Raw genomic sequence first — 70,904 nt, 5'->3', positions numbered from 1 at the left:
AATTACTCTGGTTGGACAAAAGTGTTTCAGGCCTTGATCAAACCTCCTTCAAATAGTTTGTACACTAATAATTTGTAACACTAAGGAACTGATAATATTACAGTACATTGTATATTGAGCCAAAACCGTGGTAGTCTCTGTCAGTGACCTCAATAAACACTGAAGCAGGTAATTTCTCCCTTAAAAAACAGTAAAGTGTTCTTTAAAATTACAAAAAATTATAGTTTAGTGGAGTTTTTTGTGTTTTTGTGAATCAGACAGAAAAAGATTGCACAATCGTGTGTGAGTGAGAGATTAGGTTCCCCCCTCCTCCTGAAAGACGTATATGGGCTCAAATTGTGGTCATAAAACAGAACAAAAATAAATAAAGAAATATAATATATATAGTTATAGTTATAATATATAGTTTAACTTTGATAAATTCAAATTATAATGTGCGATTACACTCAGAGGATCAATATGAATTTAAATGTATGCAAGTTTCGCATGAAACACATGGCTGACAACTGTTCTGTCCTGAGTTTTTGTTTCCTAAAGCACCCAACTTGACCACACCACCTGTTTTCACACCAAAGCAGGGTAATTGCACATGTCTGATGGAGGAGTCTCACCAAAAGTGGGAGAGGTAAGCCCTGATGGGGGTGACAACACCATAAATGTCACTTATGGTCAAATTCCTAAAAGTTTTGATACCGAGGGCAGATTTGTTTTGATTGGTGGAGGAGAGAAACTGATAAATTTCCTGTCCAGTACCTGGTCAGGTACTTGCACAAACGTCCAGTTACAGATATAGGTCATAGGCAAAACACTGCAGTCCAGGGAAAGTGAAATTGATGGTCCACAATCCTACACAAATTCTCCAACATTTATAGACAGAGAAGAGTTCCAGATAATTATAATTTGGTAAACCCTGTAGCTATTGGGAGTTTGAATCTATAGTAGTTTGGAAAAACAAAAAAGCAATAAAATGTTGACCATATTGATTATGTTCATTACAAGGTGCAGAGATTGGCTAACCTGACCAGGAATGTAATAACTGTCAGTACAGTAAAGGTTGACGTCACTTTAGACGGTCCAGGTGTGGTTTGCCTTGTTGTATTTATATTGCAACTAATGCAGCTCTGAAAGGGTCAGTTACCAGGGCATGGAAGGACGACAGACATTATCAAATGAGGTGAAGGAATTTTCTGGGATTGAAGATCCTCTGGGTGAGTGGTTCACTAAACTATTCAGAATATATAAAGTTATTTTTTTTGTCATTGACGGTGTAATTTGGCCACATTCACAGCTATATTGACTTGCTGTGGATATTATCTATCCCATGTTTGTGGACTCTAATTAACAGATTGAAAACAACAACACCAATGGAAGAACATGCAGTGCCACCCCATCAGATGTCATTGTCAGTTGGGGTCAGTGATGAATTAGGTGAGGAGGATTCATGGCTGAGCGGAGACATAAATTGGAGCCTCTCGGTGTTGAGAGGTAGGAAAGACCAAATGTATATTTCTTATTTGTGTGCTTAAGCTTTTAATGATCAAAAGAAACTGAATCATGTTTAGAAGATAATATTAATTTGGTTCAAAGACGTCTGACACAGTTTATGTGACGCTGCTTTGAATAGTGATTCATATGTTCCTGTTGTGTAATGTGAAGATGAATCTCCCCCTGATTCCCCTCAGCGCTGTGATTTCCCCAGTTTTATCTCTTTTATGCATCAATGAAGTCAGGATTAAATAAATACAGATCTGTAATCATGAGACTTCTGAAATCTATGATTTTCACGTTTGTTTTTACTTAAAAACATAAAATAAAATTGTGTAGCTTCGACATCTCTGTTCGAATAACGTGTGTGTCTGGGTTTGACTCTTGATCACTGGCATGTCTTGAACAGGAAACTGGTGAAAATTAATCACACAAATAAAGAACAGCAAATATTTGTGACAGGATTTAATCAGCACGTGATTTTAGACACAGCTGAACACTTTCATGTCTCTGTTCCAGGAAGAAAAGTTTATTACTGTTGCACTTGTTAAGATCAGGAACAGTCATGAAGCTTGACAGTAATTAAAAAAAAGCCAGCAGCAAAAGTCAAAATGAACAGTTGACACAAACAAGACCATAAATATAAGAACCAAGATGTTAAACTAAAGTCTGAAGCTGACGGGGAGCCAAAGCAGAAGCTTTGACAGATTCATGAGAATGAGTTAAAAACCACGCAGCAGCATTTTGGACAGAATTAATAGATGTTTTGGTCAAACCATGCAGAGGAAACACTGAAGCAAACACAGACAGGGAGGCACAGAAACATTAAGAAAACCAAAGGATCACCACAGAGAGAAGAAAATAATAGAATCAAAGTGAAAATAGAAACATTCAGAATAACAATGAGTTCAAAGTGTGAGGAGGTCTGATGTTCCAACAGGCTGAGAATTATTACCTGCAATGCTCCAATTTGACCTCATGGTGGCAGTGCTGTCTCACTGTTATAATGGCTACACTCAGACTACAGGAGATAACACATATTCACAGCAGAAGCTTCATTACAGATCAGACACAAATAACGCCACGATATTTGGTTACTCTGAGCAGGCAGCTGTTACAATGTGACCATCACCGGCTGCTGAAAGTCAGATCTGTTCTTCAAAGCAGACTTAAATGTAATCTGATGTGGTCAGTATTTAAAGTCAGGCTCTGTTATTGACTGAAAACAGCGACAGACTCAGACATTTAGAACAAACTAAGAGTCAGATCAGCACAAATACTGACACAGAGATGGCTGCTGGCACTGCGCTGCTCTGCTCCACTTTGCTGTTTGTCCTTGTTTTCGTCCCTGCAGGTGAGATTGAACTAAACTGAGTTTAACAAGAAGTACTAGTGGATTATTTTCATCTGGATTCAGTTTGTCTGTGTGTGTGGAGACACAAGGCTGGTTGGACACTTAACATCTGTAATCCAGCCGTGACAGATACAAAGAAGTGTAATCTGTGTGTCAGTGTGATGTTCGCCGGAGCGTCACCCAACAGATGGATTTTGGGACTTCAAAGCAGCCGGTTGTGGTGAGTGAAAAGGACTTTTTTTTTTCAGACCTTGGACTGTTTATTCAGAGGCTGTGTTTTGTGAAACAGGATAATGATTACTGCAGTTTCCCCGCTTCACCTGTGAATGAAATCACAAAAATTGCCTTTTCAGAGGCCACTTCACAGTTAAAGGACTGTTTTTCACCTGCTCAACTTCTGTCAGTACAACCAGTACAGTCATCAATTCTGTCAGTCGCTCAGGCTTCAACTCAGACGCTTCCTCAGCCTGTAGCTTTGCCTTTAGCCCAGCCTGTAGTTTAATTATCTGTCCAGCTTCCTAACTCGTCACCTGTTCAGTTAATTGTTCAGTCACCATCTTCACCAGCCTCTGTACAGGTAGCTGTGTCAGTGCTGCCCATTTTGGAGAGACAAACATGTTAAAACTGCACTGGTTCCTCAAAGGCTGGCCCGTTCAGATATGGTTACTCACTCCAGGGCCTTCCCAGAGGCCCTCAGCTGACTCTGGACCCCTGAAGGCTTGTGGCATTCCATTTTCTATTGGCAAACTTGCTGAATAACTCCTCCCAATCCTTACTGTTATTTGTTGTGTAACCAGAAAATCCTTAATCCAGCTGAACATTCAACCATTTACAGTGGTCCCTCGTTTATCGCGGGAGTTATGTTCTAAAAATACACCACCGTAGGTGAAATCCGCGAAGTAGCCAGCTTTATTTTTTACAATTATTATAGATGTTTTAAGGCTGTAAAACCCCTCACTACACACTGTATACAGTTTTCTCAGACAGGCATGAACATTTTCACACTTTTCTCCCTTGTTTAAACACTCTCAAAGTTCAAACCTTCGTAAAAAATAAGCCAAGTGTTATAGAATGAAACCAAAGATCAGCCCCTGTTTCAGAACATGGGAATAGAGCAGCTGTGAGCATATTCAACATTAATGAATCAACGGTACGGAAGTAGAGCCCACCCTGTATGTCAATGAAAAAACAGCTAAATTCAGACACGTGAGGTTGAGCTGAAAAGAATGATAAGGCAAGTGGAAAAAAATAAAATGAAACAATTTGAAGGTGACATACAAATGTAAAATCAAAGGGAGTCAAAATGGTTATATTTTGGACCTCAGTGGGTTAATCCCAAAAAAAAAAAAATAGGTTTAATATTTGTTCATGACAGTGCAGATTTCTGACATTTTGTGTAATTTAAGCCTGTAACAATTTTTATTTATTTATTATTTTTAACAAAAACAGTGTGAAACTTAAGTTAAAGTTGTATTTGTAAATGAACCACACCTAGTTATGTTTGGTTAACCTTAGTTTTTTATGTTATACCTGCACACATTTTTCTGGTAACATGAACATGACTTTTTTATGTTGTTGTTATGTTTTTCATTCCGGTCAAATATTTATAGAAACCACTTGTTTATCAGACATGAACTTTTTGTGTTAATTGTATTGGACTACTATGTGTTATACTGACTAGATTATTTTATGGTAAGCTTATTTTATTTTATAACAAATTTCTAATATATAAGATATAATCTAATATATAATTGAGTGTTCAATAAATAAAACTAAATTAAGGCTGATCTTACTGTATGTACTGTACACTTTCTCTTCAATCAAAGAAATAAGCAAAACATTCCTGAACAATCACCTGTATTTTTGAAAATACTACACAGTTGTAACAATGGACTTTCAATTCAGGCTTCCAAAATATACATGAGTCATATTTGTACAATGCATCTCTTGAAAGACATTCCACAACATTCCTCAAAGTTATCTGCTGTAACCTGAATTCAACATTGTGGGGCCTTACGACATCACGCTTATGTAAAAAATAGTTTTTTAAATGTAAGAACCTTAAGGTAATATGGCAACAGGAGTGTAATTATTAAAATGACACAAAGAAGAGACTTAAAATAACATTATAACCCACAGGCACAAAACCAAGAGACCTAAACTGATTAGTATTGGCTTGCTTCTATCACTAAACATCACAATCACTAATACTAGACCATGCAATCTGTTTGTAGTGGTGCACTTTGGGAAAAGAATTGCAAACTGGTTAAATTGGTGCAAGGCACCATTTCCATTGAGAAAAATGGACATTCAAAGTTTGAATTTTTTTTCAAAAGAGCCATGGCTTGAAAGGTGAACACTGAACACTGCAGTAATAAAGGCCCCAGTTGAAAAGTGCCAGAAAAATAAGTTTCACTATGTACTGCAACTTTACCAGTGCTGGCTTAAAAGAAAGGATGGTACATATTCGAAGAGGTAAACATGTTGTTTCCACATCATAACTGGAAAACTGTTCAATCGTACAGTCTGGTCCTGAAAACCTGGGCCTTCTTCGAAAGGCTGTTCCTTTTGAGCTCCATAACCAGTTTCTATAATATCTCGAAGATATACTTTTCCAGTGGGTAGGTGAGGTTCAAAGTGTACATTAGTCCAAACAGCATTGCAGCTGCTAGGGTATAGTTATCTAAATCCTGCCAGACTCTCTGGCCTTCAAGGACTATCCCGATGTCCTCAGGGCTGCCATTGGCATCTCTTGACTTTATGATGTAAATTCCCATGGTTGTTTCCTTATTAGATCGTTGGATAATGGCTTCATCTGTGGCCTAGAAAATGCAGAATTCCAAAATTTAATTAAACAGAACACTGGTCAAAGAACATTATACCAAATCTTATTTTAATCTGTGTCACTAGTCCAAAAAATGTTAACATTAACACATTAGGTGAACAAAAATGGATTCATTACAGCATGTGATTTGAGTCCTCAGAATGCTTAAAAAGGTAAAGCATTTCTGAAGTGAACTCTCCATGCAAAGAAGCAGAATACTGTCAGAGCATAGAGAGGTGTTCAACTATGAACTCCACATATAGTTCTAATGCAGGTAAAAGAGAAAAAAAGAAACGCACCCATGGTAAATTGTGAAAATCCCAGGTGATTTTCAACATACTCCTCGCATAGAGTGACAAGCAGCATTTTCCCTAAAGTGTATACACAAATTATTTTTTTTCTTACCTGGGCCGTGGGCTCCAGAATGTTCTGAAGTCTTCTTCCTATTTGTCCTCCTTGCCTTTTGAAGACCTTTATTAGTTTGTCAGATAGCACATCTATCTGCGAGAGTAATCTGGACTGCAGTGGCATGGTGGTAATGCGCTTAAACTCTGCATTTATCTAAAAAGAGAAGTTGTCACATAAAAATGCTGTCAAAATCTCAGATCTCACAAGGTTACATCCACACAAAGTTGTTATTTTTGTCATATTACTATTTATTAGCTATGGCTCCCATGTTGCTGAGCAGTTCCATAGTTGCCCTTACTTCCATACCACCCAAAGCCTGTTTGCAACCACAGCAGTTGCCTCCTTCTGGCCATTTTGCAGTTCTGCCAAATGGCCCAGAAACTACATCTATCATTGTCATATACACATTAAGGTCTTTCATTAATACTTAGTTAAATTAGTTAATTTGACCTTTCCAGAAACTTTACCTTACAGAATGTGAGATAACATATGCAAATCTTCACTAGTAAATAAAATAATGTTATTAAAACCTAACTGTAACACCTCAACGTAACAGCGCTAGAGAATTGCTCTGAAGCAACAGCAATCTGCCCTTCAGCAGGGATAAGCATCATATATTGATACAGAAAAAATAAATTTAACATATTTATATTGTCATTTTTTAAATCTCTTTAAGCCCTCCTCTCAGTCTCTCTATAAATCGGTTAAAATAATTTGTTGGGTTTTTCTGTGTCTTTAACATGTTATCAGTACATTACATTCACTGGCCCAGAACATGAAATGAGTACTAATGAGTACTGCATAGGTGTCATGTCCTAAATAAACCGACTGTAGTGAAGACCCCCCCGAACACACACACACACACACACACACACACACACACACACACACAGAGCCCACCCCATGGCAAACTAGCTTGTTTAACTGTTTAACTAAAACCTTTTCGGTACAACCAGTTAACTAAATGGACACAAGTTTGTTAGTCTGTATTCACTGAGAAAAAACAAGTGAATGTGACTGGGCACACACTGAAAAAAAGCTAATGAACATAACATTGTCCCGCAGCTTAAGCTAGCATTATCGTTAGTTAACTGAAGGAATGACTTGTTTTTTCCATTATGTTGCTCAACGGCAATTCATGAGAAAAACTTCCCCATCTAATGGATGTTCTCTTTGTTTCATCTCAAACATGTAGTTTTCAGTTTCAACAGAAAACATAACTATTTTCTGTTATTTTGATATGACTGGTTTTAAAAGACATCCTTCTAAAACAAGTGAAAGGCGTGAGACTTAATTATGTTTAGACCAAAAATATAAATGATTCATGTTGGATATATTTACTGTATTTTTACTAATTTAACAACCTCGTCATTGCATTAGCTTTATGCTATAGCATTATGCTTACATTAGCTTGAAGCTCAAGGTCGTCATTTTATTTAATTTCTTTTTCTGGGCTTACAAACAGGACGCACAACATTTAGATAACCGTTACACTGAATCTTGGGTCTGTGTTGAGTCTTCCAGCTGCTGACTACAGAAGCTAGATTGACCTTATGCAAACAATATTAACTCATATTATATATCTTTATTACTAATTTGCTTATCGCATAATTTCGGTTACCATTAGCTAACTGGAGCCTAACATTGGCCTTTCATGGTTTTCGATAAACAGCCCACATACCTGTAAAATAACAACACCCCAGTAAAAGTCCACATATATAAAGGGTCTACACTATTTCTCACTGGTGTGTTAGCTTTAAAATCTTATTTACCTTCAAGTGCAAAACTCCAGATGGTAGTAGATTTTCCAAAGCGAGAGACAAAAATGGCGGACAGTGCAGCCGATTTTCCCTATCTAGGGGGCGGAGCTTGAGGATAAAACACGACTAACTTGTTTCTTTTCAACATGATTTGTTCTAAAAGAATGAATATTCTTAAAGAATATGTGAAAATTAAAAGACAAAAATAAGTTTAGATGTGAAATTTAAATTAGTCATGCTGGATATATGAAGTAATTCTATGCAAATTCACCAACCACCCTATTGCATTTTTTTTCAGTGTAGCTTTCTGGATTTTATTCTTTTTGGGCTACATATTTATTTATTATACAGGCTATACAGAACATAAGATCAAAATTTACATGTTTTATGTAACTAAAGTTTTTAATTATGTGAGCTACAGAAAAGAATTAAGTTATAGACTGTATTTCTATCAAAAACGTGTATACTTACTGCATTTAAATCATTTTAAAACATATGTAACTACCTGCATGTGTGTTTGGAAACAAAAAAGCTTTGATTTTACCACCCCATTTGAATTCTTTGCCACCCTAAGAAAATTTCTCTAGATCCACCCCTGGTGTTCACTCCGCCCCCTGGACTTATTTGCTAATTATTTTTTTTTTTTGGCTCATGTGCAATATCTTTGGTAGGTGCAATAGTTTGGTCTCCGTGAAATTACCATCTCCACCCTAAATAACCATAGCACCTCCACCCTTATTTATTTATTATATTTTATAATTGCCCTCGTATACAGACCCACAATGTTTCTGTTTCAGGGTTTCTTACGCATACACTGTGCATATAGTTTCACTGACATATATGTATACATATATATTGCTTTTTATTTTATTTTATCCCCCCCCCCCCCTCGTTGTATATTGTTTTTTGTTCTTGCTTTTGCACCTTTGTGGCCAGCTACCCAATTTTGCTGTGCAAGAAATTGCACAATGACAATAAAAAGCTCTAAGTCTCTAGTCGTGTCCAAATTCATGGGTTGCATCCTCCTGAGGCCGCATTTGTAGGCCGATTACGTCACAGCGACGCGACGAAGGCTGTCTAAATTCGTAGACTCCGACAAATGTGTCCTCCTTTTCCCCTGAAGCGAGATCGATCAACTGCAGACCAGACAACAAACGACGGAGGCTCCAGAGAAGTGCAATCAAACGATGAGTTTTATTAACACAGGAGAAGAAATATCCACATATGTCTTCTGACAAAAATACACTGAATGCTGGTTTTATAGCATAGAGGATTACGCCCCCACGTAAACGTCAAGTACAGATCAAAAATACATTGTTTACAGACAAGGGTACATCTTGTACATTTTAATAACTATAAACAGACATGTAACTTCTCTTTTCTATAACACTTGGCTTTTAAGGTAGCAAACTTCAAGCCTCAGGGTCCCTAATGGCTAATTATTGACCCTCGTCACCAATCACTAAGAAGACTGATTGTGCAGCAGGTCTCTTAGAGAAGCAGAGGGCACTTGGACCTTCGCTCAGGCCTGTTGCTAGATTTATGTGTATTGTAAGCATGCATGCAATCAACCTGCTATGTTCTCATCTTCCCTCAACATGTATCACCTGGACACTCTCACCAGTGAAGCTTATAACCCTCTTGGATGGAACATCAACTCTAAACAAGCACAGTTATGCATTGTGTATAGAATGAACTCAACCTGTGAATAGAAAGGTCAATGTGATGAAAAACATATTCAATGCAATATGAACCCTGTAAGAAATATTACTGTTAAAATAATACTGTAAAACCTGTTATTAATGCATTCATCATAAGGCAGGTTATATGGCAGCAATAAAAGAATCTCTAAATCCCAACACCCCGAATTTGAAGGATGGGTCGGGTGTGTCCTTCGTGGCCCACCACATCCCAGAATTCATAGCACAGCCCAGCCAATTACCGTTTTCAACAATGGCGGCCGCTACCAAGTATTTAATATTACTCTTATTACTCTTTCTGGGTCACAAAATAAACTTTTAACATATTTTCAGACGAGAATGTAGCTGTGTAAACTTCAAGTATCTGCTCAGTTTATCAAGATATCACATATTTGCTAAAGTGCTCTGATGTTTTCGGAGACATCTGTTACCCACCAGACCCATAGCTAGCCAGGAACTTGAGGGTCACTAAAGCTGCCGAGAACTGCAAACTCCTGGCACATCATTTTCAGATCACTATGGTCTTTTGCTACTCAGGTTAAACGTAACATATATGTCACTCAGACAACCTAAAAATGTTATTGTTGGGCTTTTTCAGTGTTTTATTTGTTCGTGAGTAAATCGGTTTGGTTGAGATTAAAGTTATTAGATTAGATTAGATAAAATAAAACGTTATTAATGCCCCGGGTGGTTTTCACACAGCTGAATAAACGTCAAACAGAAAACAGATTAAACAGAAGTGTGAGACGGTCGAGAATTTACGACAGCGTCCTGTTATATTTTAGATAGCAAGGAGCAGACAGCTGAGTTTATTAAACTCCACCAAGACAGCGGTGACGCTAATCAGAAGGCTAGACCGTCCAATTTCACAGCCGTTTACTTCCATCCTACCCGACCTTCTGAGGACCCGGCCCACGTAGACCGCGAAGGCCGAGTCCTCAGGAGGATGCAGCCCATGAATTTGGACATGACCTCTAAGTCTAAGTCTCACTTAATGCTCTTGCACTTCTGGTTAGTTGCAAACTGTATTTCCTTACCCTGTATTTATACATGTGTAATGACAAAGTTAAATCCTAATCCTACAAGGACACAGGAAGTTCTGTGGTAAACACTGCCACCAGTTGGTGAGAAATGTAGTTCAATTTTCACTTTCTGATCACAAACTGTGAACTCCTTTAAAGTCTTCCTCCTCCATCTCGGCCCGCCCACTCAAGCGATCAGTAACATTAATTATGATCAAACACACACAAACTCTGCACCATTTCTGTCCACGGGCAAGAATGATGACTTTTGCTTTATGAAACAGTCTAAATCTGTGAACTTTATCCAACACAGAGTGCAGCTTCAGTTTTGACGCGATGGATGTGAGCGATGACTCGCTGACACATGAAAACATGTTGAAAAGCATTGTGAATGCGCTGGACTTCTTGAATGTCCTGGCAGGCTGATTGTGGAAACGTGACATAGCTCAGACTGACTGTGCTCTCCTCTGTGACTCTGGGTGGCTGGGCAATGAGGGGCGGGGCTTAATAGAGTCCTGATCGGTGACTCCATCGCGTTTCTGAGACTCAGTCGGCCCCCCCTTCCCCCTGCTATCATCATGAAGGTCAAACAAACACCTTAACCTGCATCCTAAACTATGATTGTCATTTATTACCTCTCAGCATGTATCTGCAGTACCAAAAACGGCCACAGGGGAGCGGCGCTGTACCGGATGGGAGTCGCATCATCCTGCAGGCGTCTGTTAGACTGAGCCAGTGTCAGCGAGTCATTAAAAATAAAGTTCAAACACAGAACCACTCACTGAGTCACAAACACAAACGAAGCTCCGGCACACAAACTTTATTTATGTTTTATTCATGCTCAGCACATAATCAGCTGAGAGGTGCCTCTCAGGTAAAGGGGGCGGGGCCTCACAGATTGTTGTCTGTCCACTCCTTCATAGCTTGGGTGCAAGCGTTGGCCTGGTGACTGTTTGCTCCACTGCTGCGTTTGACCCATTGATTGAAGCTCTGCGGATTTCTGTCATGCACCAGGTACTGACCGAGGAGGCCAGAGGCCTGAAAACACGAAAAACACACCATCCAATCAGACAGCTTTAAAAAGGAAGCTGAGCTGTAATGACCACCTACAATCACTGAGACAAACAGAGGCTGGAGACTGAGGGTCAGGAACAAGAAGATTGGTTTAAAGGACAGGACATGAGAGAGAAATAAGTGCAAACAGGAGCAGGATATGACCGATGTGAGGCACACAGGAGGCATTTCAGAGGAAAGGGAAACCTATGACAACGTTCATGAAGCAGGAAAACAAAACCTAAAGTCTGACACACAGAAAATACCACACATGAATAAACACATCAGCTCTTTCGGTTTCCTGAAAGTGAAACTCCTCTGACAGCTTCAGGAGAGAGTTCAGGAATTTATATGATTATATATTTATAACAGGGATTAAAAACAAAGAATAGCAAAAATCAAGTTAAAAAAAGTAAAAGTCAGACTGACGTTGTGTGAGAGAGAGAGAGGTTCAAACTGTATTTATAAATAATATGTACGTTATAAATGTAAGAAAAACACAGCATGAAGGTGAAATGCAGAGATCTGTTTGGGATCTTCTGCCTGACAGGTGACAGCTCGCTCCCCTGTCACAGGCGTTTATAGTTCGTTAAAGTTGTTCATGTCCAAAAACCAAATTCTGCTTTTTGTGTGTGTTTTGTGCACCTTGCTGATGCCCTCCCTGTTCAGCTCCCTCCCCAGAGTAGGTCCGATTCCTGGCACCGCCGTCACCGGTTTCCCTGCCATGGGCTCACTGACGAAGGTGCGGTGCTTCTGAGTGCTGCTTGACATCCTGAGAAGAAAACAGTTTCATTAACGCCTGCTGCAGGTTTATAACATGAGACAGCTCAGCTCCATCCATCCACATCATTATTATTATTATTAATATCATCATCACTATCATTTTTATTATTAATATTATTACAATTATTATTATGGAACTCTGAGTCCTGTTCCTGCATTTCATGATGCAGATTTCACTGAGCTCTTCACACCTGAGAATCCACAGCTTTGATTATTTCCGAGATGAGGAGTCTAAATATCTCGGGGTCAGGTTCACGAGTGAGGGGAGTGAGACTGACAGACTGATTGGGACAATCCCCACCCTGAGCTATGGTCCCTGAAGTGTGGCTGGGCTTGGCCTTAGAGATGAGGTCAGGACTTGACAGAGCCTCCCTGAGGGAGACAGCCTCCCGGGTTCAGCTTGTTGTTATAGCTGGAGGAAAAGCCCAGGAATGAGAGCGCGAACCTGGCCATTCATGCTTTGATCCAGTATCCAAAAATGGATTTTGAACCTCATCTTTGGCCCTTTGCCCTCACTCCAAAATGGACACAGCAGATGGCCACCTCTCCAAATCACAGATATTCCATGAAATATACTTGAAAGTACATAAAGTGCTACCTTGACTTAAGAGGTTTTGAAAGAGCCGATTTTCTCCTTTGAGCTGAGAGCTAAAGTTCCGATATCCCACCACTAACCGGTCCAGCGAACGTGGCTACACACGAACAAAGTGTGCTCGACTTGGTGAAGCACTCGGAGGGAAGCACCTCCGCCTGCACCTACATGTAGCAAAGCAATTACGGTGTTTTGAGTCCGAGACTGTTTTTACTCGGGAACATTAATGTGACACACGAGTAGTTTGATTTAGGAGCTCCGTCAGGGGACGGATGAAAGTCGCTGAAGATACACGAGACGAGAAACGAGCGTCAACAATATTTAAACTACGAAAGGAAAAAGAAGCCAAGAGTTAAAATGCTTCAAAATAAATGTTCAAGTTCACATGTTCTTTTTGAGGTGCAAACGAACCTGTTTCAAAGTGATTGCAGATATTGTCCTCGTGAAATTCACCTGCTGTCACAGATATCCGCGCGCTCACCCCAAAAAAGGAAGCGACAAGAAAATGAGGATGAATCTAGAACTTTAACAACCCCCCCCCTCTGTGGGAGGAGCTAAAAGACGGTGTATGCAGCTCATCGCAGCTGCATTTCACTGGCTGTATCCCAATTCAGGGTCTGCAGCCTTAAAGACCGCATTTTAAGGCCGATTATGTCACCGCGACGTGCCGAAGGCTGTGGGTTTCTCAAATCAAATCACTTTTATTGTCACATCACATGTGCAGGTACACTGGTACAGCACATGTGAGTGAAATTCATGTGATTGAACTCTGTGTCAAATACTGAGCTTCAGTAAAGATTCAAGTTGCAGTTATTTATATGTCTTATCACCTTAAATCTTCACTCAAAGACAAGTATCTTTGACAGTGAATATATAGGTGTATCATATATAAGAGACAAATATTGTTCGTTTAATATGTTGGCATTATTACATTTGGGAAACGAAGAACAGCTTTAATAATTGACCTGTTAATAATTGAGCTGCTTTACGTTTCTCAAGTGTTGCTGGCAGTGGTGGTCCTAGCCTGTTTGGCGCCCTGGGCGAACACTCCCTCTGGCGCCCCCCCACACACACACATACTTATATGAAGAGAGAGAGAGTATGCATAGTATGCAAACGGCTATTAAACAGACATCATAATTCGTCATACAATGAGAACAGGACAAATCAACAATTGACACTGACTGATTAAAATTATATTATTGTATATATTGTTTGGAGTTTAGTCTGTTGCTGTTACTATTTTTACCATTTCTTCTTGGAGGAACTGTAACCCACATAATTTCCTTAGGTATTAAGAAAGTATTCTGATTCTTAATGTTTTGGGATACATGACCTGCCATTATCCAATGACACATCTGCTTACCTGTATCTTTTGCTCGTTTCTCCTTGTAGGAGCCATAATTAAATGTATTGAATTTTAATGATCACTGGGTTTTCATTTGTTTGGTTGCTATGGTGATGGGCGTTGTCAAGCTGTCTTTCACTGGTTTGATTTTGACAGAGATGAGGGCTGGTAGCCGTAGTTTTTGTTGACTGCAGCACAACGAGTTTCCCCTTGTTGAGCCTGTGATATTTTAAGAGTTTAAATCCCAACCAATCACATTGCTCTGTGAACTTTTCAAGCACTTTAATAAACAAGCAAGCAATTCCACCTCTATTATTGCGTAAAGTTGACAGCGTGTGAGGCAAATAGGCAGGCTCAGTCCCCCGGCACTCCTCCTCTTGTTTTCTCTTTTTTTAAAAACTTTAAAAACGGGTTGTGTGTGAGACTTTAAATCAACAAAATATAAAATATACATTTAAATTGTTATTGATCCCTTTACCCCTGGTCCTAAAGTATATATTTATTTTCTTACTCTTCTTATATTTATTGTTTGTTTACTTGCACTGCTGTAACTGGAGCCTCGTCGTCTCGTCTCTCTATATACTGGACTGTATGTAGTGGAGATGACAATAAAGTTTACTTTGACTTCAGCAGCGCGCAGGCGCACCGAGGGCTCTCGCGCTCACTTTTCTCGTATAGAATTTTCAAAAAACATTGGTGCAAATTATAAGTCTGTATCATAATGTCTGGTGTTTTCGTGTTTGTTGGTTTGTTTTTATTTTGAGAGTTGGTTATTAGATGCTGCTCCAGCCAGCCAGAGAATCCCCCGCCGCCCCTTCCTCTCCTCCCTGTGCCGCAAGTAGCAGGCGCACCTTGCAAACGGAGGGCGCCCTTACTCCCAACTAATGGGCGATAGAAAACCGATCGGTGCCTATGCCATCCCCAATATGCACTGGCATGATGTCGGGCAGCACGAGTACGAGCAATTTTTTTTTTTTTTGTTTGCCGATGCCCGTGATGCCGCCCCCCACCACGATGCCGCCCCGGGCAACCGCCCGTATCTAAAACCGCTACTGGTTGCACCTTGGAAGCAGGTGAAGTTGAGCCAGGATTTTTTGCTGTGATTATTACATTTGGCTCAAAGCTTACATATATGTGTAAAAAGCAAATGTACAAGCTGTGAAAACTGTTTCTGATAGAATGAAGAGTAGACTGATATATGAAATATTCCTTTATTGGGTGAGAAAATCAGACCATGTCGTAACTGCTCTAAGTCATACAGAATAGATATCAGAGCCTTAAACAGGCTGACTTCTGCTAAATGGGTCAAACTGGGCAGAAAGTACACAAACACATAACATCCTTATAGAATATGATGTAACACTATAGACACTACTTACCTCAGAATATATAAAGCATATAAACAATTACAGCAATATGATGCAACAAACACAGCAGTACTACTAATCCAAAATACTCAAAGCTTCATAGAACTGAAACAAACATTTATTTTTAGCTCCATTCTGCTGCTGATACATACTTTAGGTTTCTGAATATTAAACTTGTTACCGCCTTTCATAGTGTGTAACTTGAAGGCCCTGAGTACTTTCTCCCACACTGAAAACACTTAAATGATAAAATTATTTTAACATTAGCTAATAAGACTGATTCAGGACTAAGGTTATTATTGTTAACTAAAGCTAACGAAATAACGAAAACTAGAAGTGAAAAAACATTTTCGTTAACGGAAATAAAAATAAAAGCGAAAAAAGGAAAACTAACTAAAACTGTAATGAGTGTTCACAAAACTAACTAAAATTAACTGAATTCATAGCCAAAATGTGTTTAGTTTTCGTTTATGTGTGCGTGTCATACAATAGTCAAGGGTAAAAAAGAAGTTTAGTTTCCAGGTTTTTTTCTTGCTGTGTCTCATTACGCCAGCAGGTGGCAGTACGTTAGTCGAGTCGTCTGTGTCGCTGCTCCGTCCACGCGCAGAATCATGTCAGGAAAAGTCTGGAGAAAGCGCCAGTGTCCAATTTGGGATTACTTTGAATATGACTGTGTTTTGGATAAAGCAAGTGTCTTGTAGTGGAACGAGACAAATTATGAGGAACATTTCTAAAGGGAAAAAATCCCACAAACCTTAAAGTGCACTTGAAAAGCTCACACAAGAAGGCTAACCTAGCCTAGCTTACCTTGAGAAGGTAAGGGAGCACGCCCAACCCGCATCCCCAGAAACAGAAGCTAACCCCAGGCAAGGCAGCGTGATGCATCCCGAGACAACAGGACTGGGACATCTACATAACTGTTTGAGTCAATTGCCTTAACACCCGGTGCTGCAAGAGTTAATAGTCTCATTGGGGCCAAGATATACTTTTTATAGTTGCCTGGTATCAACGGTTGTTCATCTACCCTAATTTATTTATTCATTTATTTATTGAATGTGAGTTGTCTGTCTCTGCGTGTTAGCCCTGCGACAGACAGGCGACCTGTGCAGGGTGCAGGGTTTGGTAGCTGGAATAGCAACATACCCACGGATAAGCAGAAGAGAATGACTGATATGATGAAACTGGGATTTTGTTACACTTTATTGCAAACACAACTAAAACTATAACTGAAACTAATCAAAACTAAACTGAAACTAAGGAGTTTAAAAAAATAAAATAAAAACTAAACTAAACTAGCAAACAATTGGTAAAAACTAATTAAAACTAATATAAAATTGAAAATCTGAAGTCAAAACTAAATAAAAATAAAAACTAATGAAAATTGCAAAACTATTAAAACCCTGTTCAGGACAGACAATTAGTTATTTAAAACATTTCTATCAGTCTTTTACAAACAGGAACAGTCTGTCTATTCTCTCCATCTGTCAGCTGCTGCTGGCTCTTTCTCCTCCTCTTCCTCACACACTGTTGAGTTTGTCCTGGTGGATCATCAGGGGTGCAAAGCCTTTATTTTTACAAGCTGGATGACTTGAATGATGCTGCGAAGCATGAAAATGCCATTGGGTCTGCAGTGGTGGTTTACAGTTATCAATTCTTTTCAAATCTATTTTTTAGAAAAATCTAGAAAAATAAAAAGTGCGTGCAAACCAGTAAACAAATGCGATATTGATTCCTTAAATCCCGAATCGATTTCTACATATAAATGTATTTTGCCAGAAACGCCAGGAGCTCACAAAACTATTTCAATAACCACCAAAACAAGCTTTCTTTTGGTCGGAGAGCTGCAGCTCAGAATCAATGAGATGTCGTCTTTCTCATCCGACGACACGAACACGGACACGCCGTCGGGGCAGAAAGTCAACATCTCATTGATTCTGAGCTGCAGCTTTTGTTCCTCTCCGACTAAAAGAAAGCTTCATTTTGCTGTTTAATAAAATTTTTTTAAATTATGCCAAATTGATGCTGTTTTTCTGTGTTTTATCCTCAGTTACTTTGACACAGTTACTGAGTCAAAATTGAATTTAATCAAATCGATTATAGAAATCAGTGACGATACCCAGCCCTAGTGAGTAGCCTAAGCCCAACAGAAGTGGATGTAGCCATAGCTGGACTGGCCATCGGGCATACCGGGCATTTGCCCGGTGGACCGCTCGTGATTTTTCGTTTTTATGGGCCGATGGGGTTTTATTTCTTTTATTTTTTTCAACGGTATAAATGAATAGTGGTATATTGGCCAGTTGGTCATGATCGACTCTGGGCTGGACCAATTACAGCCGAGAAGGTCGAACTTTAAAGTTGAGGTGAAAAGCAACGCGATTTGTCCAGATCAGCTGATCAATAAACGATCAGCTGATCGGCTTTTCTCTCTGCGTCAGAAAGAGCAAACCAGCGGAGGTCGCGTTAAACAACAAAAGCACCTTTAAATTTGATGAGCTGTTGTTAGAATTTATTTAATATTAATTTCTAGTATCAGCTGATGTTTGCTGGAGGGATGAGGGGTTGAAGGGAAGTTATGAACTTCTTTCTGGGAGACAAATAACACCAGGATCCTTTTCTAGCTGACAGCTGGTAACTGTGCAGGGGCGGGTCTAGCAAAGTTTTGCCAGGGGGGCAGGTAGGGCATTACCAGGGAAAGGGGGGCACAAAAAATACGTTTCTTTCTTATTCTCATTTAAAATTTCTAGCTTTTAAGAAATAATTATCTGAATCTTACAACCAAAGTTTTCATCTGATGTCAAATGTATAGAAATCCATTATTGTACATAGTAATTCTTTTCAGGATCCCAACATAATTTCTTCAGAAGTAAGTACTGTATATGATGCCAGTATTTTCCCACATTTTCTAGATACTGTACCAGTACTGTGTGTAAAATACACAGTAGTAAGTAAGTTTTGAGTGAGGAAGTTTTATTCTTTCTCACCTGTCTTTCTATCTCCTTTCACTTTTTAAAGGTTGCCATGTTACAAAAGTATTTTGCCCTGCCATGCTGTTCATTGATGTGGTAAATAAATACTTTATGAAAATATCACTAAATCTGTCATTTATTATTTTTAATATTCAGTAATGGTCATGTCTCAACTCTAGTCTTCTCTGTCTTAATTTCAAGTTTCCACCATATGTTGTAGAAAGTTCAGGAGGTAAACCAAGCAGTCTTTGGGTTTCGGCTAAGTACTGTTTAGAATACCAGAATAGGGAGGATGGTGTAGGTTTAAGTTAAGTTCTAGATTGATACATATATACCAACAAGACAGTGTACATCCCTGTCACAACGACGTTTGTTTTCATTCAAAGGCTTTATGGTTTTTCCCATAATACCTGGTGGGCCGGTCGGTCTCTAGTCAAAATGCCCGGGCTGATTTTTTGTCCCAGTCCAGCCCTGGTTCTAGTGGGTCCTGTTGTGGCTCTAATGTGAAAGAGGATATAATGTAATATAATATAATGTGGTATAATATAATATCACATGATATAATGTAATATCATGGATCACTTACGAGTTTAATTTGTCAGCAACTTTCTGCCAGCCCTCTGTCCTTGCTTTTGCAGCCTTTGCAGTGTTCCCCTGCATTTTAATTAAACTCTGAAACTCCTGAAATCCCTCAATCAAGAGTTCTTGGTCTGCTGCCGTGAAATACTGTGCGCGCTCCTTCGACATTTTCGCCGACCAATCACAGGGTTGCCGATCAATGTTTCTACTATCGATGCGTAGCCCCTTTTAAGCCACCCAGTGATCTCAGATTATTTCATCCAGCTATACTAATCGTCAACAACAGGTGTGTTCGGAGAACCGTATTAGCGAGCTCAAAGTTAGCGCGATGATTTGATCTTGGATGTGTCATTTGATCTTGGATGTAGTAAGCGAAGTACGAAGAACGGACCCCAGATGGATGAATACCTGCTAAAAGATCTCATAGTGCTTTGAATACGAGTATTTAAATGTTTTATTGCATCGAGTCAGAAAAGAAAGCTCCATGACACGACTTCCTGTCCACGTGTCCGTGCTGTGAGCCACCATCAACAAACTGTTTACATGTTTTGATTCCACTTTTTGCTTTTTCTTTTATTCAACCAGGAAGATCCCACTGAAACAAAAACCTTTTTTAGGGAGACCTGACGATGGGCAGCAGCAAGTTACAAAAATGACACAATTAAACACAGGCAGCAACAACATGCAGGCAAAAATAAATAAACAAATTAAAACATTCCATAAAATTCTATTAAAATTGAGAAACTATAACAAATCTATTAGAAACAGTTCCATGTTATAAACTCGGCCTCAATGAAATGAATTGTGTCATTGTCAGTCCTGCAGTTGGCTTCAAGGGTGCTAAATGGACCAAAGCTCTTTTGTTCAGTGTGATGCACGCTGGGCTCTTCAGAGGCTGCAGGCCTGTAACTTCTTGTCAGCCAGCCTGAGAGACACCCAGGTGTTGAGCATGGATGCCCTCAGTTTGCACCACACCAGGTGGTCCCTCAACCCCAAGATCTGCGCTGCAAACTGAGCACAAGCTTCAGGAGACAACACGGTGGAGCAGCCGAGACCTGCAGGAGAAAAATAAATAAATGCAAAAACAGCACGTATGATTAACGCTGCACGTTACAGTAAAGAGCTCTGCTCACCACTTGGCATGCGGAGGGATGACCAGACATGTTGTGGTCCCCAGTCTGGAGTGAGAGGAGGGCAGCTGATCACAGGGTAAGCCGTGTTACCAGACATCACTGGGCTGAGGCCGTTACTCCTCCCAGCCACAGCCACGAACACAGTGGGTACGCCATCACCTGCAACACAGCATAAAGAAATGATCCGATTAGAAAGAATCCCAGATCAGTATAAAGACGCAGTTACGTCAGTATTAAAGCACACCTTCATATTCAGCTTTAATGCGCAGCGTCTCATCTGGACCCTTGTGTGCCGAGGTGACTCTGAGGACACAGGGGATCCCGTAGGAGGCGCACGCCTTTCTTATCTTTTCACAATGGGCCACGTCTGAGGTGGAGCCCATTAAAAGCACCACCCTGCTGCTTGCCTGGGGCTCCAGCAGCAACTGTAGACACACAGAAACCATTGAATCATCACTTTATGTCAGTTTTACCTGCTCTAAAGAAAAATCGTACAGCTGTGCTGGTTTTTTCCTGAATGACATCAAAAGCAGCTGCAGGCTTTTGTGATGTTAAACAGTGTTTGTTGGTTTGGACGTTCAAAGCAAAGAAAGAGCTAAACACTCCTACAAGATCAAGAATAGATTAGAGGCATCTGTGTGCTGTACCTTGACCCTTTCAGAGACCCACTCAAAATTCCTCTTCACCATCTGCATTGCCTCTGGGGTCACTTCCTTCAGCTCTCTGTACACCTACAAAGGAGAAAAGAAAAGTTTGAGACTTGTGTCTTTTTTTCATATCAGCATGAGAATAAATCAAAGTCAGTCCATCACCTGTTTGTCTTTTTGCTGGCTCCCATCTCCAGCTGGCCAAAGCCTCCATGAATCGTTGTCAATCACGTCAGCGAGCACAATCTCTCCACTTTTCACACTGACGCCAAATTCAATCTATAAGCAAAGAAAAAGTCCTTAGTTGTAGTTCTGCTGCAGCTACAGGAGAAAAGTGATCGCACCAAGATGTGACATTAACCAGCAGGGGGCGCTGCTGCACAGCTACCTTCATGTCCACCAGGGTGCAGTTCTGAGTGGCCCAGGCCTTCTCCACTATCTCAAAAATGGCCACAGTGCTGCGACTCATTATGTCCACCTCACACTGACCAATAGTGAGCCCAGCCACACACAGTTTGGCCTCCAGCAGCTGCTCCTCTGACCACTGAGGATCATTGTTGGCATCATCCTAAAAACACAATCATGATGAGTTTGCTGCAACACTCAGACTGAAAACACACGGAGAGAATCACTGCACGCAGCAAGACTCACTTTAAAGAACATCTCCATCTTTAGAGGAGAAAAGCGGTAGCCCTCTTTGACTCCTGGATTCCTCTTGAGGAAAGATCCAGTCGCCACTCTGCGACACACCCACTCAATGGGTATCATCTGGCAGTGCGCTGCGATGAACGCCGTGTCCGAGTGCTGCTTAACAAAGGCTGTCTTAATGCCTGAGGAGAGAAGGGTGGATATCAGAGCAACCTCAAACTCACAGACAAATTACAACATCTGAGATTAAAAACTATATTTTATTGAATTTGTATACATGAAGTATTATTGCATGATTATCATTTCTGCTCATGCACGAGATTTAGTTTTTTCAGTCACTGAATCAACCTTTGATGCAAGCTGTTGTTTCCAAAACCTTCTGCAGAAATAAAAACCTCACCAGACTCCTGCAGCAGCTGGAACACGCAGCTCGTGGTTTTGTTGGCAATGGCAGCTTTGCCCTCCATCTGATCTTTCCTCACGGCGTTCCCAGCTGTGATCTGGTCCTTAGACTGGACTAGAACCAGTCCCGGCTGGTCCACCAGCTCAAAAATCTGTTTAGTCTTGCCCTCATTGAGCTTCTGGCCGATTTTTAACTCTGAAAACAAGGAAAGAATTAAAACATGAACATCTAACTGAAGCTCTAAAGTGCAGATTAAGGCTCTGCAGTACCTGGGGTGGAGGCCATGGTGCTCGTGGATCCTGAGCAGCCCTGAAAGACAAATCACAAAACACGCCAGTGAACTTACAGAAGAATTGCTTCATTTTAGCCGGATTTGATTTCCTAGCAGGCAGCACTTGTTTCTTTTTTAAAGAAGAAAAAAGTGGAAACACAAATCGCCTTTTAACGTGTCACTGTTGTTAGCAACATGTTATCATGTAGCTTGTCTGTAAGGATGTCACATGATTGCCACATTCTTGGTTCTGATGAAATATAAGATACAGTTGTTGAGACCAGGCTAGTTTGAAGTTATTAATGTGATGACAGCTAGACTTTGTTTTTGGTTCATGAAGCTGTCCCACATAGAAATCACACCTTAGGTCATGTGACCCACATAACCCATTGAGTCACACGTCAGCTCAACTGACGGGACCCTTAACGACCTGCATAGAAACCGTGTGGGTCAATGATCCATCACGCATGAGAGGTGAAATGTCTTCATGAACCAAAAACCCTGGTTTCCTTCTACTAGCTTGCAGTTTAATATATTTTTCTTTATTTCCCAATTACATTGAATTTAGAAAGTCAACCACAGGTTAGCAGATTGCACAGCGCAGAAGAGCTAGCTCATCAGGCCAGGACTCTGTGGTCTGTTTACACCTACAGGCCAGTGGCAACTCTTTCAGTGATGATGTGCACATCCTGGTTTGAGTGGGGAGCCGTTGTGTGAAAAGGTGGTGACACCTCTGAACGATTGTTCATCATCTCATAGTGATGTGATTGGTACTCATGGTACCAGTTTGCATACTGACGATCCTGAAACTGAATTGGTGGCTCATTGTTAGTCAGTGGTGCTGGTTTCAGTTGTTATGCAGCTGTTCTGCTTCAGTACTGCACTGTTAAGGTTGTGGTCAGCTGATACTGAAGAAGTCACCTGGATAAGCAGTGAAACATTTCTCCCATTAAAGATCCTGTGACCAGGTGAACAAAACAACTTCCTGGAATTTTCTAACATGGATTAGTGAAAAACACTTAAGACATAACTTTTCCTCAGGTTTGATTAATAAACATCAGCACAACATACATCACAGAGCTGCAGCTTTTGGCTTTACAATATTTGCATCAATCAATCTTTGTTTTTGCAAACTGAAATAATCTCAAATCGAAACATCTTACATTTTACAATTATATTTTTAATGCTGGGCATTTTTATTCAAAAAATATTGAACTTATTATATAATAATCTATCACTCGATTAATCAAGTAGTTGGAGTAGTTTTAAAAGAACCCACACCAGCGTTTATTATGTCAGAGAATACGTCAGTTTTGTAATGGTCACATGAGATCAGTGAATGTTACCTGTGGCGATGGAGCAGGGGAGGCCATTGAACAGACTGAGTTGATCTTTATTATGGGGATGTGGTCCTGCTCTTCTTTACACTGGGTGTGCAGTCTGTCAGCAACAACAGGGCCAAGAGGGTTCAGCTTTTTCAGTGATGTGTGCAGTCCAGGGTCTGGAAGTAAGAAGGACAAAGGTTAACTTACTTTTTAAGTACGACTAGTGGAACATGTCAGCTCCTAACAGGGTTTCATGAGTTGTGCATTTTATTAGCTCACAGCCATGTTCTTATCCATATTTAATTATTTCAGAGGGAGACACATTTCAGACCTTCATCCACAGCTTTCCTCTTCAGTCTTCTGTTTGATGCAGTAGTATTCTCTTTATCGACCTCACTCTCAGAAGCACCTGCAAAATTATATTTAAGGTGATTACAAAAACAGATATAGATATGCTTCTTTGCTGCAAAAGAAAAGAATTGTGTTGGTACTAAACAAAGTAAGACTGGCTTACGACCACCTCGAGACTCATTTTTAAATAAAACACATCTTAAAACCACTTCCTGTGTGGCTGCAGCTCAAGTTGGACCAAGTTGTTTACTAACTGGAAAGTTGGTATTTATTATTATTTCCCTCTACCTTCAAGTCTATTCAGTGTTAAAGGGTCAGTTTACTGAACCACAATTTCTCCATAGATTTGAAGGTTTTAATTAAAATACTAACTAATATGTTTTGTTGATATAAGATTTTGAGAAATATTTTAAGGGACAAAAAACCCCAAACATTTGCTTTTGGCTGTCCGTGGTGTTCCTGCTTGGTTATCACTCATTGTAACTGACCACTGAAAGCATTGTGTAACCTTTTCATCTAATTCATACTGAAGATAATGATGATTAAAAGATCTGCTCACTCATCAACATGTGTTCTTGATCCAAACGATGCTCCTTGATTTTATGCAGCTCTGACTCATAAGTGTTTGATGCCTCGATGGTTACTGACAACTCAAAATCAGAGGTGCAGGTTTTGTCCTCCACAGCTCTCCTCATGTTTGCCAAATTGCCGTCCACCTTATTTTTCTCATCACAGTTGTCAGATATTGTAGCTGTGCTGTTTTCATAAACTAATTTTTGAATTAGAAACTTGACAAATTCTCTGGTCTGAGGCGGCATGCTCTCCAGAGCAGGAACAAGACCGAGGAGGAAATGCTCTGTTGGAGACTGGCGTGGCCGCTTCAGGGACTCCAGGATGGCCAGCTCCACCGCTGATGGACCGTCCCTCGTCCGCTTCGGAGCTGTCCTCCTCTGTGGGCCTGAAAACAAAGCACAAAACAACACAAAGAAATGAGAAGGCTGCTACTAGATTTTCATTTTTAACGTTGAACAAAACAAAAACAGGATATAATCAGATTGGTTGTAGATATTTAGTAAAGGTAATCACAAGGGAATCCAAGCGAGTAAAAAGCTATCAGTGCGTGCTGTACATACCTGTGGGTGCAGCAGCAGGAGCGGAGGGACCAGGGACTGGGGAGCCAGGACAAGCAACAGGTGACGGCTCTGCTGCAGGATCAGTTGGCTCTGTCAAGACAATATTAAATGTTAACAGGTTGAAAACAATAATCATAGAGAAAGTATATAAAGTGGTCCCTGTACTGCAGCAGGGGTTCTCAGAATAACTAGCCCATCAACATGCACTTTATACACTTTTTTTCACACACACACGAACATTAGTCACAGTTCTCACAAGTTGATTCTCAAAGTGCAAACCTTTGTAGATTGCAAAACGTAAAAGTGTTATTATGCCGCGTTGTTTCTTCGTCTGCGCGCCACTTTTGTGCGCCTTTTCCCCTCCCGGTGCAGGTGTCTATTTCCGAATGAGGGTCATAGTTCTGGGTGTTTTTGTGCTGTTTTTTCTATTGGACGTGATGGTTATCAAAACCAAACATGATAAATTATCAAGTGCAGGAGACACGACACGGAGGAGATTTGTCAATCAGGCTGCAGAATGCAATGTTGTACTGTGCAATAAAAAACTGCGAAAAAGCGAGACAGCGACGGATGAACAGCGGGACCACTGCGTGCTGTTTATTAATAGACAATAACATATATTCCTATATGCCAACATGCATAAATTAACTGCCTACATTAATTCATTGCAAACATACCTTCTGACCGGGACTCCCCTGCTGCCTCTTCGGGCTGTCCCTGGTCCTCGGAGTTTTCCACGGTCCCCACCATATTGCAGCTAGTCTCGCGCGGGGTGAGGAAGGGGTCCAGAAACCTCATGATCGCGGAGAACTTCCATTTCCTCCCCGATCCTGCTGCAGACCCGCTCCTCTTCTCCTTCTCCGTCCTCTTCTCCTTGCAGTACGTGTCCCTGAGGCTCTTCCACTTTCTCCTGCAGATGTCCTCTGAATAAACACATTATCTTGTTAGTGGAAAGGTATTTGTACATCAGTGGGAAAATAGTGGGACAGTAGGAGGGCTTGCTAGCTTTTGCGCCGCTTCCCCGGGTCAGTCAAAACTTTCAAAAGAGAAATGAATGGACTTACCAGGTTGCCCAGTCGCTTCACATATTTTCCTCCAAGCTAGGTCCTTTTTATTCCTGTCTCTGTAGAAAAAGCAGGTGGTGTCGTACAGCTCCGGGTGGTTTGCTACAGTAGTAATGAGCCTTTCCTCCATATTGAATGAAGAACGCAGGGCTTAGCTGGACCTGCCACTTTGAACTACGTCAGAGCATCACGTGACCAGGCTCCTGCTTGGTTGTCGCAGACTTGAAGCTGGAGTTCAGATTTTTCTAACGGTGCGTTCACACCGAGCGCGATAGAGGCGAGCGAAAACGCCCCTAATGTGACGCGTGTACATTCGCACTTCAACGCGTGTCCAGGGAAAATCCACCGCGCCTCAAAATTGCAGCTTTCCACGCGCGTGAACCGGAAATGTGGGAGGAAGTTGTGCCAGATGGTATCTTTGCAAGATGGCAGCTGTCGAGCTAGAGCTTGAAGAGAGAGTCTCCCTACTCTATCTACTGTGGAGAGCAGAGCAGCGGCGTAAAAGACGTCCTCGCCGTACCTGGGTCCATCAGCTCCTCCAGAGGCGTGAGCAGTTTGGTGAGTTTCACCATTTGCTCCAGGAGCTGCGCCTAGATGACGGCCGATTCCAGCGATACCACCGTATGTCACCCGGCCAGTTTGAGGACCTGCTTTCCCGCGTCGGTCCCAGGATCGCCCGCCGAGACACCAACTACAGGCGCTCAATCCCACCTGCAGAGCGTCTGTCCATCTGCCTGAGGTCAGTAAAAGTGTTTAATACGGTAGTCCGTTATTGATACCTGTGCTAATATATGCTAAACCATCCGTTCATACACTGCTAACATGGATGTGCTATGCTAACAGTGAACGCCGTCGGTGTTTACTGATAGCAAACTGTGGTAAAGAGACGACTGTGTATAATATTTCCAGCGATACTCGAAAGGTCCCATCAAGTCCCGATATTATTCGATCTCTGCTGTTATCAGTGTTCACAATGATAGCATGGCTGTGGTGTCCATCAGTGTATGCTCTCGGTGTTTGCTTTGTAGTGATACACACCGCTTTTCTGTTATGTAGACCAGGTTTAATTCTGGGATAGTTGAATATTTCCATATAATCCCCGCAGACTGTTATAGATTACATCAAACATACAATATGTAATTATGCTTGTAATTACAAAATGGTTTAAGGAAGATCTATGTTTTGTAATTTAAATGTGACATCACACAAGTGTTTGGGGATTTGAATAATGTATTTTGCAACTGCAGTACACATAATACTGATTTCAAACAATTATGTCCAGGTTCCTTGCCACCGGGGACTCCTTCAGGACCATCGCGTTCAGTTTCCGAGTTGGTGTGTCCACGGTGTGCCAGATCATACCCCAGGTAGCGACGGCCATCTGGGACTGTCTAGTGGACGACTTCATGGCTGTGCCTTCAACTGCAGACTGGCGGTCCATTGCAGAGGGATTCCAGGAGCGCTGGAACTTCCCCCTCTGCTGTGGAGCTCTGGATGGGAAGCACGTCCAGATGAAGGCACCCCCCAACTCAGGATCCATGTTCCACAACTACAAGGGAACTTTTTCCATTGTTCTCCTTGCCGTTGTGGATGCAAGGTATCGCTTCCGCATCATTGATGTTGGGGGGTACGGGAGGACCAGCGACGGTGGTATTCTGGCCAACTCCACCTTTGGTCAGGCCCTTCGGGCTGGGACTCTCCATCTGCCACCTGACCAGCCTCTACCTGGCGGCGAACACCGTGGAGCCCAGCCCCATGTCTTTGTGGCTGATGAAGCGTTCCCGCTGCAGCGTGAGCTCATGAGGCCATTCCCTGGACGCCTCCTCCCTCTAGAGAAGAGGATCTTTAACTATCGCCTTTCCAGGGCCAGGATGATAGTGGAGGGTGCCTTCGGTGCCCTCTCCTCACAGTGGAGATTGTATCGGCGCCCCATGGAGCTCCGTCCTGAAATTGCAGAGAAGTGTGTGAAGGCAACGTGTGTCCTCCACAATTTCCTGTGCTGTTTGGATGACAGAGGGGCAGCTGCTGTGAGGGGTGTGGCACCTGCTGTGGTGGAGCCGTTGCAAGGCCTGGGTCGTGTAGCAGCAAACCACTCCCCCAGAGAGGCTGTCCTGGTGAGGAAGAAATTCATGGCCCACTTCTCGGCAGAGGGAGCTGTGTCTTGGCAGCCAAAGGAGTAGCCTGTGTGAAGTCCGAGTGACTCCCCCACAACGGCTCTTTTAAGAGCCACCCACAAACCTCCAAAGAGTGTTCCTGTCTTCTTATATTTGTCTTAATAAATGGAGCTCCACTCCAAAATAAACTAACCTCTTTTTCTCTATTAAGTAACTTGTCTTCACTATATTCCTATATACACTGTGATGCATAAATGTGCAACCTTATTGACAGTCATTATTTTCATGTATGAACCGCTGTTACAATGAAAACTGTCACTTACATATATCATATAGGAGACACACACATTGATATACACTAAATATTTATTCCATTACACTATTGTTTGTGTTGCCAATTCATGCACCCGCGTGATGTAGTGTACAGTCATTGCACACTTTCTGTATAAATCCAGTGAACTGCATTTGACTCCTCAAATGTCACTGTGTGTGTCAGCTATGTGATGTATTTAACTGGCAATCCCCATTGTACCAACCAACGATGTTGGGAGGCACTATCGCACTTTTGCATACCACTGTAGTAGTATAGTTATGTCATTGGTGTAACATTGTGTGAATTCTACTTGTGTCAAGTCGTGTGTCAACATTTGCTGTGCAGTGGCACGGAGACATTGGTCATTACAAATGTTTATTAGGAAGAATATATAACTTCACTACCAAAAACATTAAACACAAATATATGTACATTAGACTATTTACAGAGGGACAGGAATAAAAAGCACCCAGCTTGGAGTGGAAGAGCCTCAGGGAGGAGGAGGACAAGGATATCAACATTGTTCCTGCCCTGGAGAGCCTGCTGCCTCATCAGAAAACTACTGATCAGTGGGGTCCAATCTTTCCAGATTTAACACAGCTGTGCTGTTTTCATAAACTAATTTATGTATTTGGAATTTCATGGATTCTCGTGTCTGCGGCGGCATGCTCTCCAGGGCAGGAGCAATGCTCTGTTGGAGACAGGTGTGGCCTCTTTAGGGACTCCAGGATGGCCAGCTCCACTGCCGATGGACCATCCTGGGACCCGTCCGTCGACCGCCTTCGAGCTATCCTCCTCTGTGGGCCTGTAAAACACAGCACAAAACAACACAAAGGAATGAGAAGGCTGCTACTCGATTTTCATTTCCAAATTTGAAGAAAGAGAAAACAGGATATAGACAGATTGGTTGTAAAGGTGATCACAGGGGAATCCAAGCGAGTGGAATGCTATCAGTGCTTGATGTACATACCTGTGGGTGCAGCAGCAGGGGTGGAGGGACCAGGGACTGGGGAGCAACAGGTGTTTGCTCTGCTGCATGATCAGTTGTCTCTATCAGGAAAATATTACATGTTAACAGGTTGAAACCAATAGTCAGAGAGGGATTATTTGCAGTGGTTTCTCATGTATTGCAGCACATGGACAGTAGTCGCAGTTCTCACAAGTTGATTCTTAAAGTGCAAACCGATTTTACACATGAACGTATTGTTATTGCGCGCTTTTCCTCCGTCTATGCGCCATGTTCGTGCGCCTTTTCCCCTCATGGTGCAGGTGTGCATTTCCGAATGAGGGTCATAGTTTATGCGTGTTTTTGTGCTCTTTTTCCTTCTGGACGTGATGGTTATCACAACCAAACATGATAGGTTTGGCAAGCGCAGGAGACACGACACGGAGGAGATTTGTCAATTGGGCTGCAGAATGCAATGCGCATTGCGCGCGGGGGGGGGGAAAGTTCTCCACGGTCCGCACCATATTGCAGCTAGTCTCCCGCGGGGTGAGAAGGGGTCCAGAAACCTCATGATCGCGGAGAACTTCCATCTCCTCCCCGATCCTGCTGCAGACCCGCTCCTCTTCTCCTTCTCCGTCCTCTTCTCCTCATTATAGGTGTCCCTGAGGCTCTTCCACTTTTTCCTGCACATGTCCTCTGAATGAACACATTATCTTGTTAGCAGAAAGGTATTTGTACATCAGTGGGGAAATAGCGGGATGTCGGCGGGCTTGCTAGGTTTTGCGCGGCTTCATCGGGTCAGTATGACAATTACAAAGGAGAATGAATGAACTTACCAGGTTGCCCGATCTCCTCACTTATGTGCCTCCAAGCTAGGTCCTTTTTATTCCTGTCTCGATAAAAGTAGCAGCTGGCATCATATAGCTCTGAATGGTTGGCCACGGCATTGATGAGCTTTTCCTCCATATTGATTGGCGTATGACGGGCTCTGGCTGGATCTGCCCTTTTGACCTAGGTCAGGGCCACGTCACCGGCCTCCCGATTGGTTGTTGGGGCGCGATTTGACGCCAGAGTTCAGATTTTCCAACTCGAGCGGTTGGCGCGATACGCGCATGTGCACAAAATGCAACACAGAATCTGACACGTGTGGTTTTCTTCGCGAGTCAAACGCGCCCCACGCGCTACACTTACGCCCCTTTCAGGCGTTTTGGCGATGCAAATCTGCTTCCGCATTTTCGCCAGATGCGCAATCACGTGTCATCGCGCTCTTTCCATTGACTTTACATGTGAACCTGACGCTCTGGCCGCCTCAATCGCGTTCGGTGTGAACGCACCGTAACTCGAGCGGTAGGCGCGACACGCACAAATGCACTAGTGATGGGATTTCCGACTCCTTTTACAGAATTGGAGTTTTCGGCTCGACTCACTAAGAAGATCCGACTCCTTCGGCTCCCAACCGACTCTTCAGGTTGTTTTGTTGCTTTAATTTATTATTAACAACAATATAAAATTATGCACAAAAGGAATTACTAATGGAAAAAACCGTGGTTTTATTTATATATGTTTATATATAAATATATATGGTGAGACAAACCACGTACAAACTCCAAAGCAGGTACAAACTCAAAAGCACGTACAAACTCCAAAACACATTTCTAGCGTTAACTGAACTTCCAAAACAGAGCTACCTAGATCACCTAGATCACTTAAATTGCACAATTGAAAGCATGTGTGTTTTGTTTGTGTATTTATACACAAGCACTCATATATATTCAAATAATTAAAAAAAAAAGTTCATTTACCTGTTACTACCACACACCAAATCCGGTCACTGGTACTTCCTGGCTTGTGTAACCACTAGGTAACAAAAGCTCAATACTGCCCCTGGCATCCTGGAGTTTGGAATATGTACATGCTTCGGAGTTCGTACGTGTTTTCGAGTTTGTACGTGCTGCTTTGTCTCTAGGAGCCACCGTAAATATACTTTTATTTATTCACTCCACATAAAATGTAATAAATAAATCATATAATACAAAAACCCAACTATTCACATTTCAACGTTTAACTATTTAAATTTTCAGCTTTTTCCCTTTAAACAAATTTAAAGTGAAACACCACAAAACACAACACAATCAAATATAAATTGAAAATATGAAATATGAAAACAAAAAGGAGATGCATGTTCTCTGTCATATGGGCCTGCATGAATAAACATTCTGAATCCTTTTTCATCCGCAACCTAAAATAGTTGTGGATGATTACTATACCTTTCTAATGTGACATTGTTGTCCCTGGCTCCCTTTCTCTCTCTTTTCCTCCCGCTCCGGGGTCCGTTCTTCGTACCTCGCTTACTGAAAGTTGCTGACAAATTAAACTCGTAAGTGATCCATGATATTACATTATATCATGTGATATTATATTATACCACATTATATTATATTACATCATATCCTCTTCCACATTAGAGCCACAACAGGACCCACTAGAACATGGGAACAAGTAAAAGTGAAATATAAGAATATACTACAGAATGGTAATATTTATCACTTATGTTGCTTTTAGTCTCTTGAAAAGAGACCCTGAAATAATGTGTTTGTTTGTCTATAACAGCAACCAAGAAAAGGGCAGAGTAAATAAAGACAGGTGGTGGTCCTGCACCCTCTCGTCACACCCCTTTATTTGCCATTTATTGACATTGTGGGTTTTTTTGTGTGTAGTTTCACATAACACTCCATCACTTTTACCTGTTCCCATGCAAGGGGTGGCTGAAGCATGCACAGTAAGTTGGGAGATATCTATCCATCTATAGAGAGAGAGAGAGAGAGAGAGAAAATAATACCCTCACGGGAGAATCGATATCTCTCTATGAGCACACACGTCGCGCTGAGCTAAAGGATCCCGTCTATCCCGCAATATACGCTGAATTCTGAACACTCTCCTTATCAATCTTGCACCTTCCAACGGGTTGCTCGCGTACAAACGGACAGGACATGGCTGCGACAGACTTCCCAAATCCACCTTCGCTTTTATAGCCGTGGTCTCTCATGTTGATTGCACGTAGTAATTTACTATTACTACTCTAAAATATGGATTACATCTGAAATAATCAAATACATGAAATAGAATGATTAATAGTACATTTCCCTTTTTTTTCGGAAATGACCTGTATGTATCTGTATTAAATCAATAAAAGAATCACATGCTGCATTATCTTTAGTTACATTGATAATATTTATTTATGGTAAAACAGTGGCGAAATATCGCTGTTGCTTTCGTATAAATGAAGCGGACATACCTGAGTGGCCGCGAACTAATCCTGTTTACATAAAGTAAGCCTGCTCCCAAGCAAGTTTACGCTTACGGATCTGTTGCTATGACAGCAAGTCCCGGATGAGCTTTGGAGAACCGAACGATCCAAGATCACGCAAAATCGTCAACAATCAAATCCGGCTAACTTACTTAGCGAGGTACGAAGAACGGACCCCTGTTCCTGTGCTGCTGCGAGTGCAACCACCACCCCTCCCCGGTCTGCTTAGCGTAAGCACAAGGCTTGCGTGCGGATTGAAGCGGAAAAAAGTGGAGCCAGCTCGCATCGTTTACGTCAAAGATCCGGCTCTAAGAGCTGTTTTGTTCGCGACCGACACATCATAGGTTCCCAGATGGTACAGTGGACACATGTGTGACTCCTGTTGTAAGAGCCAAAGTCAATGTTTATGTTTTGCTTATTTGTTATGGTGGCACAGGTGTATATGTAGCTGTTGCTGTTGTGTAGTCTATCGTGCAAGTGGTGTGAAATGTCCATGTAGGAAGGACGGCACTGCAACGCTGGACTTGCCCTTACTCTGGGCTCCCTCTTTGTTCTGGCAACTGGTACAAAGAAAACAGCACAATCATCATTAACAGTGTGCAAAGCAACTGCAACATTCAGTCCACCAGCTCGGGAGTATTTTCCTTTTGCATTTCTTTTTTTCTTTCCAAACATAACACTTAACAAATGACTAAGATATATTTATACAACACAACATCAACAAAGTCTTTCTTTAAAAGTTCTAGCTGAAACCAAACCTGTGATCGTATAGTAGCAGTATTATTTATTTATCTCCTTTTTCCTAACGAACAACAACAATAACATATAAAACAACTTGTCTATTATAAAACAATCATCATTGTTCATCTTTTTTTTTTCTTCTATACAACAGCATCAATTAAAACTTATACTTAACAGCGCCTACCTGGTACAAAGAAAACAGCACAATCATCATTAAGAGTGTGCAAAGCAACTGCAACATTCAGTCCTGTTGACAAAAATTAGAACAATTATAATCACACAGAGAAACATTAGAGCTGAGTGCAAGTGAAAAAAAACACCCAACTAGCTAACGAGTATTAGCTTAGCATGCTAACTAAAAATGCTACTCGTGAATAAAGTTACTACCCATGCATCAAAATGCCTGTAACTTTCAGGATACATGCTAGCACTGCTTACAATCAAAATACATGTTGACAATTACCACTATAAGAATGTTTTCATTAATACACATACACAATTGACAGGAGTGTCGCTCACAAGCACCTACCACCAGCTCGGGAGTATTTTCCTTTGCTGAGGCATGCGCTGTGCAGCAACTTGGAACCTTAACAGTTGCGGTATTTGTCCACCAGGTGGCTCCAACTATTCACAAAGCACATCAATTTTGAGGAAATTCATTAAGCTATTTTCTAACTCTGTTACATATAGCTTTACCTGCATCTCAGCTGATGACATGTGGGTGTGGTCACAGTCTATTTTCCTGATGTCGGTGTCCGCAGCAGGTGTGTTGGGTGAGTGGTTTGTGGGTAAACTTTTCTGTTCACCGTCAGTTTTTGGCACACCAGTTAATCTATGTGCTATTTGTGAATTGAATGAAAGTGCAAACGTTTGTTTTTGTTTTGTTCTTAAAATAAATACGCAAAGTACAAGTACGACTCATTATGAATTATTGGAAGCGCGTCACAGGGACACAACCAACTCAGCCGGTGTTCCAGATCTACTGGCGTTTAGATCAACTGGCGTTGGTCAAACAGATGTGTGGCAGTCTTGCGTTTCAGGAGCTGCTACCGACAAAACAGCAAAAAACGCCAAATATGTCATCCGTAACACTTGTGAGGTTATCTCAAACACACTCCATCAGTCTTGATGCCATTGAACAACAAAATGTTTAAAAATGTCGCGAGTTTACCTGGTGATAGCCTCATGCTCGACACGATCGCGAAAACAGCAAACAATTAACACCACACCGGTGTTGTTCACAGGACAGCGAGAATAAACGATCAGGAGACTCTTGTCGTCGTTATCGTTCCCCTCGCACGTTTTATTTCTGCGGTTTCAGCGTTTTATGCTCAAAACAAAAGCGAGCAGTTTACTTTGTGTGCACTAACATGGACTCGAATCAACTAGCGCCACCTCTGGCCAAGTGCCACAGCCTACAGCCAGATCAACTTGTGACACACATCTGCAGCACGTTTGAATTCGTTTCATGCACAATACATGTGTACTTTTCAATTGTGTCTGTTTGTGCGTCATGCAAATAAACCTTTGAAATGAATGAAATTATATCATATATTTATTATTGGCCTACAGTTGTACAAAATCCCAAATTATATACACAAAGTCATAGAAATCACCACTCCAATTGGTCATCATGATTTTAATATTCTCTTTTTCCATAACAATGAAATACGCCTTGGACAAATATGACACATCAATAGTCATTAGTGTTGTCACATCACATCCTATAAGCATCTTCTGTCTCTGTCCTTTCTCTGGAAATGAATATCTCCAGCCAATATAGGCAATCCATCAACATGGCTGGAGAGTTGGTTGTTATATACAGTCTGTATAAGCGTGGTTAATCTAATGAACATTTGTAATCGCTACAGGAGGTGCTGAAAAATGGCCGGGGCTTCAAACAAGCCAAACGGAAGTGTGACGAATTGGTACGAACCATACAGAGTGGAGAAGGCCGTTTTTGTCTTTGGACTCTGCAGACAAGGGAACCTGCCAACCAGCTGCGTTTCAAAGTGGTGCTCCATGAGAGTCGTGCACACGGACAGGGGGGAGAACACATCTGCAAAGCGCGGTTGCAATGCAGGAACATCTGCTTTATTGGAATGTGTGACATGTTAGTCACAATGCATCCTAAACACACTCTCTAAAAACCTCATGCCCACAGCACAATTTTGAGAAAAATCTAATATTTTTGTCCTTGAAGACCATTTCAGAGTTTTTAATGAGCTGCAGGAACCCTGTTCAGTGTGAGTGGAGAACAGCCAAGTCTCCTCCTCTGATAAACCTCCACATGTTCCACTGAAAACAGTTAGATTAGTTTGAATGTGAAATCATGGCTCAAACTACTTGTTCTGAGACCATTTCTTCATTTTTCACACCAAACTGTTTAATAACACAAACGTTACACAGAGTTCATCAAATATAACTAACGCTTTAACATTATCAGGATTTCATAATACAAACTTTAAATCAACAGGAAAACAGCTGCAGAACATGTGGATCAAAATGAATTCATTAAAAAATAACACGTGGACTTCAAGGATACAGTAAATACACTAAAGTGAAAGGAGGAGCCAAAATTTGAAGTTATTTGAATTAAGTAAAAGTCACCTGTGATCTTTAAAATGGTCCTGATGTGTGCTGCTGTTTTTACCTTTCAACATTTCTTTGCTGCCACTGTGAATACGAATGTGTTCTTTCCCCAATTAAATAAAGGTTACACTGACTCACTGCTTCATCTTCTGGCACAAACTGGTATTATATGGAAGCACAGCCCCAAACCAGTTTAGCTTGAGTTTCTTTTTTCTGGACATAAAGTCACAGCAGGTGTTGTTTCAAAACTGGTGGACAGATTTAGTTCATTTTGGAGGTTTTAAAAGCAAATGCTGTGAAAATATTTGCAGTTTTGGGAGAAAATGATTTAAGAGAAGGAATTACCACAGCAAAAGTTTAAATATGAATGAAGGATAGAAATTTAACTGAGGTAACACATAACATGAATACTACTACTAAACACTACTGTGTCCTAAGGGAACAAAGAATAAAATGTAACAGGGATAACATTTTAGAGAATTAAAATCCCTCAAAGGAAAAAACATAAACTTGATATGCATATCTATACATGCAGCTTCCTAAATGTAACATTCAGGTTTATTCACTGCAGGTCCAGAAATCAGAGCTACCTCATCAGATCCAAGTGTGACATCAGCTGACACTCTTTACAGGAGATTCCATCTGAACTCTGTGGAGCCTGATCTCAAGGTTTTTAAGTCTGACCCTGAAACCAGAAGAGGATCTTTCTCTCTCTTCAGATTCATTGTGATCCAGTGATTTCAGTCCTGCATGATCAGGCTGATGTTTGCACAGAGCAGATAATGAAGTGAATGTTTTTGCACATTGGTAACAGTGAAACAGTTTATTTACAGTGTGGGATCGTTTGTGTTCGGAGTATGAACTGAGATTCCTGAAGCTCTTGTCACACTGGTCACAGCTGAAGTTCACTTCCATGTGTGTACGTTCATGTTTGTTACGATGACCTGATTGTGAGAAGCTTTTGTCACAGTGTCTGCACTTGTATGGTGTCTCTCCTGTGTGGATTCGCTTATGCTATTTTATTGAATTATGTCCAGTGGTGAAGGATGACCCACACTGGTCACAGATGTGCTTTTTGACCCCACTGTGGAAGAGTTCATGTATTTTTAATGTACTTGGTGTGTGGAAGCCTCTCCCACATTCTTTGCAGTAGTTCATTTTGTCTCCAGTGTGTCTACGTTGATGAGGTTTTAGGTCCCGTTGATGATTGAAGTTTTTCCACAAAGGTCACAGAGAAACTCTTTTCCACCACCACAGTGACGACAGGGTTGAGAACTGGATCCATGTGCTTTGCTCCACTTCTAAACAAAGACAGCATCTCTGCGAACGTCCAATTAAATTTTACTATTTAGATTACAACACTCAGCTTACTGAGAGAAAATGATTCTTCATTTTTCCAAACAGTTCATTCAGTATAACTCCATAAGTTTACTGATCAGACTTGTTCCAAACAATCAGGTTAAAAATACAAGATAAAAATAAATACATACCTCACAGTAACTGCACCTGTAGAGTTACTTTCAGGTGTGGATCTGTTGGTGTTTTTTCAGCTGATATGGATATTGAAAAGACTTTCCACACAAGTCACAGCTGTAAGGTTTAACTCCACTGTGGATGAGTTGGTGAGTTTTTAAGCCGCTAGCCTGGGAAAAAGACTTTCCACACAAGTCACAGTTGTAAGGTTTAACTCCACTGTGGATGAGTTGGTGTCTTTTCAAGTCTCCAGCCTGGGTAAAAGACTTTCCACACAAGTCACAGCTGTAAGCTTTAACTCCACTGTGGATGAGTTGGTGAATTTTTAGGCTTTGAGCATGGGTAAAAGGCTTTCCACACAGGTCACAGTTGTAAGGTTTAAGTCCACTGTGAATGAGTTGGTGTTTTTTTAAGTTTCCAGCCACGGTAAAAGACTTTCCACACAACTCACAGCTGTAAGGTTTAACTCCACTGTGGATGTGTTGGTGAGATTTTAAGTGTGCAGCCTGGGTAAAATCCTTCCCACACAACCCACAGCTGTAAGGTTTAACTCCACTGTGTAACACTTGGTGTGTTTTTAGGCTTTGAGCCTGGCTAAAAGACTTTCCACACAACTCACAGCTGTAAGCTTTAACTCCACTGTGGATGAGTTGGTGAGTGTTTAAGCTTCCAGCCTGGGTAAAAGACTTTCCACAAAACTCACAGCTGTAAGGTTTAACTCCACTGTGGATGAGTTGATGCCTTTTTAAGTCTCTGGTCTGGGTAAAAGACTTTCCACACAAGTCACAGCTGTACGGTTTAACTCCACTGTGGATCAGTTGGTGTGTTTTTAAGTTTCCAGCCTGGGTAAAAGACTTTCCACACAGGTCACAGCTGTAAGGTTTAACTGCACTGTGGATGAGTTGGTGAGTTTTTAAGTTTCCAGCCTGGGTAAAAGACTTTCCACACAGGTCACAGCTGTAAGGTTTAACTGCACTGTGGAAGACTTGGTGTGTTTTTAGGCTTTGAGCCTGGGTAAAAGACTTTCCACACAATTCACAGCTGTAAGGCTTAACTCCACCGTGGATGAGTTGGTGTATTTTTAAGCTTCCAGCCTGGGTAAAAGACTTTCCACACAATTCACAGCTGTAACCTTTAACTCTACTGTGGATGAGTTGGTGTATTTTAAAGCTTCCAGCCTGGGTAAAAGACTTCCCACACTCATCACAGCTGTAGGTTTTCTCTCCCTTTCTTCTGTGAGGTTTGTCGGCCTCCTGAGAGCGCTGACTACTCGCTCCATGTTGGTCCTGCAGTGACAGAGATACAAACAGAGGCAGTGAGTGAAATGCAGTCGTGGAACAAACTGAAACTCCCTCCATCAGTGGAATCAAACATGTCAACAGAAACACATTGTAGCTGTGTTACCACCACCTTCTGGTGATAGTATCACATTACAATGATGTGCTACAATGAGAGTTGTAATGAAAATGACATTATTGAAGAAATATTGATCTCAGTAGAGAAACTCTTTTATTTCAGAATTTTTTTTGAATCCAACTGATGATATTGTTGTTTCAATGTGTGTAGAGAAAATATGATCTTTGTATTTTCTTGTAACTTCTGTGGTTTTTGGTTGTGAATGTAGATTCTGTATATATGGAGGAGCCCAGGATGGAAAAGATAAAGCTGCTGTTAACATGTTTTTAAAAACCAACCAGCTGTACACACAGTTTCTATAACAGTGTAACTGTGATGTTTTTCTCACCTTTTGTGTTGAAGTCATTGTTTCCTCTGTAGTGGCTGAGCTGAGTCCAAATGGCTGAAAATGTTCCTCTGCTGCTCCACCAGACTCTTCTCCTCCTGTTACTCAGCTGTGACACAAAAAGTATATATATGTATTTTATTCCTGACAAAAAAAAGAAGAGCAAATAAACATGACTAAACTCCTCAGTGACAACAATACCTATGAAGCTTCAAGGTGAAACCCCAGAAGCAACTACAAATAGAAAGTCATCAGTTGCCTACAAGAACTTGAAAGGAAAAACCACTGACCCCCTGCATGTCATCGCCTTTATCCAGGGGATGCTACACCCTGTATATATGGACTTCCATAGATCCACAAAGACGGAGTCCCGATCAGTCTCAATGGTAGCAGTATAAACTCAGCCACCTACAACATTTCAAGCACCTCATTACCATCCTAGCTCCCTTAGGATGGTAATGAGGTTTTAAAAAAAAACATTTCGAAACTCATTTTGTTAATGTGGAATTCTAAAATTATTTTACAAATGGAGAATTTATTCTACAATTCATCGTCTAAGCATCTAACAGTTGTGTATTTTGATGTGTGTGGCTATTGTGGTTCTCCATATGGTGGTACAAATAAAGGACATAGAGGAAGTGGCACACATCACAAGGGGGTACATGTTGAAGGTGCTAACATCACACAGTGTGGTTGGCTAGGTTAACTCACAAGCAGAATTTAGCTGTGCCTGACTACAATAGAGACTTTCTTCTTTAGACGTTTCTGAAACAAGAAGGTGTAGTAAACAGATTTGTTTCAGAAAAAGAGGAAAGTAATTAAAACGACATACATAAGCACAGAATGTTTTAACACATACACACACATGCAATGAAGCTCATGAATACCAGATGGTATTTTAAGCCTGTGTTTCTGATTTTATCACCTTGTTCGGTTCACTTAGTGAGATGAGAAACGATATATGAACTAGTGGACTAATATTATATTAGGAAAGATGATTGAATGATAGCAGGGGTGAACAGAATGCAGCAGAGGGTTTAAATGAGTGAGACTAAAAGATTCTTAGTTTCTTGTTCCTGATGATCAGATAAACGATGAGTTTAAAATCCAGTTAAGGAACGAAGAAGGCCAAAGATTTTAAGTTTTTAGGAATAATTGTTGATTTACAGCTTAAATTGGACAAGAATAGAATAGAATAGAATAGAATAGAATAGAATAGAATAGAATAGAATAGCCTTTATTGTCATTGTACAGGGTACAACGAAATTGGAGTGTCACTCCCTTGGTGCAAAATGCAATAATAAATATAAATGTAAAATATAAAAGGTACAATAAAACAATCGTAAGTAGTCAAACAATAGTAAGTACGATATATACAGGATAGCAGCAATAATATAATGACAGTATGAATAGCAGCATAATATAATGACAGTGACAGTATGGTATAGCTAAGTAGGTTCAATTGTTTTTGTGCTTATTTACTACGGTGATAGCTCTGGGAAAGAAGCTATCCCTGAATCTGTTTGTCCTGGTTTTATGTGACCTGTATGTTCGGCCTGACGGTAATAGTTCAAACACTTGGTTGCTGGGGTGAGAATGGTCCTTGATGACATTGCCAGCTCTGCTGAGGTACCGAGAGTTTGCAATGACCTCCAGGCTGGGCAGAGAGCAGCCAGTGATCTTCTGGGCTGTGTTGATGACCCTCTGCAGTACTTTCCTGTCTGCAGCTGAGCACCCTGCATACCATGTTGTTATACCGTACATTAGGATGCTCTCTATGGTGGCTCTGTAGAATGTCACCAGCAGCCTCTCCTCCAGGTTGTTCCTCCTGAGCACTCTCAGAAAGTGGAGACGCTGCTGGGCCTTTTTTTTTTTTTTTTTTACCACCGCCGTAGTATTTGCAGTCCAGGAGAGATCATCAGAGATCTGCACGCCCAGAAACCTCATGCAGTGCACCCTCTCCACACAGTTCCCGTGAATGTAAAGTGGGGCCGGGTCTGCTCTGCCCTTCCTGAAGTCCAAGATAAGTTCTTTAGTTTTCGTGGTGTTTAGTTGGAGGTTATTAACTGAACACCACTCAGTCACTCTGTTGACCTCATCTCTGTAGTCCGACTTATCCCCCCTTGAGATGAGTCCAACCACTGTGGTGTCATCCGCGAACTTTATGATGGTGTTTGAGAGATGGGTAGGGGAGCAGTCGGATGTGTAGAGTGTAAACAGGAGGGGACTCAGAACACATCCTTGTGGAGACCCGGTGCTGAGTGTGATGGTGCTGGACAGGTGGGGGCCGAGTCTGACAGACTGTGGTCTATTTGTCAGGAAGTCCTTGATCCAGAGGCAGATGGGGGTGGAGAGTCCAAGGTGAGACAGTTTCTGGACCAGGATCTCCGGAATGATATGATTGAATGCTGAGCTGATGTCCAGGAAGAGCATTCTCACATTGCTTCCTCGGTGCTCCAGGTGACTCAGCGCAGTGTGGAGCGCTATGGTGATAGCGTCCTCGGTGGATTGATTTGTCCTGTAGGCAAATTAGTGGGGGTCCAAAGTGGGAGGCAGACCAGCCCTGATGTGCTGACAGACCAGTCATGTAATCTTCTTTCATGTAAGCATGTAAAGAAGATTGCTAAGACGGTCGAGGCTAATCTGAATCGTTTTGAGTTAATTCAGCACTATATACCTGCTTGAGCAGCTCAGTTATTTATGCATTTGTCACGTTCCTGGGTCTTTGGACCCAGGGTTTTGAGTTCTAGTTTATTTTTGATGTTTATGGTTTATGTTTAAGTTCTTTAGGTCAGCGAAGTTCATTTGGTTATTAGATTTCCCTTTTATTTTCTTCCCCTGTATTTAAGTTTCTCTCACCCTTTGTGTTTCATGCTGAGTGTCTTATATTACCAAGTTTGTATTGTCATGTCTGAATCTCATGTTTCCTGTTTTATTTTGAAGGTCTGTGTCCTGTGTCAAATCTGTTCGATGGCATCATTTAGGGCTGCACAATTAAACGCTAGAAAATCGCGATCTCAATTCATACTTATGTGCGATCTCATTTCCAAATGACAATGATGTAAGGAGAAAAAAAAAAAAGATGACGATTATACCGCATTTTGATCCGGGACATAATCTCCATGAAAACAAGCGCTCACTCTTCATGCTCAACAAATGACAAGGGCGGAGCCTTATACCACGTGATACAGAAGCCAGCTGGCAGGGAAAAAACAATGGAGAGCACGTGAGAGAAACTGCTGGAGGGGAGAAAACACAATGAGTGCAGAGGAAAAGCTCGCTGATGGCGGTGAGAATGACAACCCCACTGTAACATTAATTCCAAGAAAAGGTTCTCATTCCTCTGTGTGGAAGTTTTTTGGTTAAAAGAAGATGATGAGAGTCAAAAAAATATAATTTGCAAGCTGTGTTTTGCCATAGTAGCATCACCGCAAAGCTAACACTACGGATTTGTATTACCACCTTAAACGTCACCATAAAGTGCAATATGACGAAGCTGTAAAGGTCAAGAAAGTGACAGGAGAAAATCCATCCCGGTCAACCACCCAAGCATCAATAACGGGAACCTTATACAGTGCTTCCCCATACCTGTCAAACTCCCCCAGGCACAAATAAATTACGGAGGCTATCACTGTTAGAGTGAATTGTTAAATGTTTGTCATTTTTATGCTTACCATCCATTTCTACATTGTTTAACTGTGGGATGAAAGCAATTCCACAGTCCCCCTCCCCAGATTCTTGAGTTTTTGGGTGAGGGGCTGTAGGTTTGATTACAGACACATCTTATCTGGAAGGTCTGTTTGATGTAAGCTACCTGCTCAGCAGGAGGTCTCTCTTTCACACACACACACACACACACACACACACACATACATACACACACTGCCTCATCTTTGTAACCAAGGGGGGTTAAGAGGGGAGGTACATGTTGTAAACTATTGTGTGAACTGTAACAGTTTGTCAATAAATAGCTGCGAGGGAAGCTGCTCTTTGAAGGACTTTTGGCTGGAGACAGGTTAGGAGCGTGAGCTCCAAGAGCTGGTTCTTGACCAAAGGCCTCCCTTGTGCAAGTAAAATCGATCGATCGCTGTTGCCTTGTTTTTCTTTCATGGGAATAAGTCCTGGATACAGCGGGGTCTGAGTTTAGACCCAACATTTATTTGGTCCTTCGAGAGCCGGAACCTAACACATCGCATCCACCGCGAGGAGAGGGAGAGGACGCCTCGCAACGTCTGGGATGATTGACGGAAAGCCCTAGTGCCTTGTTTGTCACTAGGCCGGACAGTTTGCGCCTGAACTCCCCACGGGATGGATGGCGATTGACGGGATACAGAGACTCTTCCCATGAACGAAAACAACACGAACAGTGAGTAGAAAAGGCCTTATGCGTCACTGAGACTGCGCGGGCAGATGCGGGTCCAGGGGGGCTCTGGTTGCACGGGTTTCACGCGAATCTAAAACAATAGAGAGCGGCTACGTGACCGTGCGGTTTCTCGCAGGTACGGGAGTGCGCCAGCCGTGCGGGAAGGTCGCAGGCTACCAAAGAAACGGCTCCGTAGGTGCGCGGTTTCACGCGAGCACGGGAGTGCGTTGGACTGTGCGTTTACCACGCAGGTCCATGAGAGCTGTGCGTGCAGACGCAAGCGATAAGCCTATGTTGTGTGTGTGCGGGCCAGACGTGGTCTGCATGAGTGTGGCTGATTGTTGTCTTGTAATGGAGACTAAACATTGTAAGTCTGCCTTGAAAGAGAATGAAATAACTGCAAAGTTTTTATTGGGCAGCACGTGGTGTGTGGTTTGTTGATGAATGAAGTGAAATTGTGCTCTAAGCAGAAGCAAGTGTAAGTGTGTCTGATGTCACGGTGTGTGTGAAAAGGTATCCAGCTGGGGCAGACGTGATTCTACAAGTCACCTGCCCAGCAGACAAAGAAATAACATACTTGTGTGGTTAATGATAGCACGAAGAGTGTAGATGTTTCTCAGCCTGAAACAGCTGTAATGCTACTTTCTGTTTTGGAGAGAAGGATAGTTTAAAAACAACAGAGAGAGAGAGAGAGATGTGTGTTGTTTTGAGCAGTGATGAGAATAATGAAAATGTGATGAGAGAGGAACACAAAAACATACAGAAAATGCATTAACTATACTAACCCTACATGCATATACACAATAAATGATACTCATGAAGACCAGACAGCATCTTAAGCATGAGATTCTGTTTGTCATCTTGTCCAAGTCACTAGTAAGATGAAAGTGATACATAGACTAGGGGACTGAATATTATAGGAGGACAGATGACTGCATCATAGAGGAAAACTGAATGCTGATGAGGGGTCTTACATGAGTGAGCTGATTGTGAGTTTCTGGTGTGCACTGTAAAAACGATAACTAGTAATTGTTGATTTGAGTAAAGTTTTCAAATTAAACTGACTTAGAAATAAAACTTTCCATTTACAACCTAAAATAGCTTGTCTGCCCAACAAATTTCTTCCATTGTTGTCCTAACTAAGATTTTCTAGCGAGCATAACAAAGATTATCAACTTTTGAGTAGATTTTTTGAGTTGAGCTGGGAACCAGTGGGAAACCCCGTAGGTGACTGGCACATGTGGTCTGAATAAGTTTGAACTAGACCAAACGAGCCTGAGGAGACTGTGTGATAGTGGTTTGTCAATGTGTTCTGGACTGAAAACCTGCTAAGAAAATTTGAACGTGGCCAAAGTTGGATGAAAATTAAAAATTTTCGACCATTACGGATTTTACCTGGTCTGAAGTTGGAGTGTATTATTTGACCATTTTTTGGACAGGTGCGGGAGCTGCCGGCCATTTGCACTAGCAGGTAAGCTAACGACATCTGTTATTAGGATTTTCTACAAGCGCTAGGCTGCATCCTCCTGAGGACCCAGGAGGGTGGAACGAGTAAAGCACTGAAAAAAAAGCCAAACAATAACATATTTAAGTCATCTAAGGGACTTATATATCATGTTTAAGCTAGCAAAGGACCGCACGGGGGGTTGAAAATGATATGTCAGGAGTTCGCTGTTCTCGCTGCTCTAGCGAGCCTTGAATCCCCAGCTAGCTATCGAAGCTGGTGGTAGCAGACGTCTCCGAAAACGTAGAAGCATTTTTGCAAAAATGTGTTGTCTTAATAAACTGAGCAGATATTTGAAGTTTCCACAGCTACATTCTCACCTGAAAATATCTTAAAAGTTTACTTTGTGACCCAGAAAGAGTAATAAGAGTAATATTAAAACTAAGTGGCTGCCGCCATTGTTTGAAACAAGAATCGGCTGGGCCGCGCGATGAATTCTGGCATAGGGTGGGCCACGAAGGATACACCTGACCCATCCTTCAAAGCTGTGGAAAGTATTGTATTGTTTTAAGAGCCTTTTTGTTGGTGCAGTATTGATTTTATGTACAATTCCATGGGTAGACGCGATCTGTACGGTCCGACTTTGCACATGCGCAGTAAGGATCGGGGAGTCCAATCCGTAACTTTTTTCTCTTTTTTTTCCTACATTATATTGAAATGTTTCATTATTGCAAACATTTTCTCTCAGGCGGAGAGAGGAGGTCGTGGAGTGTCAGCCTATGGTATCTGAGGTCCAGGAGAGATGACCTGCGCGGTTTTCCTCTGAGGAGGTAAGACTGTCCTAATTTATTTATAATTTAATTATTATTCAAATTGTCCATTATTTATACTTATATTGAAGTAGTACGGTATTTGCTGGGGTAATGCATTGGCCAACTTTATTATCTTGTGCTACCACTCCAGTCAAGGCCCTTGCCAGTGTTATATTGAAATCCTTACCCTGAACATTTCTGCCAGTAGAAGAAAAGAGTCCCCCTGCTAAATCGAAATTGTGAAACAGAAAGGCAATCTCATAATTTTAACTTAGCATGTATTTTTTATTTTTTTTTGTGCTAGAAATAGGACTTCTATAGACTGAGATGGTTAGGGAAAGAATACTAAGGCAGGTCACAGAATGTGATTGGTCACAGATTTTAGTGCAACTTAATGTGTACACAACATAATGTGTATTTTCATCTTGATACTGGGTTTTGTGGGGGGTGTTTCTATTCCTGTGCAAAAGACGTATTCATGAAAGAGTTTTGAAGTAGGTTTTGCTGTTGATAACACAATCAGGCATATAACATGGTGCAGACCGTCCAAGACAGCTACCCAGGAATTTTCTGTGCTGAATAAATGACAATATTTTGGTGAATGTATTGTTTAGATATCTGAAAAATTTCATCGGATCACAAGCAAAGACCTCCTGGGGACCTTCAATGCATCCCTTCACAAATTTGTGCCTGGCCTGCTGAAACTGTACCGGTCTAAGAAGGGAGTTCTTTGTGAGGAGATGGAAGACCTCCTGGATAAACTTGATGAACAGGTGAGTGAAGTGCTCCTTTATCTAACATTTTTAGAAGAGAGTATACTTTTCTCTTAACAGAAACTGAAAAAGATGTTGGCTTCAAACAAAACACATCAGTGGACATGTCAGTAAAAATGAATGTCATCAGTCATTGCTTTGTTCTTATTTGGCAGTATTTTATTTAATTTGTAAAAAGAAAGTAAAATTGTTAACATGGTGTTGTTGTTGTTGGGTGTTTTTTTTTTTTGTAAGTTTTGCTTGTTGCTGGGTCTGACCTGTGCTTTACTTTCATTACTATGAGATTGTTTTTGCATTGTGTATAGTACACCATATTACTTCACTAATTGAAATTCTTGTTTTCCACTGAACACTCTTTAGACATCCAACACTGTGTCCAATGGGCACTGAGAGGCCTGCCCTTTTTCCTCAAGGGAAGATGCAACAGAGGTTTTCCTGAAGTGCTTAGTAAGTACAAAAAAGTGATGCAAGTAAAACTAATTGCTATGAGATGTTTTTAAAGGATGAGTTAATCCAAAATGGAAATGCTCAGTCCTCAGTGCAGTCCAGATAATTTTATAGTGGGAATTGCAGTTGTCATAACTCTCACCCCTTTTTTTCTGCTGAGCAGCACCTGGGCATTGTTGGTGGTTGTTCCATAGCAGAAAATATTTTTGTACACTCACAAGGTGGCATTAATTAAAGGAAAATAAGCTTTTTCTTCTTAAAACCTCCATGAGTCAAACGACCAGCATGGTATAGAGGTTAAAGTTAAAATCTTTAGAAATTTGTTTTGTCTTTACTTTTTCTTAGCTTTCAATAATTCATATTTTACTTTTCTTCAGGACACTGACATTTTGGAACCAGTGTTGAACGGTGCATCAGTTGCCATCCTCACCATCCTACAAGATGACGATGCCGATACGTCTGTGCGAGAACATGCAGTTGTGTTGGAAGGGGACATCGTGCTACAGAACATTGCAGACCTCTCTACTGCCCTGGCATACCTCTTTGGCCTTCTGTATGCCCTCAACATTGATTATCCAAAGCAGATGAGTTTTACCTTTGAAGCAATTCAGGCCATCTTATTTTGAACTGGTCGGACAATATGAAGGCGAAGTGGATAAATCATTATTCAAAATGTAAATTTTAGTCAGATGAATCTGTATTGTTGAGAATATATGGTGAAAATTTGTCTTGTAGTATTGTAAAAAACTTGTTACAGTGTTAGTTTCTTCTTCATTGATGGTAACATTTCTAATAACTTTTAACTTCCATAGTTCATCATAGTAAGCCTGTGTAAAATGTCAATGTCTGGGTACATAGGCAATCGTTTGTGGCACTACCCTATTTAATGTGCAATAGTTATGTTCAGCTTTTACAAGACATTCAGGGTGTGTGTGGGTGAATTATTAAGTTGCTGGACACTTTTCTTTTTTCGGTTCTGGACTCTGGAATTTTAACGTCTCTGCTGGGGTGCTCAAAGCACCCAAAAGAAACTGGCAACACGTTTTTGTTTGTTTGTTATTTCTTTTCTTTTCTTTCTTTCTTTTTGTTTTTTTAACAGAAATTCACCCTACTACCCATGACATTCTGAAATGTACTGAAAAGACTGTTGAACAAAATAAATAAGCTTTTAGATAACATTGAATTGTGCTTTGTTTTATTCTGTATCATTTATTAAGTGTTTTTTCAAGTATAATAACAGCATACATTTTCCTTTGTTTATATAGGTAAATTTTCAACTCACTGGAGTAAGAATTGTACGATTACTCAACAAGAATATCTGTGTTTGGTGAAGGCAGAAATACATGGCATTGAAACCAGAATTTCTTCGTTAGACTTCCAGGATTATCCTAATTAGGTGAACAAGAAGATCCAAGTTGGCAGAACTTGTAAATCTTAGTTAAGTCAACAAGAGTTGGCAAAAGTTGAGAAAACTCAAATCTCTTGCATCATGTTGCCTTGAAATTTTACGTTTTCTCAACATTTTCTTTTTTACAGTGTGTGAAGAAGTTTTACCATGGCACACATTTGGTTACATGAGAAGAAACTTATTATGTGATGAGACAACAGGGTTATGCTGTATGTTGTGTGTGGCTGATTGGATGAATGTTTGAGATTGATCTGTTGATTTTTCTTTTGTTATTAAGTTGAGCCTGCCAAATGGGTTGTTACGATTTATCCCCCTGGCATGAAAAACACGTGTCATGACTTGAACAAGGCCTTTCTGTCCTTTGCTTTCCTTTATTTTCTTTCCTTTCTTTTTATTTTGCTACTTTCATGGTGCACTGAAAGTTTCGTTTGATGGTCTCTGTTTGAGCAGAGATGCACGAATAGAACAGAAGCGTTATACGACTCGTCGTCGAGAAAACTGTTGCAAAAGTGAGATTCTCCAAAAATTAAAATGGGCTTGGGAGAAAGCCACTTATTTGGGACAATCAGAAAACAAGTCCCTGCCAAAAAGGATTCAGCGACGTAATCCAATTCTAAAGTTTTTCTTTTTCTTTTGAAATGACGTCATTGCTGGCAGTAGAAACTTATTGCGTCACGAGAGGTTCTACTGTCAGCAAATAAAAAATGAGTGAAAACACTGACTGACAAAAGCTGACAAGACTGACTGACTTAACACCATTGTGTGAAGTTAACCCCCACCTGACAAAGGTGTGGCTGTATCTCTGTGTGTGTCTCTATTGCAGGAGCAGAAGGAGACCACAGGAGGAAACTTGGGTCACATGACTATGTGAACTCTGCAAATTTAACCTTTTAGTTTAAAATTTTCTGTGTCTGTGAATTTACCATGGGTGTGTTATTAACTACTTTGTGTTGCTCACAGAGATTACTGTGAGAAAGAGAGTATGCAAATGCGCAGCGCTAACATTTACCATTCTTTTTACAGCAGATGGTTAATCATGTCATTCGATCATGTGATTTATAGCAGGACACATCTTAATGATGTTTTTCTATCACAGGATTACTGAGATTTTGTGTGAAGAAAACTGTGGTTACACGCTGTGTGTTGGTGATTAAATTACACTGTGTTGTGGAGAAAATGTTGAAAATTACAGGGAAGATGTGAATACAGTGTGGGATATATTGTGTTTGAAAGCTTTATGACCTTTTTACAGCATCTCTGGAATCTGGCTGGCCGACGCCTGACCACCAGGATGATTCTTTAAGAGTGCTTGTAAAGGATTCAGCACAGACAGGCAAGTGACAAGTGAACAAATGTGCAGTGATTACAGAATAGTTGAATATGGGGCTCATTAGCTGGCCACTATTGAGCTCACAGTGATAAAAATGAGTGGAGTGACAAACTTAAGGAAAGTCACAGATTAAATTGTGGAATAAATTGGGATGACTCATGATTTGGGACAAATTATGATAAAAAGTGATTTGATGACTGGAGAAAACCTGCACATGATATTTGTCTTTTATGCTGAATACTTTATTACTCTTATGATCTATAGTTGGTTGAAAATGTGAAGTTTGATTTAAAGACTTTGTCTTCTAGGATACAGGCTCTGGGTGGAGCTGAGAGTTAGACAAGCTAAACATTTAATTGCTGACAAATGTTTTTATACAGGGTTACAGGTTGGAGTGAAGCTGCTCCAAGGGACAAACCCTGGAGATTGTTTTAGGGAGACTGTGCAACATTCTTGTACATGTCTCATAGGCAGAGGTGGGTCGAGTATCCAAAAAATGTACTCAAGTAAGAGTATCATTACTTTAAAATATTATTACTCAAGTAAAAGTAAAAAGTAGTCGTCAAAAAAGTTACTCGAGTAAGAGTAAAAAAGTACTTGGTGAAAAGGCTACTCAAGTACTGAGTAAATTGCGAGTAACTGTTTGAAATGTCCGATTTATTTCATAAATAAATGCTATCAGACAATCAAAAATAAATAAATATACAAATGTTAGTATTTTCAAAAGGAATATATGTAAAAAGATCCACAAAAAAAAGGCACAACAATTCTAATTTCAAGATTTCAGTTTTTCACAATGTAAAGCTTTTTCAAGCAAAACCCACAGTAAATATATTCACATTTACAGCAGCCTCAGAGTAAACATTAGAACGAGGCAGCTTCAACATAACAGACTACAGCTGATGCGCCAGAATGTCTTATTAGGGGTGGGTTTTTTTAAATACAAGGAGGGATTAAGTAAATGAGAAACAAATGACACAGAGATGCAACAGGTATAATCAGGAAAAGTTTATTCCCAAGGCGGACAGCAGGAATGAAAAAACAAAACAAAACATCTGTGCTAAAATTCCACAAGAATAGACATTCTAACAAAACTTATTTTGTATACTAAAATACCCTGAAATATAGACAGTGGATTAACACAATGTAATATGTAAAAATGTAAAAACTACACTCACAAATAAACACTGAAATCAGAGTAAAACTAATTATAAAAGACAAATACAAATTCCCACTATGTGGATGTACATATGTGTATGGCTCACTTTACCATAAATTGTTTCTTCAGTCAGTGAAATGGTGCTTCAGCTTGAGATGTAGGCTCTCAAGGTTCTTGCTGTGAAGCTGTGACCGTTTAGCAGTGAACAGGAGTCCTGCGTGACTAAAAAGTCTTTAATCGACAGCTTCTTGATCTGAGGAAAGCCATGCAATACATCCACACCTCCAGTGAATGGACATGAAAGGTATCTCTCCAGCTCCTCTGCTACTGGCTTTCCTGACCCCATGGATCCATCGTCTTCGTCGAATAGGCCGCTGTTTGTGCTGGCCTCACCCAGCTCTGGGTCTAGGTGATGTCTGATGAAGTGGAGACCTGTGGAAAGATGTAAGGTTTTCAAAAGAATTAGGTCTGGTCATTATAGTGCTGTATACACCGCCAAACTGCAGATGTTTGTTTGGAGGAAGCCTCCAAAAGATGGCCATACACTGTGCAATTTTTGGCCCATTTTGAGCGGATTTTTCAGTCGCGCAACTGTTTTGGGGATCGGCCATGTTTTTCCTTAATCGTGTGTGCATCGTGTAGTATACATGGGGTAACGATAAGCAGTTAACACCTCACGACCAGCTCCCAATCATCAATTGTATGGTCGCATGATAATCAAACCAGTTTGAAATCCTGTCGCCTCTCACACTGCGCAGCACAAACACAGAAATGAAAGAAAAGGTGGAGCGGCACGGCAGCGCAGCGTGTGATCTGGACACAAGAGATGGAGGCACAACTTGGAGGATGAGGCTCATCCGAGTACGTAAGCGTAGAGCTGCCACCCAGGCAAAAGAAAAATAGAGCTATATCACGTTATAACACAAACAGTTTATTGTTCTAACAACATACCTTTCACGTTTGAACAATATAATATTTATATTGTACGAATGTGATAATTATGTATATTGCAATAACGTGATATTATATTGTTCAAACATGAAAGGTATATTGCACAAACATTAAAAGTATATTGTTAGAACAATAAACCTTTCACGTTATAATGTAACATAGCTCTATTTTTCTTTTGCCCCGGTGGCAGCTCTACGCTTCCGTATCCGAGGCTTTTCGATGTGGCCTCACAAAATTATCACGACTACAACAACCATGAAGAGTTGGATGGACATTGCTGCTCAATCACAGCTGCCTGGTCAATGTTTTTCATTAGTAATTTAGCAGAGTTGATGGTGTGTGTGTGTGTGTCTGTGTGAGTGAAAGACAGAGAGGGAGAGCGAGGGACAGAGTTTGTATAAGCTTCATGTTATGGACGCACAGTTTGAGCCCTCAGGTCGCATCAGAGCATCAGGCCGTATAGTGTGAGACCTGCATCGTGACCTATGAACTTCTAACCTCTGTGATTTTATTGTGCAGTTTGAGCAGGAGCGGAATAACGTGACTGAAAAAAACTCGCACAGTGTTTGCCCAGCTTAATGCAGACTGTTTAAACTAAACAAACTGCTGTTTCACATAATAAACCCTGTCAGCCGCAGTATTGCCTTCTGTTTAACAGTTAAAGCAGTAGAGACGAGCTGTTTGCATGTTCGTGGAACTCCAGCGTCATTAACCAGGCTAGCTGTTAGCTTACAGCTCACGCTAGCTAACCAGCGAGCAGTTAAAAGACAGCTGAAGCTGCACAAAACACCCACAAACTTATCTCACTACAACGTAGCACCGAAAATATGACTCGCAGCTCGAGCTCGACACAGCTGCTGTAACATAAGACTGACGTCCAGCTAGCCACAGCTAAAAAGATATTTAGAGAAAACTTACCGTTTCATCAGGTAACACGAGCTGATTTGTTTCACGCTGAAAAGTTGGTTTGTTTTGGCTCTCATTGAAGACACCGACACTGCAGACACAGCTGTTCTTTTGTGCTGCTTTTAAGCTAAACGTTCTTTGTATGTGAGGCCAAAGGTGTTCATCCTCTTCAGCTCTAGCGTAGACTCTACCATCATGTTTCTTCTTTCCGTGTGTCCGCTACTTTGAAACGCTTGGGCCGCTCCGCCCGCCACGGTTTCAAACTGGTCATGTGACTGTATGGCCACGTCTCACTGGTAAAAAAGTTACCGGAAACGCCACTGACGGCACGTTATCTAATGTGTTAAACTATTTTTTTTTAAAGTAACGAGTTGAATTTTGCAAATGTAGCGAAGTAAAAGTACCGTTTCTTCTTCATAAATGTACTCAAGTAAAAGTAAAAAGTATCGTGCAAAAAAGGTACCTAAAAAGTACATTTTTTTCAAAAACTTACTCAAGTAAATGTAACGGAGTAAATGTAGCTCGTTACTACCCACCTCTGCTCATAGGGGAGTTGACACATGGCAGAAGCCATGTGGCGAGAGGAGTGTCATTTAAATTTGCACATGTCGCCATGACGAGGAGTGACTGCGAGGATCGTCCTTAAGATGGAAGCTGAGGCCTGGAGAGAGGCTTCAGAAGGATCAGAGATCGCCTTCAGCACAGAGAGCTGTGCTCCTGGGCTTCCAGGAGATCGTCATGAGGAGACTCTGCACAACAAAATCTTAAATAAGATGAAAGACTTTCGACGTTGAGGAAAACAACTAAGGCGTACAACGTGCTCTGCCTTTAGAATCTTCGGCAGCGTCGGAACATGAGGACCTGAGGGAGCGTGCCAAGCTCCAAAAAGTCACAGCGCAGAGGAGGTCCAGCGATGGACTTGTGGTTCTGTGAACAGCACAAATGCCAGGTGACTGTGAAATAACTAACAGCACTTTTTCCACAAGTGAAGCCAGTAACTTACTATCCTACCAGATTAGCTCTAGTTGCTTGTGCTTTACCTCCATGCGTGAGATCAGTATGTGCAGCAGCTTAAGCTGTACAATGTTTCAGGATATAGTTCATTTAATCTTTTTGACACTGTTAGTTCCACACAAGGTAGATGTCTACTACTGCAGACTAAAATTACATTTCTGTCACCTACAAGATGCTTGTCTTTAATGTTACTGTTACTGTTACTTTCACAACCATACATAACCATAAAGTGGTGCACAATTCTGAATCCGTCAAACTTTTTTGCTAACGAAAGAAGAGGGCACTTCTCATGAGTGTAGACAGCACGTAGAGAAGGAGTGTAAGCCTGTTGCATTAGAGAATGCTTTTGCACATAAGATCGCGAAAGAGGCAACTTTACGAGAACATGGTGTTAACGTTTTAGCAGTGCAATGCCAGCAGACGTTGGCTATTATGCGGGATGCACTGGGAAAACAGTTGTGACTTACAGTAGGATCGAGCTTGCAGGATGGTATTTGTTATCTGTGTGATAAACCAATACTGCCTTAGAATTTGTATAAGAATGCTGCTATTTTGCGCCATGGGCTTCGCCATGTCGCAACAGGAGGGAGATAATGAGTAGTTTATACTTTAAGATTAAATACCCTTAAAAACACTTTTTTGTAGGTCATGTATGATATGTTCAAGCACAATTCTCAGGGTAATTTGAGACCTAAGAGAGGGAAATTCCCTAGACCCAGTCACCCATTACAAGTCATTCACATGGATTTTATAGAACTGTCCAACTGTAATAACTATGAGTACTGTTTAGTGGTAGTGTGCCCTTTTTCAAAGTGGGTAGAAATTGTACCAACTAGAAAAGCAGATGCCATTTCGGTTGCCAAAGCAATATGTAAGAATATCATTTGGAACATGGGATTCCCAAGACCATAGTGATAATGGTCCACACTTTGAAAATGAAGTGATTAGATTATTGGCACAACATCTAGGGATAACACTAAAAACATCATTGTTTATATCACCCACAAAGTGCAGGGTTGATAGAGAGAACTAATAGAACAGTAAAGTTAAGACTTAGAGAGACACGCAAAACATGGTTAAACTGTGTAGAATTAGTTTAGATGTATATGAATGTACATGAGGATTACTCCAACAGAGAATGGTCTGACTCGTTGAGATTATATATGTTAGACCATTTAGAGTTCTAGTCTTCTGTAGTGATGATAGAAAAGCAGAAGAGAGAACATATTAGCAGATTAGATGCTTAAAATGTTTAAAAGTAAAGATGTCTTGAGAACAAATGATCTGCCAGATGATTCTGTTTCTCTGCAGGAGCAGAGTCTGAAGTCTGGAGATTGGATGTTGACAAGGCCATGGAGAGGAAGTGCGGGTCCAGTCCACGGTGGGAAGGTCCATATCGGATGCTGCTGACGACGACCACAGCAGTGAAGATCGCTGAAAGGAACACTTCGATACATCAAGCGCACTGCAAGAAGGTAACACACTTCCTGGCCGACTCTGGGTGATGGTGAAAAGGCCAGGGTATAAAGGGGGGAGTATATCTCTAGGACCTCTCATCTCAATCCTGGTGAAGAAACCAACGGATCCTGAACCCAACTTAGATGGCTGGGAATGTGCTGTGTGCCTTCTTGTGCCTGTGGACCCAGAGTGGGATGACAGGAGCGCACTGGGACAGAGCAAATCACACCCAGTACCCGCATGGGGTTTTCAACAACTACTGGTGGCAGTTTGTGAACAAAACCGCTCACATAAAGAACGAGACCAATGGTTATGCTTGTGATGCCACTGGCTACACATTCTTCTGGACTGTGGCCATATAGCATCACTGAGACAGTTTGTTTGGTTGCCTTGGCAACACATCCAGGACTAAACATACTTGGAACACTGCCAACTTTTCAACTTCTGAACCTGAATGGACGGTTGATTCACCAGTAGCTGGGACGGTGAACTGCTCTGGTACGACAGACCTGCCAGTCTGACTCAAAGTATCTGACTCGCTGCAGGACATTGAACAGCTAAATAAACTGGAAATAGGCCAGTTGCCTATGTGTATGAAGGGCAATGGATTAGTCCAAGTTGGAGATTTACCATGGAATTTGTACAACGTCGCCTATTCTTTGTGTCCTCTGCAAGAAGGATGCAAACAGAGAAGCCTTTTGTCTACATTTACATCATTAACACTTCTGTAAGCTGGTTGAGGCTTTGAGCCAAGAAGATCAAAACAGCTTGATCCAATTTCCTTTACAAAGCTTTTTCTGCGGTGACAACAGGACAGGATGTGTTTGAATGTCTATGTCTGTATACAGTTGGATTGTAGTGACATATGATTTTTGAGTATGTTGATTCTTCTTGTTTGACTGTTACATTTAGTTGTTTACTTGCAGGAATACATAATGAATCGCGCGACAGGAGTAGATGCACCACAAGGCGGGATAACGTGGTTAATGTCTGGTCTTTGGTGGCATTTTCTTTTTAAAATATTAATTCCTGTTTTCGGACTATTGATACTGATTTGCTTATGTATAGGATGGATTTTACCGTGTATAAGATCATTGCGAACTAAGATGATTTCTGATACATTTGTTAATTATGTACTCTTAAAACAATATGAATTGACAGAAATGAATGTTATGACAGAAGCCTGTGTGTAAATGACGCCTGTGCTGAAATTGTCAAGCAAGAGGTGCATGGCTAAGAATATACTACATACGAATAATTTGGAGCATAAAAATCACAAAACAGGAGGGAATGTTAGAGTGAATTGTTAAATGTTTGTCATTTTTATTGTAAGTGTTACAGAAATTACTTATGTATAAGAAGTTTAATAGAAGGTTCCAGCAGTTAAAATGTTCTTGCTTGTACAGTTCTGTGGACAATATTGTAAAGGTGTGTTTATCTTGTCATAAAGAACAAGTTTTATTACACCGCTATTATCGCGAGGTTTGGGGCGTGACAATACAGACTGTGAGCCCACGTTTAATAATCACGCTAAGGAGTTCAGCGAGCTATCTGCAAAGGCCTGGTTAGTCTACCAGCTGTACAAGGTATTTGTCCTTTGCCATAACTGTATTGTAATATTGTGAAAATTTGTAATGTATAGTGTTCTAATTATTTTATGGTTTAATTTAGAATGCACAAGACTGTAAAGGTATTCTTCTAGAACCTCCGAAGTGGCAGGCGGCCACGAGGTAATTTTTTGTTGTTAAATCACAAGTGTTACCTTTGATAGACTGAAGCGCTTAAAGCCTTTGTGTTTTATATTTGTAGTTTTCACGGCGTTCAATAAATGCAGCGAAGCGCCCGTCTTGAAGAAGCCGTGCCTGTGTTGTCATTTCGGAGTTACAGTGAAAACTCGCCCTAGCCAGCGCCGGTGAGAAGCTAATTACGAAGACGGCAGCAGCAGAGAGTGACGGTGAATTGGAGCGACACAAGAGGGCGCCATTGTATAAGCTCACCGTTCTCAAGCAGCCAAGCACACCAGCAACAACGTCGCACAACTGGAGTAAGGTGGAAATTAACAAAGGACAGTGTTAAAAGTAGAATAAGAGTGGTTTAAGTCAAGTTTAAAGAGTCACAATAAGTTTCTATAACACATTGTCAAAGTTTATTTAATTTCTACTGTACTTCAAGGTGATGCTTTGCAGTTTGGTGAATAGTGTACTTGCTTAAGGTCAGTTGGAGTGAGGTTTACAAGGTCCTTTAAGAAAAGGTGCATTTAAAGTATACAGTAACAGTACCCCAAAGTAACTTAAGTCACAAATTTAAGAAGTATTTGAAATCTGATCACCGTGCGCTCGATGACATTTAACTAGACTCCTGAGATGGTTGACAAAGATCTCGAAGAGCACCATGCTGTACCACTTACCGAAGTGGAAGAAAATGATGATGAACAAATTACAGAACTACAGACTGTTCGTAAAAGTGAAAGAGTAAGAACACTAACAGAAAATGGTAAAGAGCTTCAAGAGAAGAAACTCAAAGGCCTCCAACACAGATATGCCGTTGTTTTTGAAAAATGGAGATATGAAGCAAGATTGAGCAAAGTAATACTGAGAAATGAAGTTTCCGAGAGTGAATTGAATGAGCTCATCAACAATGTAAATGTTGCCTGCAAAGATGTACAAACCATTTATGAACAAATACGGCAAATACAAACTCCTGATGCAGATGAAAGACGCAAAGTGGATGCATGTACATCACTTTCCTCGTTCATTGTCAGAAGAGCTGAAAAACACTTACAAGGAGACCTCGCAGATGGTGATGAAGAGCCATGGCCAGATATTGGGTCGTGCTTAGGATCTGAGAGTACTAAGTCAAGGTAAAGTCACGAAGGTCTAAAAGTAGTTCAAGAAGTGTCAAGAAGTATTAGCTGTAATGTAGGACCAAGAAAGGGAAGCAGCTGAACTACAAAAGTTGGAACTTGAAAACTTGGAAAGGCAACAAACAATGGAGGAGCAGCGCAGACGGATTGAACGCTTGGAAGAGGTTAAAAAATTGAATGCTGCAAGAGCTAAAGTAAAGGTTTACGCAGAAGCTGAGAGTATTTCTGAAAGTCGTAGTTTAGTGCGCAGTATCAAAACTGGGAGTGAAACCTCAGCAATTCCTGCTCCACCGCAATTTCCCTCTCAAGCTCCAAATACAACCCAAGCCCATAATGCGACAAGCCATGCATTTTTTAGACATACTCCCACAGTCATCAACCAAGCCCAACAAAATCCTGGTGTGCAACCTAAGGCCACCACAGGCCAAGCACTTAACGCATCAAGTCCACCATTTATCCCTAAAGAAACACAAGCTGCCGCTTCTGCAACTCATCCACAGCCAAACTTGGATCTAGTCGGCATACTAGCAGACGCAATAAGTGCTAATCGTCTTCCAACTCCAGAACCTGCACTGTTCACTGGTGACCCTTTAAAGTTCAAGGACTGGCAGTTGTCATTTGAGACTTTGATTGAAAGAAAAAACATTCCAAAGAACGAAAGACTCTATTATCTCAGGAAGTACCTTGGTGGACCCGCAAAGAGAGTGGTCGAAGGATTTCTCCTGGTGGGCACAGATGAAGCATATGACGCAGCTTGGGAAGTGCTGAAAAGGCGCTTTGGGGATCTATTCACTATAGGAAAATGCTTCAGAGACAAACTTCACAATTGGCCTAAAATAAGCTCCAAAGATGGAGTGAGTTGAGAGAGTTTGCTGACTTCCTTAGAAGTTGTGAAGCTGCGATGACACACATAAAGACATTAGAGGTTCTCAATGACTGTATGGAAATTCAGAAACTCTTGCTGAAACTTCCAGACTGGTTGACAACAAGATGGAATCGCGCAGCGATGAAAATAAGAAAAACCCTTAATGGCGAGTAGCCATCATTTCACATGTTTACAGATTTTGTATCCACTGAAGCAGACCTAGCATGTGACCCCATAGCTTCAATGCAAGCACTCAAGGGTTTGGAAATCAGTAAGCCCAAACACTCACGCAGCCAAGTCATTCGAGCTAAAACATTAACGACAACTTCAAGTCACTTAACCAACTCAAGTCACATGAATCCTATGACTTGCTTTTACTGCAAAAGAAATGGTCACACACTGGACAAATGTTTCAAATTCACAGAAAAATCAGTCCAGGATCGTATCAAGTTTGTACAAGCAGAAAGGCTGTGCTTTGGATGTTTAAAGGGGGGACATCATTCTAAGAAGTGTGATAAAAGGAATACGTGTGAGAAACGCCAGAAGAAGCATCCCACATGTCTGCATGATGACAAGTTTGTAGAGCGTAAAAGGATAATGCCTGCAATGAATGATAACTCTCAAGAAAAGGACGAAGGAGATGAACCAGCAACCGCAATCTCTAATAGAGTAACTCAAGTAACTGCGAGCACACTGACATCCTTCATTCTACCTGTCTGGGTTTCGTCAAAAAAATCACCCAGAGAGAGAAGTTCTAGTATATGCCCTCCTCGATTCTCAGAGATACATCCTTCATCTTGGGTCTTGGATGAAGTAGCCCAGGATCTCGACACAGATAAGAATAAGGCTCATCTAAGACTATCAACCATGTCCGCCAAGTCAACAGTCATACCATGTGAGAAACTGGTAAATCTTCAAGTTAGAGGCTACAAGCAGGAAAAGAGAATTACATTGCCACTGGTTTATACAAGAGAGTTCATCCCTGTGAACAGATCACACATCCCAACGTCTGAAACTGCTTTGAGTTGGCCTCACCTCGAAAGGCTGGCAGATAGGTTACTATGGGCAGAAATCTGTGCCATCAGAAACTGAATTTGAATAAGTTAAATTTGAATTTGAATTGCTCAGATTGAATCTGAATTGTAACTTGAATAAATGCTTTTGAAAACTGAATTTGAATTAGTCTAATTTGAAATTGAATTTATGGTTTGAAAATGATCATCACTAAATTGAAATTGAATTTTATATATTGAAAATGAATTCATTTGCTTTGAAACTGCATTTTGTCCTTTAAAAATTCAGCTCTCGAATAATTTCAGTTTCACTCTCACCATTCAGTTTCAGTTCTACATTTCAATTTCAGTTCCAAAATTCAGTTTTTTGGAACTTACTTCCGGTTCCGGTTCAAGCGCAGATTAATAGAACTACATTTTGCCAGCGGACTGAAAGTGTTACTGACCGGAATCTACAGCGTCTTCAGCTGAATTAAGACTTCAGAGGTCATTCGTCATGTCGAATGACCAGCAGATAAACTCTCAGGTTGGTAATAAATGTATTACATGTATAAGAACAAGTGTCATGTTAACAAATAATAGCCGTACAGTAACTTTTATGCTTATTGTAGCTGCTAGCTAAAAACGCTAATTTAGCCTAGTTTGCCCTGGATTCAGCTTTGACAAACAAATATGATCGACTGTTTCTAGTAGAAATCCAAAGTTGTCATCTTGTACCCTCTCAGAGCCCTGTATGCTTGCAGAGACCCCTACAGTAGGGAAACATGCAAAACGGTGTCCAAACCTTTGTATTTGAGCTTTATTTATGTCTTACACAGCATCCCAACTCTTTAGCTAACTTAATAACTTTAGCTAAAGCGAATAGTTAGTCTATAATAATAATAATAATAATAATAATAACTAATAATAGTTAGACCCCTGCACTAGTCTCTCTCTATTATTCACCCTGGGGTTGCCCTCCCCCAGGCTTGTACCTGTGGCTTCCTGTCCTGGGGGTGGGGTTGGCTGTTCTCCTGCCCTGCAGCCCATCTTTTTGTTCATATTCAAAGACTATTTTTCTGTATGTATTCTTACCCTCTAGCAACCGCCATAATATAATGTTCCAAGCAATCAGGAACTCTACAGTCTGTCTAACTCCAGTGTATACCAAGCAATCTATTATTCTCAACAGAGATAAACTCAACATAAACTGAACCCACATTAAAGTTAGCTCGGTACTTACCTTTAGATGAGCCCACAAGCCGAGAGAAACTCCGCGATGAAGCTGGAAGTCTTTCCAAACAAATCAGGGAGCAGAGACCCACGTGGTTCACGCTGATCTCAGCTTCAATCCAGGAGACAAGGGTGTGCAGATCGATGCAGATATCGTTCCAAACATTGGTAGTGGTATATGTTCCTGTAAGTTTACTACTTTACTCCCGTTTCATGAAAAAGCAGCTCTCTCTGCGTGACTCCTCTCCTGCACACACACTTTGCTCCGCCCCCTTTCCCGGCTCTGCTGTGATTTGTGGCTGTGCGGTCATGTGACTCAACGTAAACACGTGGGTCAAAATTAGCGCCTATCTCCTTAAACGTCATCGTGGGAAGGAGAATTGCTAAGTACTCAGGGAAAGAGAGGATCTGTGCTGAGAATTGGAACAGCCTTTTTTAGTAGTGCACACAGCTAACTAGTGTTACTGTGTTAGATGCCTGAATGTTTCTCATGGTCTGATGGGAAATAATGTTTTCTATTCTTTAGCACATCGAACATTAAGCCGTTCACAGAGTTCGGGTTTAAAGGATGAAATCGTTTGTACATATGCATCTCTTCTCTGGATAAATCTGTTCAATGACAAAAAGACTGAGGTGATGGTTTTTGGTGGCCCTAAATGTGTATTTAGATGCCAGCTGATGACTGTCCCTTAATGTAATCAGAACTGAGCAAAAACTTAGAGGAGATTGTGCTGTGGAACCATCTGCCTTTTGAGATAAGACAGGCCTCTTCTGTTTGTTTGTTTGTTTGTTATTATTTGATTCTATACTGTTTTATCTTGTTTTAAATATAGAGCTGTTTTAATTTTGATGTTTGTTTTTTTTTTACCATTTTGTTTTATTCTATTGGTCCTGTGTTGGGTATTTTAAAGTGCTTTATGAATAAAGATGGTTTGGATTGGATTGGATAAAATTAAATACATATTGTTCTCTTAGAATTTACTGTTGTGATCCAGTGTAACTCTTTTTCTCCTCACTGTTAAGGATCTCTGTGACTACAATAAATTTTCCTCCATCCATCACTGAACTGCACTGAAGTAAAACTTAATCCTAAGGGCTGCAATACACCAAAGGACATCACTAATAAACACTAATTATACAGAACCTTAAGCTCACTTAGATTAGTCAATATAGATTATAATCTTGAGCTCATATTTTGTTCTCTGTTCTTCTTCCACCAACATTTTTTTCTGCAGGTAAGAATAGTCGTTAAGAACTATCTTCAGTGTAAAGAAGAACAGGAAGTATTGGAAGTGATTGTGCAGCCCCCACAGAGCACATCATCAAGTTTGTCCAGGATTACATGAAGAGAGAGAAGGATGTGAGGAAGACTACATCCACAGATGATCTGTGCTCAGTTCTCCAAAATGTTTAGAACAACCTACCAGCCGAGTTCCTTCAAAAACGGTATGCAAGTGCACCTAGAAGACTTGATGCTGTTTTGAAGGCAAAGTGTGTTCACACCAAGTATTGATTTGATTTAGACTTCTCTTTTGTTCATTCACTGCATTTTGTTGATTGAGCTAGCAGGGCTCAAACTAGAACACTGATCAGTCATATTTGTAGGTTATTGCCAATAACCTTCAACTATTAAAATACAATTTGCTAAAGCGACTTCAATGTCTCCTGTATTAGATCAAAATAAGAGACAACAGATAACCACTGTTGTGATACCCTTTATCTCTCACCTGGGTGTGCTAGTTTTGTCAAGTCAATTAATACAAAGAAGGACTGGCTTTGTTGAGCTTCCTCAGTTAAAACACTAACACTGGTACACACTTAGCCTGTATTTTTGTAGGAAAATTACATTCTGGCAGCTTAAGCTCACCATCTGCAAACTTAACATGTGAAGTTCAAGATTATAGAAAACAAACTAAAGCAGAATTAAGAGAAACTCTATATTTGTTTCTTTATCAGTACCTGTGAGAAGACTGTTCATACTGTGTTGTTCTCTCTGCAAAGGTTTCTATCAGTAAATTTCAGAAAGACAAAGTAAACATTTACCGTCAGGTCCCGAGCTACTGCTAGAGATACTGTTACTGTGCCACGTGCATATCTTTGGAAATTGAATTAGGTGGCAAAATTTGAGAATTACAATCTGTTAATTAACTAAAAAAAGATAGAAAACAAGTTGAAAACCAAATTGAAAGGAAATATGTGTCAGTGTGGCCATATTAATCAGCATGAACATCAGACAACTTCAGGTTCTGTCACAACCGGGCAGCCAACACAAGGAACAGGACTCAGATGCAGACACCACACAGAGGTTTGGAGGAACAGTGTAAAACAAGCTATTATTTTGGCAAAATATGAAGTAAAGGTGAGAGGCAAATGAATCTACCCTCTGGAATTGCTCAAACCCATACACTAACACGTGATGTCACAAACTCAGGGGACTAAGAAACTGAAAATTAACCCACACTATGGCAAGCAAGAGACTCATAGTTACAAGATCCAATATCCAAGTGGGACACAAGAGCTGAACTATGAAGTACTAAACTATGCATCCACCTATTTGCTTCACTTATCCTTTTCAGGGTCGAGGAGGGTGCTGGAGCCTATCCCAGCTGTCATAGGGCGAGAGGTGGGGTACACCCCGGACAGGTCACTAGTTTGCCGCAGGGCTAACACACAGAGACAGACAACCATTCGCGCTCACATTCACACCTATGGGCAATTTAGATTAATCAATCAACCTTTAGACTGTGGGAGGAAGCCGGAGTACCCAGAGAGAACCCACGGAATCATGGGTAGAACGTGCAAACTCCACACAGAAAGACCCCGGCCTGATGGTGGAATTGAACTCAGGACCTTCTTGCTGTTCAGCAACAGTGCTAACCACCATGCTGCCCCTAAATTATACTATAGTACTAAACTATATTAGAGCAACCTCAGTAATTCACTCAATAGTCACAAAACATGAAATCATGAGACAAGAGTCAGACTACGTGTCTTTTAGCAGAGTAGTTGGGGTCTGGGATGCGGGTCCTCCCTTCTGCTGCGAAACTAGGGGCGGTCTGCTTGTCTGCACCCCTTGTTTGTGCATGTTTGTGTCTGTGTGTGTCTGTACATTTATGTCTATATGTCAGGTCACTGGAATGATAAAAATTATTTGAACATTACCTAATAAGACTGATTCAGGACAGACAATTAGTTATTTTAAACTTTTCTAGCAGTCCTTCACAAACAGGGAACAGTCTGTCTATTCTCTCCATCTGTCAGCTGCTGCTGGCTCTTCCTCCTCCTCTTCCTCACACACTGCTGAGTTTGTCCTGGTGGATCATCAGGGGTGCAAAGCCTTTATTCTTACAAGCCGGATGACTTGTAAGAATGAATGATGCTGCGAAGCATGAAAATGCCATTGGGCATTCTAGAAAAATCAATCTAGAAAAATAAAAAGTGCATATAAACCAGTAAACTACGGTGGCCTTGAGAGGCCAAATGGACTGCAACTTCAGAAAACACTTGCAAAAAGAAAAATGCCATAAAAAGAAAAATGCTGCAAAAAGAAAAACGCTGCAAAAGCACACAAAGCACAACGGAAATGTTCCTGGGGAGACAATAACCTGACAGACCAGTTGCACGAACCAAAACATTGCTAACCAGTGCGCTGGGACTGGGAGACACTTCAAAGAAGTGGAGGAGAGATAAATGTGTTGTAATCTCATGATTCTAATAATACTACAGATATCTGGAATATACATTCAAAGATAATTCTAACAAAGATAATGTTTAATGCAGCCTTAGAAATGAAGCTTTTTAAAACTCTAGAACAAATACTAATAAGTCATTAAGAAGTGTTGGAGTTAATGTGTTCAGGTTTTAATTTGGCATTGTGTCTTCATCAGGCAATGTATTGTCCATATTGTGGAATCCAGCTAGTGGGGCAAATTGGAGTTTTTTGTGGGTCCCATGGATTATGGGATTATTATTCGTGTTCCATTCCAAAAGTACTATATTCATTTCCTTATTCTAACGTTTTTGTATTGTTAAAGACTCTGCATGCAAAGATAAATCAGAATTTCAAAAAACGCAAAGGCATGAACTGGTAGGTACTAAGAACTGTATTCTGGTTTAAGCCTACCACCGGTTCTACTGGATATTTTTAGAAAATTGTTTATGACTTGTCTATAGCAATAGGGCATATGTACACAGTGATGAAATTCTTCTAACTTCTCTAATTTTGCTCATTTTGAGTTGTCAGCAAAGAGGTCTTAATGAGAGTGATAAGTCCTGAATCCTGGTCCATGTTCTTTAAGCTTTCTCTGGCCTTTATTCAAGGACACATCAAGAAGAATAAATACTTGAGTCTTGTTTATTGAGAGTTGTTTCAGATGTGGAATTTTTTTAAAAACACTTATTAAGTGCATTTGTGGATTCCTGCGGTCGTAATTATCTTTTCACGTTTTCTCTTCAACCTTAGGCCCAGTCTCAGTTACAGACATCATCAATAAGTATTTCTCGAGGGCCATACATATGAAGTGATCCTGGATTTTCATGAAAACAAGCATAATATTTGTATGAGTCTGAGAACATTCAAGAGGAGGCTAAAAGATGCTGGAATGACTAGAAGGACTGACTTTACTCCCACTGACATTGTCATTTCCACTGTTACATAAGAATTGAGAGGCTCAGGTCAGCTTCTGGGTTACAGATCCATGTGTCAGACACTGCGACAAAAGTATCATCTGACAGTTAAAAGAAATGATGTAATGCACTGTGGTCGCAAATTTTGAAGCCATCCTGCTAACCTTCTCCCACCAACGATGTGGAGATCCAATCCTTTTAGATCCAATTAAAATCAAGACACTCAAGAAGATGCTCTGTAAAAGAGTAGAATTCTTGGAACAGAGTTTAATACAGTGAATCATATGAACAGCAGGAAAAATACAAACATACATTTAGCAAGAGAATTATAAAGCAGAAAAGCAAGTAAAGCGAAAACCCCGGGGTGTACAGCCTTAAGCACAGACAGCAGAGCAACACAGAGATGGACAGGAAGCAGCAGGAGGAGAAGAGCTCTGGGGGTGTCCTCTGGTCCCCTAATATAAAAATTGTAAATGGCCTGTATTTATATAGCGCTTTACTTGGCCTAAGGACCCCAAGGCGCTTTACATATGCAGTCATCCACCCAATCACACACACATTCACACACTGGTGATGGCAAGCTACATTGTAGCCACAGCCACCCTGGGGCGCACTGACATATATAGGGACCAGTATCCCCGCCCCTGCTGATGGGTAACTTTCCCACACGCCCAACACAGCTGCAGGGGTCAGGTAGCGGCCAAGGTCTTGGCCAAAGGCCAGTCAGGACTCTGAGTACCCCCTGCTCTGGCTTATCACAATAGCTCATGACACAGTCAAAGGTCACACATTAATCCTAATTATTAAATCTTATACAGCAAGTGGCACAATCTTATAACATATAATACATAGGTTACATGCTTTCTCATATATAAAAACACTTCAGTGTAGGTTCAAAGTATGTGTGTGTGTGTGTGTGTGTGTGTGTGTGTGTGTGTGTGTGTGTGTGATTATTTTGTATGGTATTTTATCGTGATGTGTTCAGGATCTCTGTTACAATGTTACTGTTTTGGTTGTGCTGCATGAAAGACATTGAGTGTGTATTAGGGAAGGTTAGTTACCGGAGAGTAAGTTATGCAGGCGAACTCTCAACAGCATTAACTGCCCTGTTACTGTACCAACTTAATAAACTTCGGTGAAGCAAAAATGTCTTGTGCTTAAGACTCCACATGAAAGTTAAAATATATATGTTCAGTGCAGATAGATATATAGTGTATATAGTTACATAGTTATACATATCAAACAAAAATCTACCACAGCACATACTCTCAAGACTAGATCCATATGGTGTTAAGCGTCGCTGTAAACGCAGGTTTGTTCGAAGAGGATATTTTTCAGAAGGACCAAATCAAGTGTGGCATGTTATGATAAGCTGAAACCCTTTGGTGTTGCTATTAGTGCATGTGTTGATGGATTATCAAGGAAAGTTATGTGGCTCAACTGTGGCAGCTCAAATAATGACCCCGGTATCATTGCAAAATATTATATGGGTGCGTGATACGGTTTGGTCAACTTCCAGCATGCCTTCGTACAGACTGTGGCACAGAAAATGGCACAATGGCAGCCATTCACTGAGCTTTAAGATCAGACCATGGAGATGAACTTGCAGGAGCCCACAGTCATATGTATGGCACCTCAACTACAAATCAACGGATTGAAAGTTGGTGGTCTTTGTTCAGAAAGCAAAGGTACATGGCTTTTAAAATATATTCTGAAACTAAAATTGAATGGTTCTGAAGGTGTTTTGTACTTTTTTTTGTGGGTGGGGTTTTATACTTAAATATTAAATTACAGTCACAAACAAGCAAACAAAAACATAGTCCTCTACACATTTTTCTAATGTGATGCAGGACTGCTTCAAAAACTATAATAAATGGTTTGGTATACCAGTGACATTTGTCCGACTAACACGCTTCACAAAAGTCCTAAAAAAGGAACTATGAAAAACAACAAACAAACTGGCATTCAACATTTTAATAAATTATTATAAATCCTATAGACAATGGCATCAGTAAGGATTGATCTATTAAAAATTGAGTAAAATTTATTCAATTTTGTGTGCCTACATAGTACCAAACTAACATCTAGATCAAATAGTTTACTTGCAGGGAGTCATATAAATAAAAGAACAAGGGATTCTTCAAATTGAGAACTGTAATAGGAGTAATATAAGAACATTGATCCAACATAAAAGAAATCCATTTGTTATAGGAGGTCAATCGTTTCAGACATTTCTTTGACTTTGTGTGCCAAAAAAAAATACTGATGTTTTCACTAGCTTTTGGATTTCTGTGTGGTATCTAACAAGTGATAACACCTTCAGTGTTCATGTAGAAACAAAATAGTACATTTATATGGACAGACCTGTATATTACAACATTTCTTAAGCTCAGCTGCGAAATGCAGGAATAACAGAAGGATTAATCATTTTGTTAAATTTTGTTATTTGTGTGAAGTTGCTTTTTTTTCCTTGCAGTGCATTAATGAAACACTTCAGAACATGTGAATACGCTTTTCTTTGAACGAAATTGCGCACAGTTCAATATTCTTAAGATTACAACTTTTTTTTTTAAAGAGGAGAATTACATTGAATTACTTGTGTTATTACATTTTATATGTCTTGTCATTCCACCATTAGAACTCAATTCTGGATTAAACTTTTCAGTGACCTGAGGGAGAGGCATCTTTTCAACGGCAGTCATGAACATAAACGCCTTCTACGATAGGTCTTCCTCAATGCCTTGCAAAAAGAGCCTGACAAGTACAGAGATGTCTGGAACACTCACACCATCCGACCTGCGCCAATCTTGTTGTCCATCTGGTAAACCAGAAGTCATGTATCACCTACCTCATAGGTATGTATTTAGTCCATGTATTTTATTTGATAGTTATACTCAAATTTTTCTTCCTAGGTATAGTGTATTGTATGTGCAGGATACCTGTCCAGCTTGCTGTTAGTCCACCTTTTGTTCATTTATAAAATGGTTCAGGAACAGTCCATCCCTTATGTGCACTCTTTTCTTTCTTGACCTAACCACTTGAGTTAGGTAAGCAGTATGTCATTTAGGTTTAACAATTTGCCCTAACTGTTACTCACTTTAGCAATTGAATAGTGTGTTTTGTTGTTTTTACATTTTTTGCTGAATAGAAATTAAAGCTGCCACTTGTGTTTTGCCATTAGTTCTGTTCTCTGACTTCATGCACATACGTTTTATTTTTATATTTCTTTTTCAAAAAAACCAAAAAAAACCAAAAACATGTTACACAATCATATTTTAACTTTGGATCACATCTTGGCTAAAAACGACAAATGTAGATATGCATAATTAAGATTCTTTAAAATCACAATTTCCAGAACTGACTTTTAATTATAAGATTGACTTTGGACTTTTGCGGTAACCTTGAAGGATAGTACCTGGAGAAGTGACTGAATTTGTTCATTTTTCTGACTGACCTAAGGTATGGTGGAAGAGAGTGTGGATTCCAAGTGCCTCAAGAAATCCTGCACCAGTTTGATCACATTCTACCTGCTCAGTACAGTCTATGTGGGGACGACAATCTCCAGGTTCATTTCACAAACTCGGAAAGACAGAGTGAGCTCCCTCAACCAGTCAACTGGACTACTGCAGTTGAAAATTATATAACACTCAAAAATATGACTGGACTTTAGAAGTCAATGTAAAATCATCTGCTAGATGTGGGTAGAATTACCACTGACACTAATTGTCACAAACCAACTTTAATGAGCATTTATGTAAAAAAAAAAAAAAAAAAAAAAATAGTACTAAGGTTTTTATATAAATAGTTTCACTATCGTCAACTTTTCAGTGTGTACGCTTTCTACCTGAAGAAATCAAAAGACCATACTGTACAAAATAACTTGTTCCTTTTAATTAGGTACTGTACAAAAAATGTAATCAAACACAGAAGTGTTTGATTAAATAAAGCCTTTTAACTGAAGTTATCAAATTTTTTCCCTGTGTTATTATACTAGCATGTCTCAGTACATTAGAATACTTCAGAAATGTTTTATTTTGTTACTTTGGCAATTTCTTAACACAGTGAAATATGTCTAACTTTTTCAATTGTCCCAATATGATATTATGCTTTTGAAATTCCAAAACCTGTTAGAACTTTTTGCAATGCATTAAACTTTATGTGATTTACAGAAATTATTATAAATTATTAGAAACAACATTTTCAGATTTTAAAATCACAAACTTCAAATGTTTACTAAAACCATAAATGTGGCTTAAAAGCAAAAGGACTTGGACCAAAAAAGCAAAACTTCACATCCGAAACTATTGTGTTAAGAAAGTAACCTACATTCTTATCTAGCTAAGACACTCATCCTGCTACAAAAAAGAAGTCCTCCTGAAAAAGGTCTTGCATTTAGAATATACTTCGTCCGTCCTTTAAATTTCATGGGAATAAAAAAACTAACAATTTATTCTTCTGAAAAGATTTTGTTAAATGGGCACTTAATAGTCTGAATTCTATACCTTTGGATGGAAAGATGGTTTTGGTTGGTGAAGTACCACTGAATGTAATCCGCTACTACCTTCTTCTTATCCTCCAGTGTCCTCATGAATCGATAGCATCCTGCTGTCTGTAGCATGCTTGAGTGTTTTTCTGAGATTACTCGGAGCTCACTTAGAGATGTTGCATTCTTTACCTAAAGAGAAAAATATATATTACACACACACATACACATGCACATCCTTCGCATGCTGTCTATTAATGTGCAATTTAACACAGTCTTGGATTACACAATCAGTAATCATTTCAGGCATCGGTTAGTTACCAAGATTATGTTA

At 40.6% G+C, this 70,904-nt stretch overlaps 4 protein-coding genes and 5 long non-coding RNA genes across 15 annotated transcripts; 4 read left to right on the top strand and 5 right to left on the bottom strand.

Moving 5' to 3' along the window:
• Window positions 1-11,357: 11,357 nt before the first annotated feature.
• Window positions 11,358-13,513, bottom strand: LOC102076719 (barrier-to-autointegration factor-like protein). Its single transcript, XM_019354361.2, has 3 exons — window positions 13,435-13,513; window positions 12,252-12,378; window positions 11,358-11,591 (listed from the first exon to the last, which is right to left on the bottom strand). Exons 2-3 carry the CDS (start codon window positions 12,375-12,377, stop codon window positions 11,445-11,447), a joined length of 273 nt encoding a protein of 90 aa, XP_019209906.1. The 5' UTR covers window position 12,378; window positions 13,435-13,513; the 3' UTR covers window positions 11,358-11,444.
• A 6,158-nt stretch (window positions 13,514-19,671) lies between these two features.
• On the bottom strand, window positions 19,672-31,877 carry LOC102077476 (multifunctional protein ADE2). Of its 4 annotated transcripts, XM_019354356.2 has the most exons (15): window positions 26,217-26,385; window positions 25,830-26,075; window positions 25,153-25,242; window positions 24,579-24,977; window positions 24,000-24,077; window positions 23,690-23,844; window positions 22,342-22,381; window positions 22,070-22,267; window positions 21,673-21,851; window positions 21,410-21,589; window positions 21,187-21,300; window positions 21,022-21,105; window positions 20,619-20,799; window positions 20,375-20,533; window positions 19,672-20,296 (listed from the first exon to the last, which is right to left on the bottom strand). In XM_019354356.2, the coding sequence occupies exons 1-15, from the start codon at window positions 26,344-26,346 to the stop codon at window positions 20,130-20,132; spliced, it is 2,400 nt and encodes a 799-aa protein (XP_019209901.1). In that variant the 5' UTR covers window positions 26,347-26,385; the 3' UTR covers window positions 19,672-20,129. The 4 variants fall into 4 exon arrangements, with proteins under 4 accessions (XP_019209901.1, XP_025761885.1, XP_025761884.1 ...); XM_025906100.1 differs by lacking the exons at window positions 25,153-25,242; window positions 25,830-26,075; window positions 26,217-26,385 and adding exons at window positions 29,614-29,693; window positions 31,857-31,877; XM_025906099.1 differs by lacking the exons at window positions 25,153-25,242; window positions 25,830-26,075; window positions 26,217-26,385 and adding exons at window positions 29,614-29,693; window positions 30,111-31,100.
• On the top strand, window positions 26,642-28,540 carry LOC112846534 (uncharacterized). Its single transcript, XM_025906105.1, has 2 exons — window positions 26,642-26,955; window positions 27,499-28,540. The coding sequence occupies exons 1-2, from the start codon at window positions 26,642-26,644 to the stop codon at window positions 28,394-28,396; spliced, it is 1,212 nt and encodes a 403-aa protein (XP_025761890.1). The 3' UTR covers window positions 28,397-28,540.
• Window positions 31,878-32,950: 1,073 nt separating the features above from the next.
• Window positions 32,951-35,015, bottom strand: LOC112846532 (uncharacterized). 2 transcript variants are annotated; one of them, XR_003219547.1, is made up of 3 exons: window positions 34,334-35,015; window positions 34,133-34,261; window positions 32,951-33,884 (listed from the first exon to the last, which is right to left on the bottom strand). It is a non-coding gene; the product is annotated as an uncharacterized LOC112846532 (long non-coding RNA). The 2 variants fall into 2 exon arrangements; XR_003219548.1 differs by having other exon boundaries at window positions 34,167-34,261.
• On the top strand, window positions 34,352-36,931 carry LOC112846533 (uncharacterized). Its single transcript, XR_003219549.1, has 2 exons — window positions 34,352-34,410; window positions 35,509-36,931. It is a non-coding gene; the product is annotated as an uncharacterized LOC112846533 (long non-coding RNA).
• Window positions 36,932-37,138: 207 nt separating this feature from the next.
• Window positions 37,139-38,607, bottom strand: LOC109199015 (zinc finger protein 492-like; the record flags this gene model as incomplete). The annotated part of the gene is made up of 2 exons (XM_019354348.2): window positions 37,139-37,956; window positions 38,128-38,607. Coding segments are annotated over 2 exons (687 nt in total), but the record flags the coding sequence as incomplete, so codon positions are not given.
• Window positions 38,608-45,636: 7,029 nt separating this feature from the next.
• LOC112846529 (uncharacterized) lies at window positions 45,637-47,927 on the top strand. 2 transcript variants are annotated; one of them, XR_003219543.1, is made up of 4 exons: window positions 45,637-46,080; window positions 46,677-46,835; window positions 47,196-47,282; window positions 47,660-47,927. It is a non-coding gene; the product is annotated as an uncharacterized LOC112846529 (long non-coding RNA). The 2 variants fall into 2 exon arrangements; XR_003219542.1 differs by lacking the exon at window positions 45,637-46,080 and having other exon boundaries at window positions 46,616-46,835.
• Window positions 47,928-51,013: 3,086 nt separating this feature from the next.
• LOC112846531 (uncharacterized) lies at window positions 51,014-53,301 on the bottom strand. The gene is made up of 2 exons (XR_003219546.1): window positions 53,049-53,301; window positions 51,014-51,611 (listed from the first exon to the last, which is right to left on the bottom strand). It is a non-coding gene; the product is annotated as an uncharacterized LOC112846531 (long non-coding RNA).
• A 70-nt stretch (window positions 53,302-53,371) lies between these two features.
• LOC112846530 (uncharacterized) lies at window positions 53,372-57,441 on the top strand. Of its 2 annotated transcripts, XR_003219545.1 has the most exons (4): window positions 53,373-53,985; window positions 55,362-57,094; window positions 57,180-57,238; window positions 57,318-57,441. It is a non-coding gene; the product is annotated as an uncharacterized LOC112846530 (long non-coding RNA). The 2 variants fall into 2 exon arrangements; XR_003219544.1 differs by having other exon boundaries at window positions 53,372-53,985; window positions 55,362-57,238.
• Window positions 57,442-70,904: the final 13,463 nt, after the last annotated feature.

The sequence above is a fragment of the Oreochromis niloticus genome, linkage group LG3 (assembly GCF_001858045.2).
Source record: "Oreochromis niloticus isolate F11D_XX linkage group LG3, O_niloticus_UMD_NMBU, whole genome shotgun sequence".
Classification (NCBI taxonomy): Eukaryota; Metazoa; Chordata; class Actinopteri; order Cichliformes; family Cichlidae; genus Oreochromis; species Oreochromis niloticus.
The sequence above is the reverse complement of the archived record's forward strand: the minus strand, read 5'-3'. Positions and strand labels throughout refer to the sequence as shown.

Excerpts from the sequence above, each read along its gene's own strand:
- LOC102076719 (XM_019354361.2), bottom strand. The coding sequence starts at position 12,377 with ATGTCAAGCAGCACTCAGAAGCACCGCACCTTCGTCAGTGAGCCCATG. Across the intron at positions 11,592-12,251 it reads ACAGGGAGGGCATCAGCAAG|GCCTCTGGCCTCCTCGGTCA; the intron begins GTGCACAAAACA and ends TCGTGTTTTCAG.
- LOC112846534 (XM_025906105.1), top strand. The coding sequence starts at position 26,642 with ATGGCAGCTGTCGAGCTAGAGCTTGAAGAGAGAGTCTCCCTACTCTAT. Across the intron at positions 26,956-27,498 it reads CGTCTGTCCATCTGCCTGAG|GTTCCTTGCCACCGGGGACT; the intron begins GTCAGTAAAAGT and ends AATTATGTCCAG.
- LOC102077476 (XM_019354356.2), bottom strand. The coding sequence starts at position 26,346 with ATGGAGGAAAGGCTCATTACTACTGTAGCAAACCACCCGGAGCTGTAC. Across the intron at positions 24,078-24,578 it reads TCAAGAACACATGTTGATGA|GTGCTTCTGAGAGTGAGGTC; the intron begins GTGAGCAGATCT and ends ATAATTTTGCAG. Across the intron at positions 21,106-21,186 it reads GCCAGCAAAAAGACAAACAG|GTGTACAGAGAGCTGAAGGA; the intron begins GTGATGGACTGA and ends TCTCCTTTGTAG.